This window comes from Oncorhynchus mykiss, chromosome 2 (genome assembly GCF_013265735.2).
Source record: "Oncorhynchus mykiss isolate Arlee chromosome 2, USDA_OmykA_1.1, whole genome shotgun sequence".
Taxonomy (NCBI): domain Eukaryota; kingdom Metazoa; phylum Chordata; class Actinopteri; order Salmoniformes; family Salmonidae; genus Oncorhynchus; species Oncorhynchus mykiss.
Window position 1 is genome coordinate 76134959 of NC_048566.1, and position 53128 is coordinate 76188086.

At 43.8% G+C, this 53128-nt stretch overlaps 2 protein-coding genes across 6 annotated transcripts; one reads left to right on the plus strand and one right to left on the minus strand.

Annotated features, from left to right (window-relative positions):
- Positions 1-404: 404 nt before the first annotated feature.
- ppp6r2b (protein phosphatase 6, regulatory subunit 2b) lies at positions 405-33198 on the minus strand. 5 transcript variants are annotated; one of them, XR_005037930.1, is made up of 26 exons: positions 32138-32525; positions 31542-31675; positions 31114-31252; positions 30923-31021; positions 30661-30847; positions 29585-29722; positions 29447-29512; positions 29251-29363; positions 29033-29146; positions 28778-28898; positions 23717-23908; positions 23297-23638; positions 23136-23200; positions 21209-21324; positions 21033-21118; positions 18292-18369; positions 18105-18202; positions 16983-17037; positions 16677-16801; positions 16123-16283; positions 15574-15931; positions 15398-15483; positions 14571-14796; positions 14126-14253; positions 3652-3762; positions 405-838 (listed from the first exon to the last, which is right to left on the minus strand). XR_005037930.1 is itself a non-coding variant. In XM_036955830.1 (26 exons), the coding sequence occupies exons 4-26, from the start codon at positions 31239-31241 to the stop codon at positions 3540-3542; spliced, it is 3099 nt and encodes a 1032-aa protein (XP_036811725.1). In that variant the 5' UTR covers positions 31242-31252; positions 31542-31675; positions 32138-32209; positions 33129-33198; the 3' UTR covers positions 2694-3539. The 5 variants fall into 5 exon arrangements, 4 of the variants coding, with proteins under 4 accessions (XP_036811733.1, XP_036811725.1, XP_036811721.1 ...); XM_036955830.1 differs by lacking the exons at positions 405-838; positions 14126-14253 and adding exons at positions 2694-3573; positions 33129-33198 and having other exon boundaries at positions 32138-32209; XM_036955838.1 differs by lacking the exon at positions 14126-14253 and having other exon boundaries at positions 32138-32523.
- Positions 32615-46597, plus strand: LOC110496459 (dnaJ homolog subfamily A member 2). Its single transcript, XM_021572387.2, has 9 exons — positions 32615-32808; positions 33654-33713; positions 34209-34444; positions 34535-34615; positions 37573-37706; positions 37803-37999; positions 43828-43972; positions 44834-44961; positions 45081-46597. Exons 1-9 carry the CDS (start codon positions 32731-32733, stop codon positions 45267-45269), a joined length of 1248 nt encoding a protein of 415 aa, XP_021428062.1. The 5' UTR covers positions 32615-32730; the 3' UTR covers positions 45270-46597.
- The last annotated feature ends 6531 nt before the right edge of the window (positions 46598-53128 follow it).

Here is a 53128-nt window from a genome sequence, read left to right on the forward strand (position 1 = left end):
AGAATGTCTGTTTTAGACAGTGTGTGAGAGACGGTATGGTGTTTGGCCTCAAACTCATCAGGAATCTGATTTGAGAGCAGCACTGTCTGTACTGTGTGTCTCATATCACAGAGACTGAGGGAGGGAGCTCTGTCAGAAAGAATGCAGGTGTTTCTTGTCTGCGAGTAGCTGTGTGTGGAAGTCAAGGGGTTATTGACTCTTTCTAACCTAAATAACTGTGTGTATAATGTTTTTGTGTTTTGGACTGCAAGTGGAACCCAACCACACTACTCACCTGAACTAAAGATAAACGTACTGTATTTGTGCGTGTGTGTGTGTGTGTGTGTGTGTGTGTGTGTGTGTGTGTGCGCGCCACATTCATAAATCATTTCAACACATTAAGCAATGACATTCAGAAGCCAGTATTGATGATTGACATATTTATTCGTTTGAGATCTTAACATACAGGCTAGGGTTTGACAACAGTAACATACCTATTACTTATACAGAAATGAACCACCAGCAGCCGCACCCTTTACAAAAGGCTTCTGACCTCAGAAAGCACATACACACGTATGGGTCAGATGCAGTGTGGTGTTGGGGTGAAGGTATGATGTAACCCTGTACAACTAGTTAGCTTTTTCAGACCCTGACTCAGGGTGGATCCTTCTCCCAGTCCCAAATCTAGCCTATTTCATTTGTCTCTACCCTCCACACCTTCCTTATACACTTCTCCTGAACCTAAGCCTTTACCACTTACACAACCCATTTTTAATCCCCTGGACACTTCTGAGGAAGAAGACTATCTCTTATAGGATTGAGACCCAGCCCACTCTGGAAGACACTTTGGCATCACGATCTGTGGATAAAAACCCATCATATAACATAGTTATTTAAAAATCTAAATATTTCAAACTGATTCCTTTAAGTCAAACATCTCCTCAGCTGTGAGGAAAAACCTTGGTGGTTGTGACACCATCACAAAGTGCTTTAGAAACATAAAACCACACAACATTAAGGACATGCTATGCTCTGAGAGACAGGAGGGAGAGAGAGCTCTTTTTATACTGATGGGATGATAGAGCATAATTATAGCATAGATGCAGTAAAGAGATCAATCGAACTTAACCAAAATAATGGAATTGCCATGGGAATGCGTGGGGAAAAGATCACAAGTCTCTAAACACCAGAGTATAATGCTGGTATGGATGTCAACCGCAACACATGTTCATGTCATCGTTACCAGTCAACTGCATTACAGTTCAAAACTAATTTGACAACCTCTGTTTTCTGTATACTAGCTCTGCTAACCAGCTTATATACGAATGCGAGTTAGCATTTAGCAATCATCTGCATTCCATGCAGCGAAATAACACAAAAATCTGACTTAAGCACCGACATTGTGGGCCTGTTTACAATACAAAAATTCATGATATTTGTAACTGACGAATATCCACTTCGTTAGATCAGATTTGTTGAATGTGCGCCAATCTGGTCAACGGAACATATGCAGTTCATTTCCTCTTTCACCAAAACTGTATGTATATGGAAGACATTTCCAATATATCAACCCCCCCCCCCCACCCAGGTGAAAGCATGTAGCAGGGTTACAGGGTCTGATGCTGGGGTTAAAAACCAAAACACAGACGTCATTATTGCCTCATTTCAACACACAGCAAACCGCTTTCCGATACATCTGAATTGATACCAAAAATAGATAAGTGTTTATTTATATACTGTTTACATTATAATACGTTTACATTATACCACAACCTAATACAGGTTCAAATGTCACAATATTACATTTACACAGCTCTGTGGAGGGGTGATAAGGAAGGGTGTGACTGTTTGTGTGCACTCAGGTAGTGGTTTATGTTTGACGCTTTGTGTGTGTGTGTGTGCACACTCAGGTAGTGGTGTGTGTGTGTGTATGCCTCACGCTGTGTTTGTGTGTGTGTATATATATATATATATATATATATAGTATTTTCTGTGTGTGCGAATACTCACACTGAGTATGTGTGTGTGTAATCGTGCTGTGTGTTTGTGTGACGTCACACAGGTGTGCTTAACTTGAGAATATATCCCAAATCTTCCACACACCCACACGCAAGCGAAGAGACCGCACAGACACAACCAATATCTTCACCACTTGTAATAGTCCACACAAAGAGAGAGAAAGATAGTGGTTGATTTTCATTATCATTCTGGATTTTCTATAATAAAATGATTGAGTCAAATAAATTAAACTAGGAACACATTTTGGCTTTGAGGATCTTACAGTCAGTACTTGACTACTCACTCCCCTCCTCCCCAGGCCTCAGACTTTGCTCTGGGCTGAGGATGACTACAGCGGGAGTAGAGTATCTCGTCTCTCTACTCAACAAGCTTAAGTGGAAGAAAAAAAACACAGCTGGAGAGATAATAACTAACAAGACGACATAAAGCTGGATCATGTGCGTGTGCTAGAGCTGCATGATAGCCCACAAAAATGAATAGCAATTTGACTCGTGATGAAGATCAAAACACTTGGGTGAACTGTTGGAATCATAGAAACACAATGACGTACAGGATCAGTCAAAAGTTTGGATACACCTACTCATTCAAGGGTTTTCTTTATTTTCTACATTGTAGAATAACATTGAAGACGTCAAAACTATGAAATAACACATATGGAATCATGTAGTAACCAAAGAAGTGTTAAATCAAAATATATTTTAGATTCTTCAAAGTAGCCACCCTTTGCCTTGATGACAGCGTTGCACACTCTTGGCATCCTCTCAACCAGCTTTATGGAGGTAGTCACCTGGAATACCTTTCCAACAATCTTGAAGGAGTACCCACATATGCGAAGCACCTGTTGGAGCTTTCCAGTGTAGAAAATAGTAAAAATAAAGAAAAACCCTTGAATGAGTAGGTATGTCCAAATTTGGACTGGTACTGTATATTAGGAAGCAAAGTGGAAAGAAGCATTGTTCTTGTTTAGAACAATCTGTTGACTGCATTGACCGAGGAGGAGGAGGAAATGCGCTGCTTGACTGACAGGGGTAGAGTCTTGGTGTGAGTGTGAATATGCCGCAAGAGGGACGACAGAGTAAACTATAAAAACTTTCCTTACGTGGCTTAGTGGCGTTTTAAAACTATTGTTGCAACTTTGGATGTTGAGACAAGGACATTGCACATGTCAATATTGCAATGTCGATGTGAATTTGATTCATTGTGCAGCACTAACGTGCGCATACACACACACACGTCATGTCCCAATGTGTAGAGTGGTGATAGGTGTGTACGAGAGACTTCAGCAGAAGGGCAGGGACAAACATCACATTAATCTGTTTATTGGTTGTTGGTGTTTAAGAGCTGTGGTCTGGATTCTGAATTGGCTTTTCTCTTCTGCTTTTGTCCTGCTCAACCACCATAGATGTCCTTGACATGGACCAATGACAGGACAGCACTGCTCACAAATACAGGATGTTGCATGTCATAGAGTGTTGTTGGGAAGTGGAGTGTGGTTGTGTTAGCTAGGGAATGGAGTGTGTAAGTGTCGAGGTAGCGCAGTACTAGGCCGGTCCATTTGCTGAGGAGGGTGTCTCTCTGTGGGTAGAGTGGAGGATGGGGGAGGTGTCAGTGAAGAAGCAGGTACACAACACAGACAGACAGAAACACACTTACTTTGTGACGGTGGCAGGGCGATCTGTGAGAGGAGCAGCTGTGGCATTAAGCAGGTCTTCTCCACCCATCACCCTCTTTTTCTCCTTTTCCTTCTCTTTCATGTCAACCTCACTGTAAAAGTAGAAAGGCACAACTAAGAACATATTGTCTGTGTCTCAAATAGCAGCCTATTTCTTGTAGAGGGCACTATTATTAGACAAGAGCCCTATGCGGCAGGCCTATGTGGTTCTGGCCAAAAGTAGTGCACTATATAGGACTTTCTAGCCTTTTCAGATTTTCCCCTTGTAGACCTAGAGTAGAGAGGCATAGTGATAGGGTCAGAGAGGAACGGAGGGATGTCCAGCCAAAGGTCACACACACAAACAGTTAGTTATCATGCAGCTGCACACAAAGTTCAACGCCTTATTAACAGAATTAACATGTGGCCAACACATACCATTGGTTTTTGGTCTGCAAAGTGTTGTACACTCTAACACTCCCAAAGCAACAAACACAGGCAACACACTCAGTGGTTGGAGACCTCATACACTACATAATGAGGAGCGGGGAGGAAATGGGGGAGTGGAGGAAAGGGGAGTGGAATTGGGGGATTGGACGAGAGAGAGAAGACGAAATTAGAGAGTAGAGGAGAGGAAGAGAAGGAAAGGAAATGAGGTGGGAGGGATAAGTATTGGAACAGTGGGAAGGAGAGAAGGTAAGATGAGTGGTGTAGACAGTAAGGCAGGGAGGCACCAGGCACCAGAACAAATCAGTTGGGAGGGGCCTTTGATTTCCATAGGAGGGTATGTTTTTTTCACGGGACCTCTCATCTGTGCACGTGCGTTCACAATTTTTTGAATAGATGTAATAGTAAAGACCATAGGCAGCTGGTGAGTTTCAAGTCTGGGGAAGCTTACAATTTATCCTACCAATCTGCGAACCAGTTATGATTATTTTTACATGCACATTTTTCATGGAACAGTTTAATTTCAAAAATGTTTGTATCTCAAAATCATTGTCACGTGGTTAATAATAAAAGTAAAATTATAAAAATCAAAAAATGTAAATGACACTATTGGGAGAGCACAAGCCTCTGCCATATGGACACATTGATACTGTGATCCACTTGCAGCTAAAGAAATGAGAGCATAACTCAGATGTAGCAGTAGGCCTATAAGTTCCATCGTCAGTTAAGTCAAATACATTGTCCGACAAATAAAAACAGCAGAAAATATCCCGATGAAAATTCTGGTTGTCAAATCAAATTAATCTCTTTGTTCTGCCTCCCTTTCTATCTGTCTTGAACTATTGCTAGTGAAATGCAACATTCTAGGAACCGAAATGTTGCTGGTTCAAATCCAGAGCTGACTAGGTGAAAAATCTGCCAATTGAGCAAGGCACTTATCCCTAACCGCAGAGTTGTGTGAGCTCGGGACAGTAAGTTGTTTATGATGTTTCCACTGGGATCATCAGATCGTGATATTTAGCTCTTTCACGCGGCTTGGTGATAAGCGAGGCAAGGAGTGTTCGAAAGATATATTTCAAATACTGAGGAACTATCATTCGCAATGGATGCTAAAAAACAAACTTGCTTGACTTGTGTGAGGTAAAGAAAAATAAATAAGTGGTGCACATGGTGAGTCAAGATAATCAGAAATAAGACACTGCCAAATGAGTACTTTCATACCTACAGTGCATTTGGAAAGTATTCAGACCCCTTGACTTAACAAAATGTGTTACGTTACAGCCTTATTCTAAATTCGATTCAATTATTTTTTCCCTCCATCAATCTACACACAGCCCATAAATGACAAAGCGAAAACAGATTAGAAATGTTTGCAAATTTCTTTAAAAACTAAAACAGAAATACCTTACTTAAGTATTCAGACCCTTTGCAATGAGACTAAATTGAGCTCAGGTGCATCCCGTTTCCATTGATCATCCTTGAGATGTGGTAAATTCAATTGATTGGGCATGATTTGGAAAGGCACACTCCTGTCTATATAGTACAAGTCAAGTTTGGATACACCTACTCATTCAAGGGTTTTTCTTGAATTGTACTATTTTATACATTGTAGAATAATAATGAAGACATCAAAACTTTGAAATAACATATGGATCATGTAGTAACCAAAAAAGTGTTAAATCAAAATATGTTTTACATTTGAGATTCTTCAAAGTAGTCACCCTTTGCCTTGACAGCTTTGCACACACTTGGCATTCTCTCAACCTGCTTCACCTGGAATGCTTTTCCAACAGTCTTGAAGGAGTTCCCATATGTGCTGAGCACCTGTTGGCTGCTTTTCCTTCACTCTGCGGTCCAACTCATTCCAAACTATCTCAATTGGGTTGAGGTTGGGTGATTGTGGAGGCCAGGTCATCTGATGCAGCACTTCATCACTCTTCTTCTTGGTCAAATAGCCCTTACACAGCCTGGAGGCGTGTTGGGTCATAGTCCCACACCGCGCAAACCAGATGGGATGGCGTATAGCTGCAGAATGCTGTTGTAGCCATGCTGGTTAAGTGTGCAGTCATGCAGTCTCCTCTGAACAGTTGATGTTGAGATGTCTGTTACCTGAACATTTATTTAGGCTGCCATTTCTGAGGCTGGTAATTCTAATGAACTTAACCTCTGCAGCAGAGGTAACTCTGGGTCTCCCTTTACTGTGGCGGTCCTCATGAGAGTCAGTTTCATCATAGCGCTTGATGGTTTTTGTGACTTCACTTGAAGAAACTTTCAAAGTTCTTGACATTTTCTGGATTGACTGACCTTCATGTCTTAAAGTAATGGACTGTCATTTCTCTTTGCTTATTTGAGCTGTTCTTGTCATAATATAGACTGGGTATTTTACCAAATAGGGCTACCTGCTGTATATACGAACCCTACCTTGTTACAACACAAGTGATTGTCTCAAATGCATTGAGGAAAGAAATTCCACAATTGAACTGTTAACAGGTTGAGCTAACATGCGCTAATGTGATTAGCATGACAATTGTGAGTAACAGCAAACTTTCCAGGACAGACATGTCTTATATGGGCAGAAAGCTTAAATTATTGTTAATCTAACTGCACTGTCCAATTCACAGTAGCTATTACAGTGAAAAAATACCATGCCCTTGTTTGAGGAGAGTGCACAACAACAAAAATGATCACACCAACTGGTTTGAAACATTCACCTCTGAATTGAAGATTACTTCAATTCAGTTATCTTGCTATGATTTTTCATCCGGAGGGTCCCAGAGATAAAAATGTAGCATAGTTTTGTTTGATAAAATACATTTTTATATTAAAATGTAGTAACTGGGTTCTACAGTTTGAACCCCTGCTGTCTCTGGCTCCACACTCACCCCGCCCGGCCATCTAGATGTGTGAAAGTTTGTGTATGAGCTAATGATCCATCATGTAGGACATTCCTGGGAGTGTGTACACTTAAATATGTTGTATTACCTTATCATTTTTGTATATTCTCTAGTTATGTACTTGAAAATATATAAAATTGACCAAAATGTATCAATTGTATCAACTGACCAAAATAAAGGTGAAATAAAAATTCAGCACATTTGGGCAAACTTGATACAAAATATTGTCCAGTATTGCAATGCTTCACTGGATCAATTTGAAACTTTGCACACTGCTGGCATCTAGTGGCCAAAACCTAAATTGCACCTAAACTGCAATATTATATTATGGCCTTTCTCGATGGAACAAAAACAATTTTGAAAACGCATGTTTTTTTGTTTGTATTATCTTTTACCAGATCTAATGTGTTATAGAAAAATGAATCCATGCTTTTGTCACTTCTAGGTTAGACTACTGCAATGCTCTACTTTCCGGCTACCCGGATAAAGCACTAAATAAACTTCAGTTAGTGCTAAATACGGCTGCTAGAATCCTGACTAGAACCAAAAAAATGTATCATATTACTCCAGTGCTAGCCTCCCTACACTGGATTCCTGTCAAAGCAAGGGCTGATTTCAAGGTTTTACTGCTAACATACAAAGCATTACATGGGCTTGCTCCTACCCATCTCTCTGATTTGGTCCTGTCGTACATACCTACACGTACGCTACGGTCACAAGACGCAGGCCTCCTAATTGTCCCTAGAATTTCTAAGCAAACAGCTGGAGGCAGAGCTTTCTCCTATAGAGCTCCATTTTTATGGAATGGTCTGCATACCTATGTAAGAGACGCAAACTCGGTCTCAACCTTTAAGTCTTTACTGAAGACTCATCTCTTCAGTGGGTCATATGATTGAGTGTAGTCTGGCCCAGGAGTGGGAAGGTGAACGGAAAGGCTCTGGAGCAACGAACCGCCCTTGCTGTCTCTGCCTGGCCGGTTCCCCTCTTTCCACTGGGATTCTCTGCCTCTAACCCTATTACAGGGGCTGAGTCACTGGCTCTTTCATACCGTCCCTGGGAGGGGTGCGTCACTTGAGTAGGTTTGAGTCACTGATGTGATCTTCCTGTCTGGGTTGTGGCCCCCCCCTCCCTTGGGTTGTGCCGTGGCGGAGATCTTTGTGGGCTATACTCGACCTTGTCTCAGGATGGTAAGTTGGTGATTGAAGATATCCCTCTAGTGGTGTGGGGGCTATGCTTTGGCAAAGTGGGTGGGGTTATATCCTTCCTGTTTGGTCCTGTCTGGGGGTGTCCTCGGATGGGGCCACAGCGTCTCCTGACCCCTCCTGTCTCAGCCTCCAGTATTTATGCTGCAGTAGTTTATGTGTCGGGGGCTAGGGTCAGTTTGTTATATCTGGAGTACTTCTCCTGTCCTATCCGGTGTCCTGTGTGAATTTAAGTATGCCCTCTCTAATTCTCTCTTTCTCTCTCTCGGAGGACCTGAGCCCTAGGACCATGCCTCAGGACTACCTGACATGATGACTCCTTGCTGTCCCCAGTCCACCTGGCCGTGCTGCTGCTCCAGTTTCAACTGTTCTGCCTGTGATTATTATGATTATTATGATTATTATTATTATAATTATGATTATTATTATTATTTGACCATGCTGGTCATTTATGAACATTTGAACATCTTGGCCATGTTCTGTTATAATCTCCATCCGGCACAGCCAGAAGAGGACTGGCCACCCCTCATAGCCTGGTTCCTCTCTAGGTTTCTTCCTAGGTTTTGGCCTTTCTAGGGAGTTTTTCCTAGCCACCGTGCTTCTACACCTGCATTGCTTGCTGTTTGGGGTTTTAGGCTGGGTTTCTGTACAGCACTTTGAGATATCAAATCAAATTTATTTATATAGCCCTTCGTACATCAGCTGATATCTCAAAGTGCTGTACAGAAACCCAGCCTAAAACCCCAAACAGCAAGCAATGCAGGTGTAGCACGGTGGCTAGGAAAAACTCCTTAGAAAGGTATCAGCTGATGTACGAAGGGCTATATAAATACATTTGATTTGAATTATATATTCTCCAACATCAATTTCACATTTCTAAACTTCAAAGTGTTTCCTTTCAAATGGTATCAAGAAAATACATATCCTTGCTTCAGGTTCTGAGCTGCAGGCAGTTAGATTTGAGTGTCATTTAAGGGGAAAAAAAAAAAAAAAAAAGGGGTCCAATCCTTAAGGGGTGTTAACAAGGCACACCTTTTATTTCAAATGCATTCCAGGTAACTACCTCATGAAGCTGGTTGAGAGAATGCCAAGAGTGTGCAAAGCTGTCATCAAGGCAAAGGATGGCTACTTTGAAGAATATCAAATATTTTGGGGTTTGTTTAACACTTTTTTGGTTACTACATGATTCCATGTGTTATTTTATAGTTTTGATGTCTTCACTCTTATTCTACAATGAAGAACATAGTCAAAATAAATAATAAATAAAAACCCCGCGTCCAAACTTTTGACTGGTACTGTAGTTGACAGTGCATGTCAGAGCAAAAACCAAGTCATGAGGTCGAAGGAATTTTCTGTAGAGTTCCGAGACAAGAATGTGTCGAGGCACAGCTCTGGGGAAGAGTACCAAAAAATGCCTGCAGCATTGGTCTCTAACACAGTGTCCTCCATCATTCTTAAATTGAAGAAGTTTGGAACTAGAGGTCGACCGATTATGATTTTTTCAACGCCGATACCGATTATTGGAGGACCAAAAAAAGCCGATACCGATTAAAATCAGCCAATTTTTTTTTATGTATTTGTAATAATGACAATTACAACAATACTGAATGAACACTTATTTTAACTTAATATAATACATCAATAAAATACATTTAGCCTCAAGTAAATAATGAAACATGTTAAATCTGGTTTAAATAATGCAAAAACAACATGTTGGAGAAGTAAAGTGCAATATGTGCCATGTAAAAAAGCTAACGTTTAAGTTCCTTGCTCAGAACATATGAAAGCTGGTCGTTCCTTTTAACATGAGTCTTCAATATTCCCAGGTAAGACGATTTAGGTTGTAGTTATTATAGGACTATTTCTCTTTATACCATTTGTATTTCATATACCTTTGACTGTTGGATGTTCTTATAGGCACTTTAGTATTGCCAGTGTAACAGTATAGCTTCCGTCCCTCTCCTCGCCCCTACCAGGGCTTGAACCAGGAACACAGACAACAGCCATCCTCGAAGCATCGTTACCCATCGCTCCACAAAAGCCGCGGCCCAGAGCAAGGGGAACAACTACTCCAAGTTACAGAGCGAGTGACGTTTGAAACGCTATCAGCGCGCACTCCGCTAACTAGCTAGCCAATTCACATCAATTACACCAGCCTAATCTCGGGAGTTGATAGGCTTGAAGTCATAAACAGCGCAATGCTTGAAGCACAGCGAAGAGCAGGAAAAAAAAGTGCTGTTTGAATGAATGCCTACGATCCTGCTGCTGCCTACCATCGCTCAGTCAGACTGCTCTATTAAATATCAAATCATAGACTTAATTATAACATAGGACCCCGCCCTGCGCAACTGGGTACTGGACTTTCTGACGGGCCACCCCCAGGTGGTGAGGGTAGGTAACAACATCTCCACCCAGCTGATCCTCAACACTGGGGCCCCACAAGGGTGCGTTCTGAGCCCTCTCCTGTACTCCCTGTTCACCCACGACTGCGTGGCCATGCACGCCTCCAACTCAATCATCAAGTCTACAGACGGTGGTGGTACAGTGGTAGGCTTGATTACCAACAACGACGACGAGACGGCCTACAGGGAGGAGGTGAGGGCCCTCGGAGTGTGGTGTCAGGAAAATAACCTCACACTCAACATCACAAAACAAAGGAGATGATCGTGGACTTCAGGAAACAGCAGAGGGAGCACCCCCTCTATCCACATCGACAGGACAGTAGTGGAGAGGGTAGTAAGTTAAGTTCCTCGGCGTACACATCACGAACAAACTGAATTGGTCCACCCACACAGACAGTGTGGTGAAGAAGGCACAGCAGCGCCTCTTCAACCTCAGGAGGCTGAAGAAATTTGGCTTGTCACCAAAAACACTCACAAACTTTTACAGATGCACAATCGAGAGCATCCTGTCGGGCTGTATCACCGCCTGGTACGGCAACTGCTCCGCCCACAACCGTAAGGTACTCCAGAGGGTAGTGAGGACTGCACAAAGCATCACCGGGGCCAAACTACCTGCCCTCCAGGACACCTACACCACCCGATGTCACAGGAAGGCCATAAAGATCATCAAGGACAACAACCACCCGAGCCACTGCCTGTTCACCCCGCTATCATCCAGAAGGCGAGGTCAGTACAGGTGCACCAAAGCAGGGACCGAGAGACTGAAAAACAGCTTCTATCTCAAGGCCATCAGACTGTTAAACAGCCACCACTAACATTGAGTGGCTGCTGCCAACATACTGACTCAACTCCAGCCACTTTAATAATGGAAAAATTGATGTAAAAAATGTATCACTAGCCACTTTAAACAATGCCACTTCATATGTTTACATACCCTACATTACTCATCTCATATGTATATACTGTACTCGATACCATCTACTGCATCTTGCCTATGCCGTTCTGTACCATCACTCATTTATATATTTGTATGTACATATTTTTCATCCCTTTACACTTGTGTGTATAAGGTAGTTGTGAAATTGTTAGGTTAGATTACGCTTTGGCTATTACTGCATGGTCGGAACTAGAAGCACAAGCATTTCGCTACACTTGCATTAACATCTGCTAACCATGTGTATGTGACAAATAAAATTTGATTTAATATGGTCAAATCCAGGAAACTATCATTTCGAAAACAAAACGTTTATTCTTTCAGTGAAATACGTAGTCGGTCCATATTTTATCTAACGGATGGCATCCTTAAGTCTAAATATTGCTGTTACATTGTACAACCTTCAATGTTATGTCATAATTAGGTACAATTCTGGCAAATTAATTACGGTCTTTGTTAGGAATAAATAGACTTTACACAGTTCGCAACGAGCCAGGTGGGCCAAACTGCTGCATATACCCGGACTGCTTGAAGTGACAGAATTTCCCTAATTATAAGAAATTCATGTTAGCAGGCAATATTAACTAAATATGCAGGTTTAGAAATATATACTTGTGTATTGATTTAAAAAAAAGGCATTGATGTTTATGTTTCGGTTTGGTGCAATGACAGTGCTAAATCGCCTGTTTGGCGAAGTAGGCTGTGATTTCGATGAGAAACTAACAGGCACCGCATCGATTATATGCAACGCAGGACACGCTAGATAACTACACATGGTTGATGATATTACTAGTTTAACTAGTGATTATGTTTAGATTGTTTTTTTATATGATAAGTTTAATGCTAGCTAGCCACTTACCTTGGCTTCTTGCTGCCCTCGCGTAACAGGTATGCCATGCAGGCTCCTCGTGGAGTGCAATGTAAGGCAGGTGGTTGGAGCATTGGACTAGTAACCGGAAGGTTGCAAAAACAAATCCCCGAGCTGACAAGGTAAAATTTTGTCGTTCTGCCCCTGAACAAGGCAGTTAACCCACCGTTCCTAGGCCGTCATTGAAAATAAGAATGTGTTCTTAATAACCTCTTGAAGCTAGGGGGAACTATTTTCACGTTTGGAAAAATAACATTCCCAAAGTAAACAGCCTATTTCTCATGACCAGATGCTAGAATATGCATATAATTGACAGATTAGGATAGAAAACATTAAAGTTTCCAAAACTGTAAACATATTGTCTGAGTATAAAATAATTGATATTGCAGGTGAAAGCCTGAGGATAATCCAATCAGGAAGTGCCTCTTATTTTGAAACTTCTGTGTTCCTATGCGTGCCTGTCCTTCATTTAAAGGGATATCAACCAGATTCCTTTTTATGTGGCTTCCCTAAGGTGTCAGTCTTTAGACATAGTTTCAGGCTTTTATTTTGAAAAAATGAGCGTGAACGATCACATTGCGTAAGTGGATAGGTGGGGGCTCTCAGAGTGAGTTGGTGCTCAATTGAGTAAAATGGCCATTGTTCCTCCCGCTGTTATGGAAAAAGCTACACACTCGGTTGATATATTATCAAATATATATTTTAAAAACTACCTGAGGAATGATTATAAAATATGTTTGACATGTTTCTGTTTCTGAACATAACGCGACAAACAAACGTCGGTATTTTGGGCATAAAAATAACCTTTATGGAACAAAAGGAACATTTGCTGTGTAACTGGGAGTCTCGTGAGTGAAAACATCCAAAGATCAAAGGTAAATGGTTAATTTGATTGCTTTTCTGATTTTCGTGACCAAGCTTCCTGATGCTAAGTGTACATAATGCTATTCTAGGCTATCGATAAACTTACACAAACGCTTGGATTGCTTTCGCTGTAAAGCATAATTTCAAAATCTGAGACGACAGGGTGATTAACAAAAGGCTAAGCGGTGTTTCAAAATATTGCACTTGTGATTTCATGAATATGAATATTTTCTAGTAATATTATTTGACTGTTGCGCTATGCTATTCAGCGTTGCTGATGCCAATTATCCCAGATGGGTGGTTCAGAGGTTAACTGACATGCCTAGTTAAATAAAGGTGTAAAAAAAAAAAAAATCTATCGGTGTTCAAAAATACAGATTTCCGATTGTTATGAAAACTTGAAATCGGCCCTTCCGATTAAATCGGTAGACCTCTATTTGGAACCACCAAAACTCTTCCTAGAGCTGGCCGCCTGGCCAAACTGAGCAATCGGGGGAGAAGGGCCTTGGTCAGGGAGGTGACCTAGAAGCCAATGGTCACTCTGACAGAGCTCCTCTGTGGAGATGGGAGAACCTTCCAGAAGGACAATCATCTCTGCAGCACTCCACCAATCAGGCATACATTGTAGCGTGGCCAGACGGAAGCCACCCCTCACTTTAATAACTCTACCTACCTGCTTCCGCACCGGTAAGGTGCACCGGTAAGGTTTTTTTGGGGGGGGGGGGGGGGGGGGGGGTATTTTCTTAAAAATGCATTGTTGGTTAAGGGCTTATAAGTAAGCATTTCACTGTAAGGTTATATTCGGCATGTGACAAATACAATTTGATTTGACTAAACAGCCCATTTGTAGTTTGCTAAAAGGCACCTTAAGGACTCGGACTATGAAAAACAAGAATCTCTGGTCTGAACTCTTCGGCCTGAATGCCAAGCGTCATGTCTGGACGAAACCTGGCACCATCCCTACGGTGAAGCATGGTGGTGGCAGCCTCCAACCTGACAAGAGTTTGAGAGGATCAGCAGTGAAGGGAGAAACTCCCCAAATACAGGTGTGCCAAGTTTGTAGCATCATACCCAAGAAGACAAAGCTGTAATCGCTGCCAAAAGGTGATTCAACAAAGTACTGAGTAAAAGGTCTGAATACTTATGTAATTGTGATCAGTTTCAAAAAATATCTATTTGCAAAAATGTCTAAAACCTGTTTTTGCTTTGTCATTATGGTGTATTGTGTGTAGATTAACGAGGGACCGTCACGTAACAAAATGCGGAAAAAGTGAAGGGGTCTGAATTCTTTCCAAATGCACTGTATATACCTGTTGAAGCCAGTTCTCTCGTTCTTGACATTTATGTTAAGTCTGATGGTCTCCAGTCCGGCGGTAGTGACGATGGTCTCTGTAGTGACCATTTCCTTGGATACTATCTCCATAGTAACAGATTCAGTCTTTTCTTCCTCTTCCTCGCTGTCTGAGCCTCCTGATGAAGAGGTGTCTGATGCTACCAGGGGAGCCTTCCTCGCCACACACACACTCCACACACATGCTGCAGAGAAAACACACAATTATACACACATGCTCTGCAAAGTGAACACACTTTGCATTAGGAACACCTGCTCTTTCCATGACAGACTGACCAGCTATGATCCCTCATTGATGTCACTTGTTAAATTCACTTCATTCAGTGTAAATGAAGGGGAGGAGACAGGTTAAAGAAGGATTTTTACGTCTTGAGACAACTGAGACATGGATTGTGTACGTGTGCCATTCAGAGTGTGAATGGGCAAGACAAAAGATTGAAGTGCCTTTGAACTGGGTATGGTAGTAGGTGCCAAGCACAACGGTTTGAGTGTGTTAAGAACTGGAACACTGCTGGGTTTTTCAACAATTCCTGTGTGTATCAAGAATGATCCACCACCCAAAGGACATCCAGCAAACTTGACAACTGTGCGTAGCATTGGAGTCAACATGGGCCAGCATCCCTGTGGAACACTTTCGACACCTTGTAGAGTCCACGCCCCAACGAATTGAGGCGGTTCTGAGGACAAAAGGGGGTGCAACTCAATATTAGGAAGGTGTTCCTAATGTTTTGTACACTCAGTGTACACAAACAACTCACAATGCAGGGAGAGTACACACAGACTTACGGTTCATTCCCTGGCTGGGTTTAGTTTTGTCTGACCCACAGATCTCCGAGTCCACTGGAGAAGTGCATCTCAAACCTGTCTCTGAACTGAACACACAAACACACGTGTCAGAATATAATCCTATACATAAGCAGCAGAAGGTTAAAAAAGATGGGCTGAAACATGGCTGCACTCACCAGCAAAAGGGCTGAAAGTCAGTGAACTTGGCCCAGCCCTTCTCAGCCTCTGTAGTTACAGGCTGTGGGGCGGGACTTCCCCATGCGTCTACGGCCACTCCGTGCTTGGGGGCAGGGCTGTCCCATGGGTCTACGCCCACTCCAGGCGTGGGGGCGGGGCTACCCCATGGGTCTACACCCACTCCAGGCGTGGGGGCGGGGCTACCCCATGGGTCTACACCCACTCCAGGCGTGGGGACGGGGCTACCCCATGGGTCTACACCCACTCCAGGCTTGGGGGCGGGGCTACCCCATGGGTCCACTCCAGATGAGGGGGAGTTAAAGTTCACCTCCCCGAAACTAGCCGCCCAGCCAGGGCCTGAGAGAAACGACAACTCAGAAAAAGCACCAGACACACAAAAACTTATACTACCACAGCAACACACAACCAAAGAAAACTAGAACCACACACAACCACAAAAACACCCCACAAACAAAAACACTCCACAGCAAACCCATGAAATACCCCCACCCACACAAGCAGACCTGGGGTCAAATAGTCATCCTTACTCTGTGCAGTCTCTGTCTGGCTGATGTTCTTGCTGTGTTCAGTCTGACCTGTGACCTCATTAGGCACCTCCCCCTCTGTGTCAGAACCTGTTGACTTATCAGGAGTATCGCTCATCCCATCACTCTGAGCCGATCCAACAGACGTCTGTGGCCCCCCAAACCTGAGAAACCAAGAGAGAGCATTACGTGCGTGTGTGTGTGTGTGTGTGTGTGTGTGTGTGTGTGTGTCTGTATGTATGTAGATCTCCGGTCTAAATTGGATCACTCTGTTTTCAAAGAATTTTCCTGAGCATCAGGAAAAGCTAATTCTAGTATATTCAAGGTTTAAAAGGCTCTTAAAGTTTGTAACTTTAAAATGTCAGATTTGATTTTCCCTAACAAAAAAAATGCATTAACCCACACAAACATTTCCATTAACTATAATCCACATTTCCTGTTGAAGGATTATTTTCCTGCCGTGAGAAGCAGGCTCAAGTTAAGATAGCATATATGTAGGCCTGTGTGTGTGTGTACAAAGTCCCGGTGTGTTGTATTGTTAATGAGTTTGTGTGTACCTGGTCCTAGACTTGGTGTGCATAGTATAGTTGATCTCTCTCTCCTCCCAGATGTCTTCTTCCTCGCTGTCATCAAACAACTGGATCTTCTCTTTAGTGCAGGCCTCAAATGCTGCAGTCTTAGCCTGTGAGTGAACGCAAACACAACAATGTATACGTATAGATTCCCTGCCTGACTGTACTCCAATGTATACGTATAGATTCCCTGCCATGACTGTACTCCAAGAGCATTTTAGGTAATGACAGACAGTAAATTTCAAAACTGGAAGCACATATGAGGTAGATACTATTGACTCAGTCACTCACAGTGTCCTCTGTGTCCACGTTGAAGTTGATCTCTTTGATCCGGTCAAAGGTGGCGCTGCAGCACAGAACATACACACTCAGTCATAATCAAGTCAGAACCACTTAAGGAAGTTAAGTTTTAAGTTCCTCGGCGTACACATTACGGACAATCTGAAATGGTCCACCCACACAGACAGCGTGGTGAAGAAGGTGCAGCAGCGCCTCGTCAACCTCAGGATGCTGAAGAAATTTGGCTCGTCACCAAAAACACTCAAACTTTTACAGACGCACAATCGAGAGCATCTTGTCGGGCTGTATCACCGCCTGGTACGGCAACTGCTCCGCCCATAACCGGAAGGCTCTCCAGAGGGTAGTGAGGTCTGCACAACGCATCACCGGGTGAAAACTACCTGCCCTCCAGGACACCTACACCACCCGATGTCACAGGAAGGCCATAAAGATCATCAAGGACAACAACCACCCGAGCCACTGCCTGTTCACCCGCTATCATCCAGAAGGCGAGGTCAGTACAGGTGCATCAAAGCTGGGACCGAGAGACTGAAAAACAGCTTCTATCTCAAGGCCATCAGACTGTTAAACAGCCACCACTAACATTGAGTGGCAGCTGCCAACATACTGACTCATCTCTAGCCACTTTAATAATGGAAAAATGTATGTAATCAATTTATCACTAGCCACTTTATATTATATAATGTTTACTTTCCCTACATTACTCATCTCATATGTATATACTGTACGCTATACCATCTACTGCATCTTGCCATCTTGATGTAATGTATCACTAGCCACTTTAAACAATGCCACTTTATATGTTTACATACCCTACATTACTCAGCTCATATGTATATACTGTACTCTATACCATCTACTGCATCTTGCATATGCCATTCGGCCATCACTCATTTATATATTTTTATGTACATATTCATTCCTTTACACTTGTGTGTATAAGGTAGTAGTTGTGAAATTGTTAGGTTATATTACTTGTTAGATATTACTGCATGGTCGGAACTAGAAGCACAAGCATTTCGCTACACTTGCATTAACACCTGCTAACCATGTGTATGTGACAAATACATTTGTTTGATTGAACTTACTTGATGTCACGTTTGTGCGTCTTACCTGATGTTGTCGCTGTGTTCTGAGAACTCGTCGTCATTGAAGCCAAACTGATCCACAAAGTTAGCAGTCATCTGCTGGATTTGGTAGTCTGAGAATGTCTGTAAGATATCAGTCATATAAAACAGGCCTAAATCATGGTAGCTACCAGGACAGAGTAGGAGCAGTAGATGACTCTAAATTCGTGTACCTGTTGCAGTGACAGCTCTTTGGGGAAGGGACTCTGTCGGTCATCGTCTTCACTGGAGGAGCGCAGGTTGTGAGACACCTGGAACACACAGAAGCCAGGGGTTTTACATGTGTATATATATACTGAACAAAAAATAAAACGTAAGTTGTAAAGTGTTGGTCCTATGTTTCATGAACTGAAAAGATCCTAGAATTTTTTATTTTATTTATTTCTCAAATTTGGTGCAAAAATGTGTTTACATCCCTGTAAGTGAACATTTCTCCTTTACCAAGATAATCTATCCACCTGACAGGTGTGGCATATCAAGAAGCTGATTAAACAGAATGATCATTATACAGGTACATCTTGTGCTGGGGACAATAAAAGCCACTAAAATGTGCAGTTTTGTCACACAACGCCACAGATGTCTCAAGTTTGGCGGGAGCGTGCAATTGGCATGCTTACTTTAGGAATGTCCACCAGAGCTGTTTCCAGAGAATTGAATGATCATTTCTCTACCAAAAGCCATTTCTCTACCATAAGCCGCTTCCAACGTCATTTTAGAGAATCTGGTGAACCGGCCTCATAACCGCAGACCACGTGTAACCACGCCAGCCCAGGACCTTCACATCTGGATTCTTCACCAGCTGGATCCTCTCAGGCCAGCCACCCGGACAGCTGATGAAACTGAGGAGTATTTCTGTATGTAATAAAGCTGTTTTGTGGGGGAAACCTAATTTGGATTGCTTGGGCCTGGCTCCCCAGTGGGTGGGTCTATGCCCTCCCAGGCCCACCAATGGCTGCGCTCCTGCCCAGTCATGTGAAATCCATCGATTAGGACCAAATTTATTTATTTAAATTGACTGATTTCCTTATATGAACTGAAACTCAGTAAAATCTTAGAAATTGTTGCGTTTATATTTGTGGTATGCAGAGTTCCCCCTATATTCATTTAGCTGCTAAACTGTTGCAAAATAAAATATTATATATCAAATAAAAAACAGTGTTCGGAAAGTATTCCGACCCCTTGACTTTTTCCAAAATGTTGTTACGTTACAGCCTTTTAAAATTAATTAAATGTTTTTAAAAACAAATCTACACACAATACCCCATAATGACAAAGCGAAAACAGGTTAAATGTTTTTGTAAATTGATAAAAATACCTTATTTACATAAGTATTCAGACCCTTTGCTATGAGGCTGGAAACTGAGCTCAGGTGCATCCTGTTTCCATTGATCATCCTTGAGATGTTTCTACAACTTTGAGTCCACCTCTGGTAAATTCAATTGATTGGACATGATTTGGAAAAGCACACACCTGTCTATATAAGGTCCCACAGTTGACAGTGCATGTCAGAGCAAAAACCAAGCCATGAGGTCGACGGAATTGACCGTAGAGCTCCGAGACAGGATTGTGTCGAGGCACAGATCTGGGGAACAGTACCAAAACATTTCAGCAGCATTGAAGGTCCCCAAGAAGACAGTGGCCTCCATCCTTAAATGGAAGAAGTTTGGAACCACCAAGACTCTTCCTAGAGCTGGACACCCAGCCAAACAGAGCAATCAGGGGAGGAAGGCCTTGGTCAGGGAGGTGAACAAGAACCCGATGGTCACTGACAGAGCTCCAGAGTTCCTCTGTGGAGATGGTAGAACCTTCCAGAAGGACAACCATCTCTGCAGCACTCCACCACTCAGGTCTTTATGGTAGAGTGGCCAGACGGAAGCCACTCCAAGTGGGCGGCAGTGCCTGTTACTGAGGAGTTCGCCAAAAGGCACCTAAAGGACTCTCAGACCATGCGAAACAAGGTTCTTTAGCCTGAATGCCAAACATCAAATCAAATTTATTTATATAGCCCTTCGTACATCAGCTGATATCTCAAAGTGCTGTACAGAAACCCAGCCTAAAACCCCAAACAGCAAGCAATGCAGGTGTAGAAGCACGGTGGCTAGGAAAAACTCCCTAGAAAGGCCAAAACCTAGGAAGAAACCTAGAGAGGAACCAGGCTATGTGGGGTGGCCAGTCCTCTTCTGGTTGTGCCGGGTGGAGATTATAACAGAACATGGCCAAGATGTTTAAATGTTCATAAATGACCAGCATGGTCGAATAATAATAAGGCAGAACAGCCAAGACAACACAGGAGTGGCTTCAGGACAAGTCTCTGAATGTCTTTGAGTGGCCCAGCCAGAGCCTGGACTTGAACCCGATCAAGAGCCCTGAAAATAACTGTGCAGCGACGCTCCCCATCCAACCCGACAGCGCTTGACAGGATCTGCAAAGGGATAAACTCCCCAAATACAGATGTGCCAAGCTTATACCCAAGAAGACTCAAGGTTGTAATCACTGCCAAAGGGGCTTCAACAAAGTACTGAGTAAAGGGTCTGAATGCTAATGTAAATGTCATATTTCAGTATTTTGCAAAAAAAAAAAAAAAAAAACCTGTGTTAGCTTTGTCATTATGGAGTATTGTGCGTCGATTGATAAACTATTTAATACATTTTAGACTAAGGCTGTAACATAAAATGTAGAAAATGTTACGCTACAGCCGTATACTAAAATGGATTAAGTTTGTTGTTGTTCCTCAATATATATATATATATTTTTTTTAATGACGAGACGCGCACTTAAATGGATAGTCGTTGGCTTATTGGCAAAGTCCCCCGCTTGTACCAATGCACACCCCCCCCGGCTACCCTTGCCACCACTCCTGAAGAAAATGCTATGGGAATCACTGGTGTGCATTTGTGTGAGCAGGTATGTGTACCAGGTCTACAGTGTTCTTCCTGTTGGTCTCTGTCAGGGCCTGGTCTACAAAGCTCTCCCAGCGCCCCCTGCAATCCTTAGGCAGCTCTGCAACACAGACAGTAGAGAACTTCACACATATTTACTCTACAATAAGCTTGCTATGTCCGTAGGCCTAAGTAACACATACAGCCCTACCTGTAATAAGGCTGCTGATCTGGATGCGGACTGGTCCTTTCTCCATGTTACAGACTACAGTATTAGCGATTCTTGTCAGGTGACCCATGTAGCCTCTCCTCATACCCCCCTCTGCCCTGAGAACACACACGTTCATGAGAAAATGTAACATGCACAATTACATTTATAAACGTTAACAACCTACACTCGTGACAAACCAATCACAGATGACAAAACAAGAGCAAAAACAGCTGAACTGTTGAATCAGTTTAACTTTAACAGTTTGAGGGCTCTATTAACAAACCTAACGCAGTGGTAAATCTAAGCGCTGGCAGAGCTTAATAGGTTCAGGGTGTGCCAGAAATATTTGTTATATTTTCAGAGGGAAATATGAGTGCAATAGCTGGCAGTGGCATGAAATGGCTGGGTTTTGATGAATAAACAAGCTGTCGGTGTGATGAGGGCTTGGCCACTCACTGGCCAATCAACATGTTCCATGGCTTAATACTGAATGTGTTTTGTTTCAAGTTCTGTAGGTTACTGACAGTATTTGCATTGTCATCAACACCAATTCGTCTTGGAGTACAGAATATTCTCTTTCTGGTCCATTGTGGATTGATCCTACAGTTTTTAAATTGCATAGGCTACAGTAACAATTAGCAACAGAAATGTTTTGATTTTATTTTTTAATCCAGTGTTTGCTCAATAGCCTGTTTGGAGTGTTGCTGGTCAACGTTGCAATTCTCTTCAACGAGCCTAACCACACCTACATGTCCTTACTCATTGCACTTCTCCTAAAATAAAAAAATACTAGGCTCCCATAAATTGTATGTGTGAGGCACATTCTCAATATAGCATAGGCATACTGTTGATATTGCATTATAGGACAGAATAATTTAATTAAGTCTAGAGGAGTGCGTCTTTGGTAACCAGATGAGGCACTCTTTGGAGATGGATACTCGAACAAGCAAAATTAACTCAGACGAATAGACCATTTAAACACCTTTCATGGAAGGCTACTTTGCAATGCCAGGATAAAAAACACAACGCATTGCTGTTGAACCAGCCTTAGTAGCGTCGGGTAAGGGCAGCCTATTGAGGGCGTGATATTAAACAAAAAAAGCAATCTGTTTATTAAAACACCAACATTATTTCTAAATCGGACGGGGTCAGAAGCGTTATATCATAAAATCGCTTCTCTCATTCCATGGCACCGTGTAAACACGTAAGCCTAAATGTCTTTATTCATAACATTCACACGACTACACAAAATACAATTGTATCATTGATATGGCATTATAGGAGGACTGAATAGTTTGGAGGAGCATGTCTTTGGTAATCGGATGAAGGGCGCTCTTTGAAAATGGAGATGGATAGCATGAAGGCAAAAACCTAAAATATTTCAAAGCACTCTCAGTAGACCATTTATAAGCCTTCATTCATAGGCTACTTGGCTAATGGCCAGGATAAAAAGATGCACCTATGCAATGCTGTTAAACCAACTTTGATTGAGGGGAGGGTAGGCTATGCTTGGTTTTTAAATAAAATGAGGGGAAAGCAATCGTTTTTTTATGTTTGTAAATACGAGATTCACGGGCACATCCCTCTTCCATGGGCACTGTGCATTATGGCTGGTAAAGGCTGCACTTCCACTCTCAACATCCATGTCATTATTAATTGCATTACCCTTAAGACATGCTTTTTGTGAGTCTTAAAACTTCCCATTAGCGCTGCATGAAGTTTTCACTTTTGCGCTTGTTTTTAATGACACACCTCAAATATTGCCACCCCTCCTCGCGCTAATGTTAGACAGGTAAATTGCCAAACCTGGCATTAGGGCTGGAAATTGCCACCGCACCAGTATTTAGATTACAAAATTGCAAACTAATGTGCGTTTGACACTTGCGCCTCCTTAGGGCTCTATTTTCTCCGGCACTGAGTGTCTTACTGAGTCTTATCATTCTCCTCCCAGGCCTCCAATATCCTCTGAACCAGACGACAGTCCTGAAACAACTACAGATGGAGAGAGAGAAAGAAAGAAAGAGTGAGGGAGAGGGAGACCTTGAGAGAGAATATGTTAGAGAAACACAGGCAGACAGAGACACGTACATGGGTCACCAGTGGGTTATGTGTGGAGATGTCAGGAGGAACAGAGGGCAGTGGTGGTTTGGGGCCAGGCAAGGCATGGTTTTCCTGGGGCTCCTGCTGAAGCCTGGGTTTTTCCTGGGTCGGGAGGCTGCCCTGAGGATTCTCCTTCTGGGGAAACATGGGATTTTCCTGGGCCACAAAGCTGGCCTGGGGAATGTCCTCCAGGGGAACCAAGGGTCTTTCCTGGATAACCAGGCCAACCTGGGGCCTCTCCTCCTGAGCAGAGTGGCTGAGAATGGCTGCCACACACAGTTCCACTTGGAAGTGCAGGAAGTTGTTCCAGGTGTACTTAAAGAACAGGTCCTGCAACACACAACACAAACAGGTTAACAGATAAAATATGTATACAAACCAGGACATGGTGTGTGCGAGTATACTCACCAGTAGGAGGCTTATGGTCTGGAGTCTGCAGAGCTCCAGTGTGACGGTGTTGTTATAAATCGTGTCGTCAAAACAGGTGTAATAACTCATGTTAGTGGTCTGTAGCAGGGAGGCCATTAGTCTGGCCACATGGAGACGACAGTTACCCAGTGGCACCTCCAACACACCTAGACTGGTCAGCATGGGGGTCCGCTAGAAACACACGCACATAGACACAGGTGTAATTTAGTTTTATGGTGTGATGAATAGCTGACATTACAGCTCCAAGAATGTATAACACCGCAAGACTGGAAGGGTGACATAGAGAATACAGGATGTGTGTATGTTGAAGGTGTGCATGTGTGTGTAGGCTTGCACAGTATACTGAGGTACTTGGAAATAGCCACAGAATGGTTTTTCAATAGCGTCAACATTACAACTATTTATTTGAAGTTTTTCCAAAACATTTTTATATATACTTAAGTAAATACCTGCAGTCAACTTGTGCAATATGTTAAGAGATGAAGCAGATCTCGTTCCTCATTTCACCTGTCACATTACATTATGAAGCTTACCTTAGAACAGTTGAGCCATCTCCTGTTTGTTTGTAAATAGCACAACGGGAGAAAGCGGGAGCAGGTTGAGTCCAGCTGTGTATTGACAGGGGTCGCGTTTTATATTGAAAATTTTTTTTTTTTTTGCTTCAATAGAGTGATCAGGGACATGCAACTAAAGTTATCCTTCACAGAAAATACATTAGTGCAACACATTCGGCAGAAAATAGCTTCATTTTCATCAGATGACAACAGAAGTGCTACTCTATTTGGCTGGCAGCCACATAAGTAAATGAGCTTACAATGAAAAAGCATGGTATTTTTTTTGCAAAAACAATGCATGGCTGCCATATTTCTAAAGTTTATTTATAGAAAGAATGTAGCCAGCTACATTTCCTAATGTTTTGTTTTAAGTTAATCTAGCATTTTACCTGAGAAAATTAAGCTGGCTACACAGAGAAAGGTACCGGTAAATGTAGCTACACATCAGTCAGAGCGCTGACAGAGATGGCCGCCTCGCTTCGCGTTCCTAGGAAACTATGCAGGTTTTTGTTTTTTTACGTGTTATTTCTTACATTAGTACCCCAGGTCATCTTAGGTTTCATTACATACAGTCGAGAAGAACTACTGAATATAAGATCAGCATCAACTCACCATCAGTACGACCAAGAATATGTTTTTTGTGACGCGGATCCTGTGTTCTGCCTTACAAACAGGACAACGGAGTGGATCCTATGCAGCGACCCCAAAAAACGACTCCGAAAGAGAGGGAAACGAGGCGGTCTTCTGGTCAGACTCCGGAGACGGGCACAGCGCGCACCACTCCCTAGCATTCTTCTTGCCAATGTCCAGTCTCTTGACAACAAGGTTGATGAAATCCGAGCAAGGGTAGCATTCCAGAGGGACATCAGAGACTGTAACGTCCTTTGCTTCACTGAAACATGGCTCACTGGAGAGACTATCCGAAGCGGTGCAGCCAACGGGTTTCTCCACACATCGCGCTGACAGAAACAAACATCTTTCTGGTAAGAAGAGGGGCGGGGGCGTATGCCTCATGGCCAACGTGACATGGTGTGATGAAAGAAACATACAGGAACTCAAATCCTTCTGTTCACCTGATTTAGAATTCCTCACAATCAAATGTAGACCGCATTATCTACCAAGAGAATTCTCTTCGATTATAATCACAGCCGTATATATCCCCCCCCAAGCAGACACATCGATGGCTCTGAACGAACTTTATTTAACTCTCTGCAAACTGGAAACGATTTATCCGGAGGCTGCATTCATTGTAGCTGGGGATTTTAACAAGGCTAATCTGAAAACAAGACTCCCCAAATTTTATCAGCATATCGATTGCGCAACCAGGGGAGGAAAGACCTTGGATCATTGTTACTCTAACTTCCGCGACGCATATAAGGCCCTGCCCCGCCCCCCTTTCGGAAAAGCTGACCACGACTCCATTTTGTTGATCCCTGCCTACAGACAGAAACTAAAACAAGAGGCTCCCACGCTGAGGTCTGTCCAACGCTGGTCCGACCAAGCTGACTCCACACTCCAAGACTGCTTCCATCACGTGGACTGGGAGATGTTTCTTATTGCGTCAGATAACAACATTGACGAATACGCTGATTCGGTGTGCGAGTTCATTAGAACGTGCGTTGAAGATGTCGTTCCCATAGCAACGATTAAAACATTCCCTAACCAGAAACCGTGGATTGATGGCAGCATTCGTGTGAAACTGAAAGCGCGAACCACTGCTTTTAATCAGGGCAAGGTGTCTGGTAACATGACCGAATACAAACAGTGCAGCTATTCCCTCCGCAAGGCTATCAAACAAGCTAAGCGCCAGTACAGAGACAAAGTAGAATCTCAATTCAACGGCTCAGACACAAGAGGCATGTGGCAGGGTCTACAGTCAATCACGGACTACAGGAAGAAATCCAGCCCAGTCACGGACCAGGATGTCTTGCTCCCAGGCAGACTAAATAACTTTTTTGCCCGCTTTGAGGACAATACAGTGCCACTGACACGGCCTGCAACGAAAACATGCGGTCTCTCCTTCACTGCAGCCGAGGTGAGTAAGACATTTAAACGTGTTAACCCTCGCAAGGCTGCAGGCCCAGACGGCATCCCCAGCCGCGCCCTCAGAGCATGCGCAGACCAGCTGGCCGGTGTGTTTACGGACATATTCAATCAATCCCTATACCAGTCTGCTGTTCCCACATGCTTCAAGAGGGCCACCATTGTTCCTGTTCCCAAGAAAGCTAAGGTAACTGAGCTAAACGACTACCGCCCCGTAGCACTCACATCCGTCATCATGAAGTGCTTTGAGAGACTAGTCAAGGACCATATCACCTCCACCCTACCTGACACCCTAGACCCACTCCAATTTGCTTACCGCCCAAATAGGTCCACAGACGATGCAATCTCAACCACACTGCCCTAACCCATCTGGACAAGAGGAATACCTATGTGAGAATGCTGTTCATCGACTACAGCTCGGCATTCAACACCATAGTACCCTCCAAGCTCGTCATCAAGCTCGAGACCCTGGGTCTCGACCCCGCCCTGTGCAACTGGGTACTGGACTTCCTGACGGGCCGCCCCCAGGTGGTGAGGGTAGGCAACAACATCTCCTCCCCGCTGATCCTCAACACTGGGGCCCCACAAGGGTGCGTTCTGAGCCCTCTCCTGTACTCCCTGTTCACCCACGACTGCGTGGCCACGCACGCCTCCAACTCAATCATCAAGTTTGCGGACGACACAACAGTGGTAGGCTTGATTACCAACAACGACGAGACGGCCTACAGGGAGGAGGTGAGGGCCCTCGGAGTGTGGTGTCAGGAAAATAACCTCACACTCAACGTCAACAAAACTAAGGAGATGATTGTGGACTTCAGGAAACAGCAGAGGGAACACCCCCCTATCCACATCGATGGAACAGTAGTGGAGAGGGTAGCAAGTTTTAAGTTCCTCGGCATACACATCACAGACAAACTGAATTGGTCCACTCACACAGACAGCATCGTGAAGAAGGCGCAGCAGCGCCTCTTCAACCTCAGGAGGCTGAAGAAATTCGGCTTGTCACCAAAAGCACTCACAAACTTCTACAGATGCACAATCGAGAGCATCCTGGCGGGCTGTATCACCGCCTGGTATGGCAACTGCACCGCCCTCAACCGTAAGGCTCTCCAGAGGGTAGTGAGGTCTGCACAACGCATCACCGGGGGCAAACTACCTGCCCTCCAGGACACCTACACCACCCGATGTCACAGGAAGGCCATAAAGATCATCAAGGACATCAACCACCCGAGCCACTGCCTGTTCACCCCGCTATCATCCAGAAGGCGAGGTCAGTACAGGTGCATCAAAGCTGGGACCGAGAGACTGAAAAACAGCTTCTATCTCAAGGCCATCAGACTGTTAAACAGCCACCACTAACACTGAGTGGCTGCTGCCAACACACTGACACTGACTCAACTCCAGCCACTTTAATAATGGGAATTGATGGGAAATGATGTAAATATATCACTAGCCACTTTAAGCAATGCTACCTTATATAAATGTTACTTACCCTACATTATTCATCTCATATGCATACGTATATACTGTACTCTATATCATCGACGGTATCCTTATGTAATACATGTATCACTAGCCACTTTATACTATACTATGCCACTTTGTTTACATACTCATCTCATTTGTACATACTGTACTCGATACCATCTACTGTATCTTGCCTATGCTGCTCTGTACCATCACTCATTCATATATCCTTATGTACATATTCTTTATCCCCTTACACTGTGTACAAGACAGTAGTTTTGGAATTGTTAGTTAGATTACTTGTTATTACTGCATTGTCGGAACTAGACGCACAATCATTTCGCTACACTCGCATTAACATCTGCTAACCATGTGTATGTGACAAATAAAATTTGATTTGATTTGTCTGGTGATAGAATGCCGGTTCATTCGTGAACTCTCATCCGAGTGGAGAAGTACAACTGAAGCACAAAATGCGTTCGATCCCGAGCAGAAATTGCAATAAGAAGCATTTTAGATCTGCGTCGAAAAAACGCAGCAAGATATTTCTGCGTTGTATCTTTTTTTCCTGCATGAAAAACACCCTATTTTACACTGCTGCTACTCTGTTTATCATCTACGCATTGTCACTTTAACTATACACCCACATATTACCTCAATTAGCCTGACTAACCGGTGCCCCCGCACATCGACTTTGTCCCGGTACCACCTGTATAAAGATTCGCTACTGTTATTTTCACTGTCCATTTCCTTTTTTTTCTCCACTGATCGCTCGTTCACCATTACTTGTGCTAATTTTGTTAGCATTCTGGTAATAGACACCCGATGGGCTATTTAAAACGTTTTTTTGGTGCCCCCTTGTGTACTAATACCGTAAATCCCAGGATGAGAAAAGGACAATATGAAAATCTGGATACCGCCCAACCCTGTGTGTGTGTGTGTGTGTGTGTGTGTGTGTGTGTGTGCGCGCATTTACCCTGGGAGGATCCAGCAGTAGTTGGTGGTAGTGTTTGAGGTGGGGTTGGACAGCCTGCAGGATGCTGCTGACGACACACCTTTCATATCCCAGAACACACACATCCAGCACACCTTCCACTCTGGAACACACACACACCAAACACACAGTTAGGATTTGTGAAAATCTGTGAGTCAAAGAGGGGCTAGCTTATGACCAAATTCCTATACATCCTATTCGGTAGGCTTTATAGGAATGTGAGAATGGAACACCAACCCCGGCCTCCTGATCTCCAGTAAGGTGAGAAGGACTTGAGTTCCGTAGACGATGCAGCTCTCTGTGCTCTCTCCCACAAACATGTTGTCCAGCAGCTGACTCACACACTCCTGCCTGCAGGAACACAGGACAGAGGGAATTACAGGTAGGTAGGTAGGTAGGTAGGTAGGTAGGTAGGTAGGTAGGTGTGTGAGTGCGAGAGAGAGAAAGAGACTTACGACTCCAGCACGGCAAGCAGAGGGTCGGCCTCAGAGTTCTCTTGGAGCTGATTGGTCTGGTCTCTGCTCAAACGGATGATGTCACACACAGTCTGAGACGCATTTGACTGTCTCTGAAACACATTTGGCTACATTACTCCTCTGACAGCACTCTAGTCATCAGTAGATTGTGTGTGTGTGTGTGTGTGTGTCTCACCTCCGTGTCTTTCCCAGGGTGAATGAGTTCTATGAGCCTCTGAGCCAGCCGCTCTTCATTCAACCACTGCAGAGGGAACACAAACACACCATTACATATTTAAGTCACACTGAGGGTGTGTGTGTGTGTGTGACATACATTGAGTGTGTCTTGTCGGAGAGGAGCAGGATCTACACAGCTGATGAGGCGTAGCAGGAGGTCCATCATGGCCGATGTGTTGATGTGTTTAAGAACCAGACCCAGGAAACCCTCCTTTCCCCGCAAGAAGGAGATCACCTACACAACCACAACACAACCACCTGTCACCCAGATCAACTGAAAATAATCTATATTGTTGAAATATAGGTTATAACCAATTTTATTAATCTACATTGGAGAGACGAAATCTCCTTGCTCTGCAGGAAACGGAACACAACAACCAGATTAGAACCATTAAAGGGATGCTTCAGGGTTTAGGCAATTAAGCCTTTTTCCCCCTACTTGCCGAGAGTCAGACAAACTCATGGATACCATTTTTATGTCTCCGCATGCAGTTTGAACAAAGTTGAATGTAGTATATTGTTAGCATAGTGCAATTGCTGGAAGTCTCCAGGAACAACTAGTTCCTCTCAAAAGCAGGGTAATAGACCTAACTACTCCAAAGCTGGGTGGTTGGTAATTTAGTCTTATAAGGCTATACAAGTCAATATTCTATAAATGTGTTTATTTGACTGATTATCATAAGTAATAAGATTATATCCAATTCCTCATCCTGCTCCGTTGTCACAGAGATCGCAATGCTGTATCTGTCCCATTATTGCGCCTGTGAGCGCATGGGTAGTGCCACAGACAGATACAAAATTGCAATCTCTATGTGACAAGGGGACAGAATGAGGAAGTGGATAGATCCTTGTTTCTTGTGATTATCAGAAAAATGTACGAATTTATTAAATATTGATTACTATGTATAGCTTTGTAAGAATATAAATGACCAACCACCCAGCTTTGGAGTAGTTAAGTCCATTTCCCTGCTTTTGAGAGGAGCTGGCTAGTAGTTTGTGGAGACTTCCAACAAAAGCACTAAGCTAACGATATACTACCTTCAAAATGCACACACAGACATAAAAATGGTATCCATGAGTTCACCTGACTCTGGGTAAGTAGGAAATAAGGCTTAATTGCCTAAACCCCGAAGTATCCCTTTAACTGTGTGTAAGATGTGTTTGTTACTGTACCTGTTCGGTCTTGCGTGTGATGAGGTTTCCAATGGTCTTGCTGAAGAAGGATGCGAGGAGGGGGTTGAGGGGAGGGGGCTGCTCCAGGAAGGAGTACAGGATGTCTAGAAGGGGCTTCTCTCCCCCCAGCTTATCATTTATCACCCCTACATCACTCGTCAGCAGCTCACATGCTATGTTAGGATGCCTGGAAGACACACGCACGCTCATTGAAGCATCCCAGTGACTGACTGGACGTACGTGCATGTGTGCATCGACTCACTTGAAGCGTTTGATCTCTTCCAGACCAGCAGGTGGCTCTGTGGTGATGAGGTGCAGCAGCTCTTGCATGCAGGTGTCCTGGGACAGGAAGACCAGCAGCCTGGGGCCCAGAGAGGAGCCAACAGACACTTGTTAGCATTGGAAATGCTAATGCTAATAAAAAGTGTGCAGGGGCTAATGTTAAAGGCTAACCTGCGGTTCTGGGCCTTGCACTCCTGCAGTAAGTCCTCCTCCTCCATGAGCTCAGTGAGCGTGACATCGCCCTTCTCAAGCAGGGCCTCCAGCTGGGACGACGTGTGCAGGTCAAACTTCCAGAACATGGCTGCTGCTGCTGGGAGGAGACACCGTGAATAGAAAACACCAACTTCACTGTGTATCATAGGTTTTGCAACTTTAATTTTTCTGTTTGGTCTTGTGTTTTATGAGGTTTCCTATTGTCTTGCTAACGAAGGATGCAAGGAGGGGGTATGATTTGGGGGGGGGGGGGGGGGGGGGGGGGTGACAGTCAGACACACACTCAGTTTACAGGGGAAGCACTTTAAACCTGAAGTGAACAGATAGTCTAGATTATATCTTTAAGTGAGCATAATGTGTCAGGTGTGAGTGTGTTTTCTTCTTACCTTAGTAAAATGTGTGTCCTAGGTCAGACCTCTTCAGTCATTTATTTCAAATATGCAGGTAGGAACGGTCATGAATCTGTATGGATGATTACACACACACTCCCTCACACACAAGCCATCACTACCTCTGCAACCTGAAAGTGATAGAGAGAGATAACAGTAATTAGTGTCTTCCAGCACACACAGCTGACTCTCCTCATCTTTAGGATGCAGTGCTGCGTAGCAAGGTGGCTAGCTATCCATGACTGTCAAATGTATGAGCATATATTAGCTAGCTAGTAGAATCCGGATGTTGTTGATAGCTTACGCGCTGCTAATTAACGTTAGACTGCGTATATAGCCAGGCTGATTATTGCAATCTTGCCATGTCACAGCTACGACTCTGGGAACTATCATCTCCACGATATCGTGGGGTTGAGAATTCTCAGCTAAACTACGACAAGCACCTACCTTGACTTTAGCTTCAGTGCGTCAGTGTTGTTAACCTGCTAGCTGAGCATTTTGTTTACGTTCCAAACCAGCCAACTGGTGATGCACGTCCAGGTTATTTAACAAAATATGTCAGTAATCTGTCGAGTGTTTTCTTGTCAACTCACCAGAAGCTGCCTGACCCTTCCAACTGTGTATAGGACAATCCCAGGTTCAGTAAATTAGTTGTCGCTTTTATCCTGGAGATTGGAGCAAGACAGAAAAGGATTCTCACATATTTTAAATCAAAATGGCGGACACTATTGCGGGAACGAGCAATCAAATCTACGCCGAGCATGTGTGGTTTATTGGTGTGCCAAAGATACTGCGCTTCTTGAATATTCTTGACAAGTCCCTCCAAAATGTGTAGCACCCTTAAAACATAGCACAGACTGCATGCCCCTAGTAAAAAATAACAGAAGAGATTATTAAAATGCTAACTAGGTGGCCCAGTCAGAAGGGTACTTCCAACATTGACCAGCCGGCGTTATTCAAAACTGCAACTAGCCTAGAGATAGGTTTATACAAATAAATATGAATATTTGTAGCTACATGCCTCCATAATCTCTGCTGCTCTCTGTAGCCTATCAGCTGACTGTCAGCACTGACCCATATTGACGCATTGCTTATGACGTTCCCACCCGGCTTGTTTATCTTCTCTCGTTTCCTTTCCTCGGCAGAAGGTATTTCTGTCTGTAGATGACTAACGTTAGCTAGCATTATGGCCAACGTTGTGGATACCAAGCTATACGACATCCTCGGAGTTTCACCCTCCGCCTCAGAAAACGACCTAAAGAAGGTAAGTGACTGGTGTTATGTAAATAAATAATACACAATCAGCGCCTACAGGAAATTATATGACCGCAAAACAGGGTTGATGTGGCCTTACCAACACTATTCAGATGCTAAGCTAACCCAGCTAGTTAAACTATCGCTAGTTAACGTTAGCTAGCTAATCATGCGAGCTAGCAAGTGCATATTCTGGGGCAAATATCTAATGAAAAGTAAGTATTTCTCTGATTTGAAAATCGCGATTTAAGACAGCTAGTTAACTAGTTAGTTAACTACCTGTTGAGAATTTGGTTATATGTATTTTATAAATGAGAAACTAGGCCTTACCGTCCTTACGCATAGAAACGTAGCACAGGCAGCGGCCGATCGTTGCTAGGCAGTGCAGACTGCTGCGCGAAGTTAGCTGCAGGAGCTAGCTAACGTTAGCGAAAGATGCTGCGCTAGTTGGCGTGAGTAAAGCAAAGCTGACAGACTAAAACCATATAGAGGTACTAGGTATGTTATTTGCTAGTTATAGCCAGCTAGTACATAATGAGCTCGGGATGTATCTCAATTGTCTGGTAATGTTGGCTAACTACATATATTATTGTTAGCTAATATGGTCTAAAGTTAGTTACTCTGTCGTCATGTTTTTGACAGATACTACAGATTGCTATTTTACTAGGGATTGTCATGAGGAGGATGATTATGTTAAGCATGCTAGCTAGCTAACGTTAGAATGTTTTCAGATTCACCAAGTGTTTCTCTTGCCGCAGCAGCAGGGTAAAGCTACGCAGTTAGAAAATGTTGGCCCTACAACAGCCCACTCCCAGACAGTGACTGATAATGTAGGTCTGTCTCTCTTGTGTTCAGGCATACCGCAAATTGGCCAAAGAGTTTCACCCTGATAAGAACCCAGATGCAGGGGACAAGGTAAGAGACGGGCAGTTACACAAATAACACAATCAAAACATGACACAGTACACACAAAACGATTCACAGCAGCACATAACACTGATCAAGCCACATCATGACCATCTGTGCATCTTGTGCAGTAACAGAGGCTGGTATCAATCGCTTTTGGTGTTACTCAAATGGCCTCCTCTCCATAGCAAGAGTGCACCAGCTAGTCTGTTGAGGCACCCTCTTTCCTGGTCTCCTTTGGTTCATCTGCAGCACTGCCCCAACCAGCATCTTCTTCTGCATCGCTATCATCTGACCTGTGTAACATCAGTGCAGATGAAGGAGAGGAAACCTAGACTATTGAGATAAGAGGATCTGTGAGACAACAATGTGATGATTGTTCGTGTGGATTTAAAGTTAACAGTATGAAAAATGTCACCTGATTATGTAGAATGTCTGTGGGAGGTAGTTATGATGGACAATGGCAGGTTCCTCCCTAATGATCCCCCCCCCCATCTCTCCCAGTTTAAAGAGATAAGTTTTGCGTATGAGGTGCTGACCAATCCAGAAAAGAAGGAGCTTTATGACCGCTATGGAGAGCAGGGGCTGCGGGAGGGAGGTGGTGGAGGGGCTGGCATGGATGACATCTTCTCCCACATCTTTGGAGGGGGGCTGTTTGGCTTCATGGGGGGGCAGGGACGTGGAGGGGGAGGACGCAATGGAGGGCGCAGGAGAGGCGAGGACATGGTGCATCCCCTCAAGTGAGTGACAGTTATTCTCCCTTCACATCTATGGTCCTCATCCAGACATATTATTTGAGTTATTCCTTACCCTGCCTACCTGTCTAACAGAGTTTCACTGGAAGACCTCTACAATGGTAAAACAACCAAACTACAACTCAGCAAGAATGTCCTGTGTGCTTCCTGCAATGGGTGAGTCTACACACACACACACACACACACTTTAAAATAATATAATTTGCATGGAGATCAATGTTGGTAGTTGCTGAGCTACTACACTTTTTGAAATACACTGAACAAAAATATAAATGCAACCATTTCAAATATTTTACTGATTTACAGTTCATAAAAGGAAATCAGTCAATTGAATTCATTAGGACCTATCTATGGAGTTTACATGTCTTGGAATACAGATAGAGTATTTTTTATTTTACCTTTATTTAACTAGGCAAGTCAGTTGAGAACAAATGTCTTATTTTCAATGACGTCCAGATTTTCAAACGACAGATTTGTACCTTGTCAGCTCGTCCTGGTAATCCTTCTAGCCCTGCGGCCTTATGAATGTTGACCTGTTTAAAGGTCTTACTCGCATCGGCTGCGGAGAGTGTGATCACATAGTCTCCCGGAACAGCTGGTGCTCTAATGCATGTTTCAGTGTTATTTGCCTCGAAGCGAGCATAGAAGTAGTTTAGCTCATCTGGTAGGCTCGTGTCACTTTGCAGCTCTCGGCTGTGCTTCCCTTTGTAGTCTAAGGGTTTGCAAGCCCTGCCACATCCTACGAGCGTCAGAACCGGTGTAGTACGATCCGACCTTAGTCCTGTATTGACGCTTTGCCTGTTTGTTGGTTCTTCGGGGGGCATAGCGGGATTTCTTCTAAGCTTCCGGGTTAGTGTCCCGCTCCTTGAAAGCGGCAACTCTACCCTTTAGCTCAGTGCCGATGCTGCCTGTAATCCATGGCTTCTGGTTGGTGGTATGTATGTACTGGTCACTGTGGGGACGACATCATTGATGCACTTATTGATGGAGCCAATGAGTGATGTGGTGTACACCTCAATACCATTGGAAGGATCCCGGAACATATTCCAGTCTGTGCTAGCAAAACAGTCATGTAGCTTAGCATCTGCTTCATCTGTACACAATTCATCACAATGTGTTTCTTTGTAGGATATAACTTAAATAATTCATTTTTGTTCCTTCTTAGGCTTGTCTGGCTCCTGACCTATTTAGTGTTTTATATGCTGTTTTAATATGACATGTAGCCTATTTGAAGTTCTGAGCACTTACATTCACCTTTTTAATGTTTATTAAAATACTTTTCATTCAAATCATATGGTTTGGTTTCAATACTTAAAAAATAAATGAAAGGTCCAGGTAGTCACAGAAATAGATGGGTGTTGGATAAATTGTGATTTTAATGAAGGGATTGGATTTGGAGCTGCAATATTTTTTATATTTTTTATTTTTTAGCTCGGAGCGTTTTTTGTCAGAGCAGTTGGAAAGGACGTGGGATTTCCATTTTCAATTCTGCTCACATACTCTGACAGATGTTGGTCACAGATACCAAGTGGGTTGGTAGGGGCGTGGATCAGAAAACCAGTCCGTATCTGGTGTGACCACCATTTGCCTCATTCAGCGCAACACATCTCTGTCGCATAGAGTTGATCAGGCTGTTGTTTGTGGCCTGTGGAACGTTGTCCCACTCCTCTTCAATGGTTGTGCGGATTTGATGGATATTGGCGGGAACTGGATACGCTGTCATACACGTCAATCTAGAGCATCCCAAACATGCTCAATGGGTGTGTCAGCAGGCCATGGAAGACCTGGGACATTTCCAGCTTCCAGGAATTGTGAGCAGATACTTGCGACATGGGGCCGTGCATTGTCATGCTGAAACATGAAGTGATGGTGGCGGGTGAATGGCATCACAATGGGCCTTAGGATTTTGTCACGATGTCTCTGTGCATTCAAAATGTAATCAATAAAAAAGGCAATTGTGTTCGTTGTCCGCAGCTTATGCTTGCCCATACCATAAACCCACCATCAACATGAGGCACTCTGTTCACGACGCTGACATCAGCAAACCGCTCGCCCACATGACATTGTACACGCTGTGTGCCATTTGCATGGTACCAGTTGAAACCGGGATTGATCTGTGAAGAGCACACTTCTCCAGTGGCCATCGAAGGTGAGCATTTACCCATAGATGTTGGTTACGACGCCGAACTGCAATCGGGTCAAGACCCTGGTGAGGACGGTGAGCTTCCTTGAGACGGTTTCTGACAATTTGTGCAGAAATTATTTGGTTGTTCAAACCCTGTTTCATCAGATGTCTGGTTGGCTGGTCTCAGACAATCCCGCAGGTGAAGAAGCCGGTTGTGGACGTCCTGGGCTGACGTGGTTAAATGTGGTCTGCGGTTGTGAGGCCAGTTGGACGTACTGTCAAATTATCTAAAATGACGTTGGTAGCTTATGGTAAATGAACATTAAATTATCTATCTGGCAACAGCTCTGGTGGATATTCCTGCAGTAGCATGCCAATTGCAAGCTCCATCAACTTGAGACATCTGTGGCATTGTGTTGTGTGACACAAATGCACATTTTTAGTGGTCTTTTATTGTACCCAGCACAAGGTGCATCTGTGTAATGATCAGGCTGTTTAATCAGCTTCTTGATATGCCACACCTGTCAGGATGGATTATCTTGGAAAAGGAGAAATGCTCACTAACAAGGATGTAAACACGTTTCTTCAAAAAATTTGAGAGAAGTAAGCTTTTTATGCATCTGGAAAGGTTTTGAAACATGGGACCAACACGTTGCGTTTTTATTTTTGTTCTGTATAAATATCTTTAGTGGACAGAGAGATGGATGCAGGACTAAACATTCATGATATAAAAATGTATAGTTTTTACCATATTTTGAAGCTGTATACCGTTTGTTTACTTTGTTTGTAAAACAAGGTTATATTTTGGGTTGTGATGGGATATGACAATTGAACAAAGTTAATTTATACGTTATATTATTTTAGAATCAATGGGTACAAGTCCAAAAATGAATGTAGGTGTGATTGCCCCTTTAACATGATATATATATATATATATATATATTGTTTAATGTGATACTTGACTCTCCTCTCTCTGGTCTGTCTCCAGTGCCGGGGGTAAGGCGGGGGCGGTGCAGAAGTGCGTGGCCTGCAGAGGGAGAGGCATGAGGATCATGATCAGGCAGCTGGCTCCTGGCATGGTCCAACAGATGCAGTCAGTCTGCACAGACTGCAACGGAGAGGGTAGGACCACACACACACACACGTGGTCTGCAATAATGAATACACAATAAAAATATTTTTTTTGTTAGGAAACTAATCTGTTTGTGTTTTGTATAGGGGAGGTGATCAGTGAGAAGGACCGCTGTAAGAAGTGTGAGGGTCGTAAGGTGAACAAGGAGACCAAGCTGTTGGAGGTCCATGTTGATAAAGGCATGAGGCATGGCCAGAAAATAAGCTTCACTGGAGAGGCTGACCAAGCCCCAGGCACTGAGCCTGGAGACATCCTACTGGTCCTACAGGAGAAGGAGCATGAGGTAAAACGCACACACACTGTAGCAGAGAGTACTCAAAGATTTAAATAAACTGCTCAGGAAACTATTCAGTGTTCAGAAATTCTCAATCTAATTTTGTTGGTTGCAAACACATTTAGCAGATATTGCAGTTTCAGCTAAATGCTTATGTTTCTAGTTCCAACAGTGCAGTAACAATACGAAACAATACACACATCCCCCCCAAAAAATATATATACATCTCAGCAAAAAAAGAAACATCCTCTCACTGTCAACTGCATTTAACTGAACAAGTTCCACAGATGTATGACTAACAGAAATGTAATAATGTGTCCCTGAACAAAGGGAGGGTCAAAGTAACAGTCAGTATCTGGTGTGGCCACCAGCTGCATTAAGTACTGCAGTGTATCTCCTCATGGACTGCACCAGATTTGCCAGTTCTTGCTGTGAGATGTTACCCCACTCTTCCACCAAGGCACCTGCAAGTTTCTGGACATTTCTGTGGTAAATGGCCCTAGCCCTCACCCTCTGATCCAACAGGTCCCAGATGTGCTCAATGTGATTGAGATCAGGGCTCTTCGCTGGCTATGGCAGAACACTGACATTCCTGTCTTGCAGGAAATCACGCACAGAACGAGCAGTATGGCTGGTGGCATTGTCATGCTGGAGGGTCATGTCAGCATGAGCCTGCAGGAAGGGTACCACATGAGGGAGGAGGATGTCTTCCCTGTAATGCACAGTGTTGATTGCCTGCAATGACAACAAGCTCAGTCTGATGATGCTGCTACACACCGCCCCAGACCATGACGGACCCTCCACCTCGATCCCGCTCCAGAGTACAGGCCTCATTCCTTTGACGATAAACGCGAATCGGACCATCACCCCTGGTGAGACAAAACCGCGACTCGTCAGTGAAGAGCACTTTTTGCCAGTCCTGTCTAGTGACGGTGGGTTTGTGCCTATAGGCAATGTTGATGTCTGGTGAGGACCTGCCTTACAACTGGCCTAAAAGCCCTCAGTCCAGCCTCTCAGCCTATTGCGGACAGTCGGAGCATGGATGTAGGGATTGGGCGTTCCTTGTGTAACTCGGGCAGTTGTTGTTGCCATCCTGTACCTGTCCCGCAGGTGTGATGTTCAGATGTACCGATCCTGTGCAGGTGTTGTTACACGTTGTCTGCCACTGCGAGGACGGTCAGCTGTCCGTCCTGTAGCGCTGTCTTAGGCGTCTCACAGTACGAACATTGCAATTTATTGGCCTGGCTACATCTGCAGTCCTCATGCCTCCTTGCAGCATGTCTAAGGCACGTTCACGCAGATGAGTAGGGACCCTGTGCATCTTTCTTTTGGTGTTTTTCAGAGTCTGTAGAAAGGCCTCTTTTAGTGTCCTAAGTTTTCAGAACTGTGACCATAATTGCCTACCGTCTGTAAGCTGTTAGCGTCTTAACGACCATTCCACAGGTGCATGTTCATTAATTGTTTATGGTTCATTGAACAAGTATGGGAAACAGTATTTAAACCCTTTTACAATGAAAATCTGTGAAGTTATTTGGAATTTTACGAATTATCTTTGAAAGACAGGGTCCTGAAAAGGGGAAGTTTCTTTTTTTTCTGTGTGTGTGTGTGATACCTTCATGCATGCATATACAAATAATTCAAAAATCATGGGTGTTAATATGGAATTGGATCCCCCTTTGCTGCTATAACAGCCTCAACTCTTCTGGGAAGGCTTTCCACGAAACGTTGGAAAGTTGCTGCGGAGACTTGGTTCCATTCAGCCACAAGGGCATTAGTGAGGTCGGGCACTGATGTTGGGTGATTAGTCCTGGCGTTCTAATTCATCCCAAAGGAGTTTGATAGGGTTGTGGTCAGGGCTCTGCAGGCCAGTCAAGTTCTTCCACACCGATCTCGGCAAACCATTTCTGTATGGTTTGTATGTGTGATTTCCCTTCACTAGAACTACAGGGCCTAGCCTGAAGAATATAAAACAGGCCCAGACCATTATTCCTCCTACAACAAACTTTACAGTTGGCACTATGCATTCGGGAAGGTAGCGTTCTCCTGGTATCCGTCAGGAGTTTTGCCAGATGGTGAAGCGTGATTCATCACTCCAGAGAACACGTTTCCACTACTCCAGAGTCCAATGGTGGAAAACTTTACACCATTCCAGCCGGAGCTTGTCATTGCGCATGGTGATCTGACTTGTTGGAAAGGTGGCATCCTATGACGGTGCCACGTTGAAAGTCACTGAGCTGATTTTAGACCCCTATCAGCAACGCGTGTGGCTGAAATAGCCAAATATGACGCGGTGTCCACATACTTTTGGCCGTGTGTGTAATAATTTAAAAACTATATACACTGCTCAAAAAAATAAAGGGAACACTTAAACAACACAATGTAACTCCAAGTCAATCACACTTCTGTGAAATCAAACTGTCCACTTAGGAAGTAACACTGATTGACAATAAATTTCACATGCTGTTGTGCAAATGGAATAGACAACAGGTGGAAATTATAGGCAATTAGCAAGACACCCCCAATAAAGGAGTGGTTCTGTAGGTGGTAACCACAGACCACTTCTCAGTTCCCATGCTTCCTGGCTGATGTTTTGGTCACTTTTGAATGCTGGTGGTGCTTTCACTCTAGTGGTAGCATGAGACGGAGTCTACAACCCACACAAGTGGCTCAGGTAGTGCAGCTCATCCAGGATGGCACATCAATGCGAGCTGTGGCAAGAAGGTTTGCTGTTTCTGTCAGCGTAGTGTCCAGAGCATGGAGGCGCTACCAGGAGACAGGCCAGTACATCAGGAGACGTGGAGGAGGCCGTAGGAGGGCAACAACCCAGCAGCAGGACCGCTACCTTCGCCTTTGTGCAAGGAGGAGCAGGAGGAGCACTGCCAGAGCCCTGCAAAATGACCTCCAGCAGGCCACAACTGTGCATGTGTCTGCTCAAACGGTCAGAAACAGACTCCATGAGGGTGGTATGAGGGCCCAACGTCCACAGGTGGGGGTTGTGCTTACAGCCCAACACCGTGCAGGACCTTTGGCATTTGCCAGAGAACACCAAGATTGGAAAATTCGCTACTGGCGCCTTGTGCTCTTCACAGATGAAAGCAGGTTCACGCTGAGCACGTGACAGACGTGACAGAGTCTGGAGACGCCGTGGAGAACGTTCTGCTGCCTGCAACATCCTCCAGCATGACCGGTTTGGTGGTGGGTCAGTCATGGTGTGGGGTGGCATTTCTTTGGGGGGCCGCACAGCCCTCCATGTGCTCGCCAGAGGTATCGAGATGAGATCCTCAGACCCCTTGTGAGACCATATGCTGGTGCGGTTGGCCCTGGGTTCCTCCTAATGCAAGACAATGCTAGACCTCATGTGGCTGGAGTGTGTCAGCAGTTCTTGCAAGAGGAAGGCATTGATGCTATGGACTGGCCCGCCCGTTCCCCAGACCTGAATCCAATTGAGCACATTTGGGATATCATGTCTCGCTCCATCCACAGACTGTCCAGGAGTTGGCGGATGCTTTAGTCCAGGTCTGGGAGGAGATCCCTCAGGAGACCATCCGCCACCTCATCAGGAGCATGCCCAGGCGTTGTAGGGAGGTCATACAGGCACGTGGAGGCCACACACACTACTGAGCCTCATTTTGACTTGTTTGAAGGACATTACATCAAAGTTGGATCAGCCTGTAGTGTGGTTTTCCACTTTAATTTTGAGTGTGACTCCAAATCCAGACCTCCATGGGTTGATAAATTTGATTTCCATTGATAATTTTTGTGTGATTTTGTTGTCAGCACATTCAACTATGTAAAGAAAAAAGTATTTAATAAGAATATTTATAGGATGTGTTATTTTAGTGTTCCCTTTATTTTTTTGAGCAGTGTATATATATATATATATATATATATATATATATATATATATATATATATATATATATATATATATATTACAGTATCAGTCAAGTTTGGACACACCTACTCATTCAAGGGTGTTCTTTATTTTGTACTATTTTCTACATTGTTGATTTAATAGTGAAGACAAACTCTGAAATAACACATTAAGTCATGTAGTAACCCAAAAACTGTTAAACAAATCAAAATATATTTGCGATTGTTCAAAGTAGCCGCCCTTTGCCTTGACAGCTTTGTACACTCTTGGCATTATCTCAACCACATATGCTGAGCACTTGTTGGCTGCTTTTCCTTCACTTTGCGGTCCAACTCATCCCAAACCATCTGTTGGGTTGAGGTCGAATACATAGCCTGGAGGTGTGTTGGGTCATTGTCCTGTTGAAAAACAAATGATAGTCCCATTTAGGCAAAAACTAGATGGAATGGCATATCGCTACAGAATGCTGTTGTAGCCATGCTGGTTGTGTGCCTTGAATTCTAAATAAATCCCTGATGGTGTCACCAGCAAAGCACCATCACACCACCTCTTCCATGCTTCACGTGCTTCACGGTGGGAACCTCACATGCAGAGATCATCCGTTCACCTACTCTGTATCTCACAAAGACATGGCCGTTGGCTCCAAAAATCTCTAATCAGACCAAAGGACAGATTTCCACCATTCTAATGTTCATTGCTTGTGTTTCTTGACTCAAGCAAGTCTCACACAGTCTCCTCTGAACAGTTGATGTCTGTTACTTGAACTCTGAAACATTTATTTGGGCTGCAATTTCTGAGGCTGGTAATTCTAATGAACTTATCCTCTGCAGCAGAGGTAACTGCTGCGATCCTCATGAGGGAGCCAGTTTCATCATAGCGCTTGATGGCTTTTGCGACTGCACTTGAATAAACTTTCAAAGTTCTTAATTTTCCATATTGACTGACCTTCATGTCTTAAAGTAATGATGGACTGTTGTTTCTCTTTGCTTATTTGAGCTGTTCTTGCCATAATATGGACTTAGCCCTATTTGGTAAAAGGCCATCTTCTGTATACCAACCCTACCTTGTCACAACACAACTGTCTCAAACGCATTAAGAAGGAAAGAAATTCCACATTAACTTTTAACAAGGCACACCTGTTAATTGAAATGCATTCCAGGTTGATACTCTTGATGCTGGTTGAGAGAATGCCAAGAGTGTGCTAAGCTGTCATCAAGGCAAAGGATGGCTACTTTGAAGAATCAGAAATATAAAATATATTTTGATTTGTTTAACAATTTGTGGGTTACCACAATGTTCCATATGTGTAATTGCATAGTTTGTGTTCACTATGATTCTACAATGTAGAAAATAGTAAAAATAAAGAAAATCCTTGGAATGAGTAGGTGTGCCCAAACTTTGTGTGTGTTTTGTACAAAAATATAAATGCAACATGTAAAAGGTTGGTTTCATGAGCTGAAATAAAAGATCCCAGAAATTGTCCATATTCACACAATATTTTTCCTCTCAAATGTGGTGCCCAAATGCATTTACGTCCCTGTTAGTGAGCATTTCTCCTTTGCCAGGATAGTCTATCGACCTGACAGGTGTGGCATATCAAGAAGCTGATTAAACATCATGGTCGTAACACCTGTGCACCTTGTGCTGGGAACAATAGAAGGCACTCTAAAAATGTGCCGTGTTATCACCCAACACAATGCCACAGATGTCTCAAGTTGAGGGAGTGTGCAACTGGCGTGCTTACTGCCAGAGAATCAATGACTATGTACATCGGACAGCAGTCTAAGTTGGAGGGCAGAGTCTGGGTGGTAGCCGGCCAGTGACAAAATGTTTTAGCTTCCTCTCTGAAGGTGGCCCTCAATTCCCATCTCCTGAGTTTGAGACAATCCTTAAACGCTCTTGCCGACCAGAGAGGTTGAGTCAAAGTACTGATAAAATATTAATTATTGAGTGTGTTCTGCAGGAGTTCCGTCGTGATGGCCATGACCTCCACATGACCCAGCGTATCGGCCTGGTGGAAGCTCTGTGTGGCTTTCAGTTGGCGGTCACACACCTCGATGGACGCCAGCTCGCTGTCAAATATCCCCCTGGCAAGGTCATAGACCCAGGTAAACACTCACCACTCCACAACACACACACACCGCTTCAAGTTTGGCCTAGTTTTTTGGCTTGGTCATTAAGAAATGCAGCAGCCATGACTGAAGCCAAACGAGAGATGTTTTGGGGGTGTGGTTTAATGTGGTTGTCTCTGTACAAACGCTTGCCACATCCGAACATACAGTCACTCGTTTGTACAGCACACAGTATTCACTCACGCTTATAACTTGAAACAGTCTAACCAGGTCTTGTGTCTTGAAGTCGCTTAGGCTTGCTAGTGCTAGCCAACTTCTTTCGCCAATTAGCTTCAGCTGGCTGGTGTGCGACCGTGGCAAAGTTGGTTTGACATCGGATAGCCTAACTCTGGGGCTAGTTAGTGACCGTCAATAAATAGCAAAATGGGACAATATTGTCATGGTGCACACCTTTTTAAATGCTTTCGATATTTCTACAATTTATAGATGGTTTGAGGTGTTTAAATAATTGAAATTGGGAGCTATTGACATTTTAAAATATTGTCCCATGTACACTGTAACTTACTTATGGTCCCTAACTTGCCCCATAGGGATGTCAAATAGAAATTGACCTTGGTCATTACGATCGGGTTGCATGTGCTTGTGCTGCCAGCTGTGGGCAGGATTGAAATAAGCCCAACCAAAGGAACACTTACGGTACCCTTCATTCCGTGACGTACCATTTTTTTGGGTGAATTACTTTATGATCATACTACTTTGTAGTACATTTTGACATGATAATTCTGACTCCTATCGATGCCAAATAGGACGTTTTCAAAACGAGAAGTTGCTTTTTAGGGGCAGTCGCTCTTTAACTTGATCTATTTTGCTTTCCCTGTATCATTACGTGTGTGTCAGGTTGTATCCGGGTGGTGAAGGGTGAGGGTATGCCTCAGTACAGGAACCCATTTGAGAAAGGCGATCTGTTCATCAAGTTTGATGTCCTCTTCCCTGACAACAACTGGATCAGCCCTGAGAAACTCACCGTGAGTACCCCTGAGAACCAAATAGCCCGCCTAAGGTGTCTGGTGCATCACACATTGTCTTAACCTTTTACTTTGTGTACGTAATTCACAGAATGTGTGTTTTACATGTGTGTGTTTAGGAGTTGGAGGACCTGCTGCCTGCGCGTGCAGATGGACCAGTCATCTCGTCGGAGGCAGAGGAGGTTGACCTCCAGGACTGTGAGGTCAGAGGTCAGGGGTCAGCGGGGGCCAGAAGGGAGGCCTACAATGATAGCTCTGATGAGGAGGGGGGGCCGCACGGCCCAGGGGTACAGTGTGCCCACCAGTAGACTGAATACACACCCCGACTACCCTCTCTCTCCAGTCTGTGTGCCCATCTGTTGTGAGGGAAGGGCACCTCCTACTGCACCCTGCCCCAGGTCCCATCAGGACCCTCCATCCTCTTCATTCCACAATCAGAGTGTGTGGGTGTGGTCAGCAGGCTATGCTGGATGTGTGGTGGCCATTTGACATCCTAGGATTTTAGGCTCTACAGCTGTCTTTGGAAACGTCATTTGCGAACCTTGTGTATAAAATGAAAATATTGTCTTTAAAAATACATTCATTTATCTTCTTCAGTGTCGTAGTCTAGTCTGTCACATCAGCGCATGCTGAAAATACATTTAACACAGGCCTACCATAGCCCCTGGCCTACACGGCAGCCTGCTGAGCCACACAGGAAGTGATTGCATCACATTCTGTAAGCTCAAACTCCTCTCATCACTGAGTTACCTGAGGACTTCCTGGCTCAGATTTATCTCCACCAATCACATAGCTTGAATCTTTAGGCTTATTTACCTTTCAGTCAGAAAAAAATATTTCTTCTGCGTGAGGATTGTGTGCTTTTGCGCATCTGTGTGTGTGACCACAGAGCTTTTGTCTGAGTAGCATACTCTATTCCTCTTTCTAAACTCAGGCAAGGCTCTCTGAGGGTGTGTGTGTGAGATGCTGGCTTCTCTACTCATAGCAGTATGTATTCTGTGTGTAGTGGCAGTGTGAGTGATGACCTCATGTTTATGCTCAATTTAAGATAAAAACATCTGAATTTGTTGAACTTGACCCACCTTGACCATGTCACCTTTTAACCCTCGACCCCAAACCTCTGTATTATACACAACTCTCCATGCCAGTAGAACTGTCACATGCCATCTCCAACGTCCATTCCCTTAGCTCTGTAAATACCAGCCACAATCCCATCCCCTGTGCACAGTTGCATCTCAGTACTCTTCAGCTGCCTCCTCCCTTCCAATCCAAATTCCTGTCCTTCATCTGCACTAATGGGACAAAACAGCAGGGTCATGTTTAGTTGGCACAAATTAGATTTTTTTTTGATCACAACCTAAAAAAACACTAATTTCCAGTTTCAAAATATTTAGCTAGTCTGCCCTATTTCCTTTTCCTGTCCAGTTCTGTGAGATCAGTGCAGATGGAGAGGATAGGAGGCTGCTTTAGACTGTAGAGATGTAGTCATGTGACTGTCACTGTAAATATGAAATGGGCCACTGAAGGGACACACTTCAGACCAACAGACAGGCTTTATTTAGTAAGTGATATTATTGTTGATGCTCATGTTTGTCAGGATGACAATTGAACTGTATAATAAACTCTGTCACCATCAGCTCTCTGCCTCTGTTCTTCCACTTACCAGCATGCTACAGTATTTAAGCTGATGACAGAGTTTAATAAAAAAAAAGTATAGCTCTTTGAAGTCCACTGTATTTTAATTAAAGGAAAGCTGAATCTTATGCATACACTAAAATCATTACTGAACTGCAGCCAGGCAAGTGAATGGGGTGGATAGTAGTATAGCAATTGACAGATTGAGGGGGAACAGCCAGAGCAAGACTTACCGATCAGAATTCTAGTGACCGAGATGTGTAGTAATGGCATCGCTATATGGGTAGTGATAGTATATTAGTTAGTGTTGGTGGCTAGCCTGAGTGAGTCAGCAGTGTCAACTGTCTGCGCTGTGGAGTTCCACTGGACCCAGCAGCTCCTTATAGCCTGCTGTATTCCTGGGAGGAGGGAGAATAAAGAATGAGCAAGAGGTGGAAATTGACACCAGTCTTGTTACCTGTATCTCTTACATATTACTTGTGTGTGTTAGCTGTCTCATTTAGACTGCATGACATAGGAGTGTTCCCTCTTCAGCTGTTCCAGTTTCTGTCTGATCTTCTTATCCTCCTGAGAGAGACACATACAGCCCAGAATTATACACCAACCTCCAATGCCTAACAAAAGGGTATATTAGATGTGGTAGGTTATGTGTGTGTGTGTGTTACATGGGGCAGGTTGTGTGTGCGGTGTCTATCAGTCTCAGGCCCATTAGGTCCTCATGGGAATTCCTGTTCTGGATTATTGACAGCCGCTCCTGGACCTGACACAGGAAGTATCTTTTTATAACTAAGCTGCTCTCTTTTTTTTCCCCTTGTCGTGCCTCTCTTCCTAAAAAACACAAGAGTATGTCTCTCTCCCACCCTCAGTGGTTGTCCCCCCCCTCTGTCTCACTCTCAGTACCCCCCACTCCCCCTTTGTCTCACTCTCAGTAATATAAATAGTGTTCTCCTATTTTATACATGTACAAGTGTGTATATATATATGTGTGAATTGGAAAAGGGCACAGACTTTTCACCCTTTCGGATTGGGGATTCGAACTAGTGACCTTTCAGGTACTGTCCCATACTCTAACAGCTAGGCTACCAGCCGCCCAAGTAGTCTCTCTGTCTCTCTTTTGTTTCCTCTGCAGGTCCAACCGGCTGCGCATCGTTCTCTCTCTCCATTGCAGAGAACGGCTCCAATGTCCTCTCCATCACACTCCGCATTGTTCTGTCTCCCTCTAGAGTAGCATGTGTGGTTTGAAGTCATCAGTGTGTTCCTCATTGAAAGGAGGACTGCCCTGCCCACTCAGCCTCCTGCTGGGCTATGCTCCATGTTGGAGTCTCCTCAGTGTGTGTGACAAGTGTCTTTTAAAAATATATATTTTACCTTTATTTAACTAGGCAACTCAGTTAAGAACATATTCTTATTTTCAATGACGGCCTAGGAACAGTGGGTTAACTGCCTGTTCAGGGGCAGAACGACAGATTTGTACCTTGTTAGCTCGGGGATTTGAATTTGCAACCTTCCGTTTACTAATCCAACGCTCTAACCACTAGGCTACCCTGGTATTTTCTGATTGCTCCATCACTAGCTCCTTCTGCAACACACAGAGGCTGCGTTTCAAATCATAAAAGACACCTTATGCCTTTGGGGGAATCGTCCAAACGATTAGCCAAGCAAAGGAAGTTCGCAACGTAAGCCCCCAGCTCTTGTATTTGATCGAGATTGCGAGTGTACAATTACGCCCTATAATTCAATTCGCGATGATTGTACATCCGCTAAGAAAAGTCAGCCAAAACTTAAAACCTCAACGTCAATATGGAGAAGTTAACATACACAACGTGTAAGTAAAAACAAATGTAAATAAGTTAGAAATGGTGCTGCTAATCCACATGGTGGCACAAACACGTCTCGTAAAAGTATGGATGTTTTTGTTTGGTTAGCTTTTGGAAATTGTATAAATAAAACATTTTCCTTCTTCAGAAGTTCCAGCTAGACAGGCAGTTTGTTAGCTAATTAATTTGCTAGCTATTATATGATAGGTGTATATACTAATTGTATTGTTAATACAAGTAGACATGCAATCATAATGACTGACTGTAGCGCATATAAAGCACCCACAAGCTACAGGTGGCTGAAAACAATCTTAGTGGGTTGAACGAGGGATGAATTTCAGGGTAAGTGCGGTCCATTTAAAATTACTTCCTCCCTCGCCCCTTGCCCTGCAAGTGTAAACTCGTCAGAAGTGTCCACTTAATTTGAGGGCTGAGGGGAGAGGGTGTCTTTTAAGTGTTTGGAATGCAGCCAGAGTTATCACACAGTTACAGTATTATCAGACAAAACCTTAAGAGAGCCAGACATAGTAGACGCCCTGGCCAGTGGTGGGGCGCTGGTCAACCTCCGAGCTGGACTGGAACAGAGACAAGTCCAAAACCTCCACCTGGTCTCTCTCTGACTGTGTCCTCACACTGTCTGTCTCCAGCTGTGTCGTTGCAGTGTGTGTCACAGTGACCACTCTCATCCTGCACACTGACTTCCTGTTCCTTTGCTGCAGTAGACATGACGTACAGAACCACAACACACACACAAAGAATACAGAGTTCAGATCTGTGTGATTTTAGTGTTTCGGAGCCTAGATCTACAGTGGGGCAAAAAAGTATTTAGTCAGCCACCAATTGTGTAAGTTCTCCCACTTAAAAAGATGAGAGGCCTGTAATTTTCATCATAGGTACACTTCAACTATGACAGACAAAATGTGAGAAAAAAAATCCAGAAAATCACATTGTAGGATTTTTTATGAATTGATTCACAAATTACGGTGGAAAATAAGTATTTGGTCACCTACAAACAAGCAAGATTTCTGGCTCTCACAGAACTGTAACTTCTTCTTTAAGAGGCTCCTCTAACCTTCACTCGTTACCTGTATTAATGGCACCTGTTTGAACTTGTTATCAGTATAAAAGACACCTGTCCATAACCTCAAACAGTCACACTCCAAACTCCACTATGGCCAAGACCAAAGAGCTGTCAAAGGACACCAGAAACAAAATTGTAGACCTGCACCAGGCTGGGAAGACTGAATCTGCAATAGGTAAGCAGCTTGGTTTGAAGAAATCAACTGTGGGAGCAATTATTAGGAAATGGAAGACATACAAGACCACTGACAATCTCCCTCGATCTGGGGCTCCACGCAAGATCTCACCCCGTGGGGTCAAAATGATCACAAGAACGGTGAGCAAAAATCCCAGAACCACACGGGTGGACCTAGTGAATGACCTGCAGAGAGCTGGGACCAAAGTAACAAAGCCTACCATCAGTAACACACTACGCCGCCAGGGACTCAAATCCTGCAGTGCCAGACGTGTCCCCCTGCTTAAGCCAGTACATGTCCATGCTAGAGAGCATTTGGCCTGGAAACAAGGCAGATACAGTGCCTTGCGAAAGTATTCGGCCCCCTTGAACTTTGCGACCTTTTGCCACATTTCAGGCTTCAAACATAAAGATATAGAACTGTATTTTTTTGTGAAGAATCAACAACAAGTGGGACACAATCATGAAGTGGAACGACATTTATTGGATATTTCAAACTTTTTTAACAAATCAAAAACTGAAAAATTGGGCGTGCAAAATTATTCAGCCCCTTTACTTTCAGTGCAGCAAACTCTCTCCAGAAGTTCAGTGAGGATCTCTGAATGATCCAATGTTGACCTAAATGACTAATGATGATAAATACAATCCGAAATGTCAGTCTCTCGATGTGCAAAACTGATAGAGACATACCCCAAGCGACTTACAGCTGTAATCGCAGCAAAAGGTGGCGCTACAAAGTATTAACTTAAGGGGGCTGAATAATTTTGCACGCCCAATTTTTCAGTTTTTGATTTGTTAAAAAAGTTTGAAATATCCAATAAATGTCGTTCCACTTCATGATTGTGTCCCACTTGTTGTTGATTCTTCACAAAAAAATACAGTTTTATGTCTTTATGTTTGAAGCCTGAAATGTGGCAAAAGGTCGCAAAGTTCAAGGGGGCCGAATACTTTCGCAAGGCACTGTATATGAAATTGACACAGTAAAGTCAGAGACTTATTCCCATTGTGGTTGCCATGAAGGCCTCACCATGTCTCCCAGTCCTGTCTGGCTGCCAGCAAGCAGTGCACCATGGGACAGTTTCTCCCTCTGAGCACTGATGGTGGCCAGGCTGGTGTACAGACCCATCAGCCGCAGGGTCTCCCTGTCCAGCCTGCAGGGGCAGAGGGACACATTCTCACAGTCAAGGTTGTGATTGGCAAAATGTTTTTGCCTCTTGGTAAGGGCAGTTATTGTGGATTTGAGGTGTGCGTGTTTCGTTGTGTGTACCTCTTGGCCAGGGCAGTGAGTGTATTTGTCTGGTGCTCAAGGCTGGTGTGTATCCGAGTGAGGAGGGAGATGGCTGACCAAGATTCCTCACTGGGTTTCTCCCAATCAGGACAGCCCCTCAGAGACACGCCCTAATTTGCGCCTGTTAATCATGTCATCACATGATCAGAGAGGTAGCCATCTGCTGCACCCACACTGGCTCATCCATAGGTTTCCCACTCAATTAAATTACTCCTCTATATCAACTCATTGTGTATAATTGTTATGCACAGCCTAAAACCACCTTAAGCGTGTGTGTTACCTGTATATCTTGAAGGCTCCAGGTAGGTCAGACTGATTCAGCATGTCACCTGACTCCTGACTTTCCTCCCATCGCAAACCTAGCTCCACCCTCCCACGGCAACAGCGTCTCCCAGGCAACCAGCCCTGGGATATCAGAAACATGATGGGATCTTCTGCGTATACACATGTGATGTACTGTGTTTGTGTGTGTGTGTTTGTCTCACCATGGTGTTCATGCAGCATCTCTGTGTAGAGTGTGTGTGTGACGGCGTCATACTTTACTCCCACCAATAGGAGGCGCTCTGAAAGAGCAACCCAACACCTGACCTCTTACCCACGTCTGACCACAGCTCATAGATGGCAGGGCTCCGCACACACCCTCCTGCACCAGCCTGGACACACACACACACACACACACACACACAGTGTGATTATGGGTGAGAGAGGGATAGAGAGAGAGGGAGACAGTCTTACAAACTGTTACGGATACAGGTATTTTGTGTGTATCCTGTGTATGTATTTATTTTCTCTCCTTCTCCCCTCCCAGGTGGCAATCATCATTCCCCCATCAGTCATCAATCAGTCGCTAATCAGAAGACACACCTCCTCCTGTTTTCATTACCCTATCACACTCCCTTTCCCTTGGTTTAAAAACCCTGTCTGTTGTTTGCTCTAGAGCTCAATTTCTCTGTCAATGCCATCTGTCTGTAGATCTCTCTGTCAATGCCATCTGTCTGTAGAGCTCTTGTTTGGTTTTTGCAACTACATGTCACTTTGTCCCCACCTGTGAGTATTGGTTTTGTTATGGTGTTTGTATGACGGTGGGAAAAGGGGGTACCAAGATAAGTCACTCATGGGCATACATTACCCGTAGGAATACTTTGTATAAAAACACTAGTTAGAACTGGGCGGACCACCCACTGTATTTTTGGTTAGTTAGTTAGCTGTTGGTGAAGTAGGCTAGTCTAGCTTAGTGGTGTTTTGGATACTTATTATTTCTTTCCTTGGGTCCAGCTCAGCCCCATTACTGTGTGTTTTCAAATAAACCATGAGTGTTTGACTGTAATTTAGTTGTCTGTGGTTATTTTGTCTCACTCCTACTTTTTCACTATTATAATTAGCATGAGTTATGTTACGGGTCTTGTTACCTGTACCCCCTGTATATAGCCTCGTTATTGTTATTTTGTTTACTTTTTATAATTTTTTACTTTATTTGATAAAATATTTAACTCTTTCTTGAACTGCACTGTTTGTTAATGTGACCATAATAGGTGTCAAATATACAAGTGAGTGAGCTAACATGTGCTTTATTGACATTTTAAGTTTAATAAGCTATATGAACTTAAGAAAACGGGATGGACAGTTATACTTTTCTTATTTACTGGCCTATGTGAGACCTAGCTAGCTAACTCTATTTTATGATTAAACATTGAGGTAGTGTTCTGCTTAGTCAGCTAGTTCAGTTTAGCATAGCCTTATGTTTCTGCCCCCAGGAAAGGATAACAGTCCATTACAATTTATTTTTTTTGCTCATATAGCTTATCAACAAAAGAGGGAGGGGAGGTTTTTACAATACAGCTTGGCAATAATAACAGATTTGCCTGTCAAACCTATTGAATTGAAACGAGTAGAGTAGACTATACACAAACACAACCTAACTTTATACCTTTTTGTGTGTTTCAAATTCTGTATAGCTGTGTGTGTCCTCCATGCCAGTGTGTTTGTGGAACAGAACACACACATCCTGAGAAAGCTGTCCCAGAGAACAACCTATAAACTGGTGAAGCCTACCTACTCACTGCTCCATAACACCCTGGAGAGAACACACTGGCTTACACATCAAACATTGCACACATGGATACACACACACACAATACGAATAAGACAGTACTGAGGAAAATAAACATTCTC

Coding starts and splice junctions, on each gene's coding strand:
- ppp6r2b (XM_036955830.1), bottom strand. CDS start 31,241: ATGTTCTGGAAGTTTGACCTGCACACGTCGTCCCAGCTGGAGGCCCTG. Junction 29,147..29,250: donor CTGCTTGCCGTGCTGGAGTC/GTAAGTCTCTTT, acceptor GTGTTCCTGCAG/GCAGGAGTGTGTGAGTCAGC. Junction 21,325..23,135: donor GAGGAGAATGATAAGACTCA/GTAAGACACTCA, acceptor GTGTGTTCTCAG/GGCAGAGGGGGGTATGAGGA.
- LOC110496459 (XM_021572387.2), top strand. CDS start 32,731: ATGGCCAACGTTGTGGATACCAAGCTATACGACATCCTCGGAGTTTCA. Junction 32,809..33,653: donor CAGAAAACGACCTAAAGAAG/GTAAGTGACTGG, acceptor TCTTGTGTTCAG/GCATACCGCAAATTGGCCAA. Junction 38,000..43,827: donor TACAGGAGAAGGAGCATGAG/GTAAAACGCACA, acceptor TGTGTTCTGCAG/GAGTTCCGTCGTGATGGCCA.